We start from the raw sequence: 65,465 nt of genomic DNA, 5'->3' as shown, positions 1-65,465 counted from the left end.
GCGCCGATTGTGGTGATGGTGAAGTTCAGGTGAGGAACTGCGGCTGAGCATTCTTCCGTCTGGACCAGACTGGAACGGCGATCTCCGCATGGCGAGCGAACTTCACCTCGACCACGATACTGACCTTTTACGCTTTAAGCAGATCTTGTGCGCATGAATCAACAGCAATCACGTCAACGCGCTTCTCAGAACACTCCTGTGTAGCTCGAGAATGTGTCCCGGCAGGGTAGGCGGCGATATAGGCTCTCGGAGGACAGATTCGCTTTGACGGCCAAACCCTACAACACAGGAGGATGCACAACAGCTTGGGGCTGGTTTTGTCCATGGCCTCAGACAATGATGTTACGAGGACAACATCTTCGAGTGAAAATCAGCACAATGGTCATGCACGCGATTAGCAGCGATCTGAGCGAGCTTGGCGGGAAGAAGTGCACCTCCTTCGACAGGATATCGCTGATGGCTCCATCAGGCGGTCCCGATAGTCTAAACATTTCAAGCATCAAGTCCTGGCGTGAGCTTCTGCAACATCGCAAGCAGTGATGGGCAGCTGCCTGGAGCCAAGGCTGAGACATTGATCTTCAACATGGTCCAGTGCTTGTCTGTGCAGCACCTGCAGCAAATCTCCAGAACACTACGAGAGGCTATACCAACGGATCTGCGGGGAGTCGAGTTGTAAACGATGAATAGATCTTGTGACCAGCACCATGGTGCCAGTATCGAACTGCTCGATCCCGCTAAGCCGCAGCTGAGGTACATTGTTTTCCTGAATTGCATGACGGCAGTGCAGGATTGTGTGCAATCACCGATCTGAATGGCTTAAATCTTGTTCGAGCTTCCTGGCCTGGTTGTGACTGATAGTGCTCGAACAAGTGGCTGGTGCAGACGTTCGGATGCCGCAGCTTCATACTCCTTCAAGGCTTGTCATCGATTAATCAGGAGTACGCTCCAGAGGCTTATGCCTTCGTCCGGGCGTTGGAGATACTACCTCCCCACCTGTCATTCTGCAAGCTGACGGTCGGCTTTCATTGAGGCCACTTTGTCATTCCAGACAAAGATGCGGTGCCGCAGAAGCTGGTAGGTCCTCGCGAATTTTGAATCACCGCAATCTGCACCGACGAGACAGGGGCTTCATTCACCCGTTTATCTTTGTCTGGGGCAGTGATGGCTAGCCGTTGCTGAATATGCGCCACGAGATAGAACCAGCAGCTAGGCGTGTTCTTCAAAGAGGATGTCATAGCTCCTGCAATGCCAGCTTTCTGGCCAACGAGCTCTGGACCCCGGTGTTATGCCGCCGGGAGCTCCCCTCCGCGCGAGCAAAACAACATCAATTCACGCGCTTTGTCGCACACTTTCACTCTCCCCCTACTCGACCGCTGCTGACTGGATTCTGCCACACTCACACATCGCATGATTCGCGTCTCAGCCGGACTTGTAGGCTGACATTTCACAGAGCTCACAGGAAGCGTTTTGATAACCATCGATACGCATCATGGAGGACTACGACACGGAGTCGACCATGAGCGAACTCAGCGACCACTACCTGATGGTTCACCCCGAGCTCGCCAATGCAGAGACGCCAGTCATGACCCAGAAGTCCTCTTCGTGGGGCTTCAAGCGCATCCTTACTGATATCAGAGCTACGATCATTCAATCGTATCCAGGCGCGCTTGCCGATCTCAAGGGCCTGAACCCAGACCTCTACGCAGTGCCATTCGGAGTAAGTGTTCCTAGTATTCACATCCTCTATCGAGCTATACTGATCGCTGGTAGACTCGCATCATCACCATCAAGACAAACTCCGAGGAGAATGTCCGCTTTTCGGTGCGCAACAAGGTCTGGTCGACTCTCGACAAGGTATCAGAGCGCATCATGAAGATCTGGGACGCTCGCAAGGACAAGCAGGAGAAGGTTTTGCTCCTCTTCGCCGTTACTAGCTCCGGCCAATTCTGCGGTGTTGCAGAGATGAGCGGCCCGTGGGACAAGAATCACTCTATTGAGGGGTGGAATGATGATACTCATGAAAGTGTCGGGTGAGTTCATTTTGTCTCACTGAAATAAGCGCAACGTCACTGATAGTTACAAGCTCTATCCCGGTCACCTGGATTTACGTCAAGAACGTCACTTTCGGCAAGTTCAACCATCTTCGCACAGGCAAGAAAGACTTGGCTGTCAGCAACACGTGGAATGGCATGCATCTCGAGTCTGCTGTTGGTCGCCAAACCATCCAGATTTACGCAGAGTCGCCACACATTAGCAACATTCTCGCCTTCACGCCAGCGCAGGCTCAGGAGGAGGCTGCTAAGTACGCTCAGAGGAACCTCCAGAAGCAAGCTCAGGCGGCCTTCTACAATTCATCGAACGACTTCATCGGCCCTGGACCCTCTGACGTCCGCAACTTTCGCAACATCACAGCCCCGCAGCGCAATGTGCTCGCCTCCAACAACTGGCGCGCTCAGGAGAACGCTTTCCGACAAGCCACTGGTTATGGTGCTGGCATTGCCATGCCTATGCAGCCTTCCACTCCCTCCCGCAACGGCCCTCCAGCTTTCGACGGCGCCGGCGATGTCGCAAACACGTCGACCTCAGGCGGATTGTTCACGTGCATCGTGGATGGTCACGGCAACTACATTCCAGTCAATCCCCCGACTTCTAACTCGTACGCTGCACAGCCAATCATGGGCACGGGTGACTGGAACGGCAATCAGCGCTTCCAGCAGAACAGCCGTAGCATCGACAGCTTCGATGGCTCTCTCATGCAGCGCGGCGGTTATCGCGGCGGTCCTCGTGGAGGTCATCGTGGCGGCAAAGGCAACGTTACGCACGTTCACAACTACAAGTATATCAACGTCAGCCCAGATAATAGTGAGTCTGCTGGCAATCCTCGCCCTCTCCAGAACGCTGCCTCGAGCGCCAGCATGACGTCTTACCTAGCGAATGGTCTATCCAGTGCTCGCAGCTCCAGCTTGCAGCATGCTATCTCCGTTGCCGAGTTCGTCCCTCGGTCTCTAGCCAACCGCTCGCTGCTCCAAAGCACCCTTAAGAGTGCCGCCGTCAGGCACGCCGCCTCAAGCGCTACCATGACGGAGTCAAAGTCAAGTGGAAGCTTCGTCACCCAAGCCGATCCTCGTGGTCCAGTCACGGCTCCTTCCATCACTGGGACGCTCAACAATGCCGCTACGAACACGGGCAATGACCAGGACGACATGCAGAGCACTGATTCGTATCCAAGCTACATGCGTGGCGCAGACTCTATGGCAGGCTACGACCCACGTCCAGGGCCACCTCAGCAAGTCACCGTCCCTGTCGACTACAAACAGCAAGTCCCTCAGCTCGAGCCTGCGCCTGCTCGCATCCGTAGCACCGACGGGAGTAGTCCCACGCACGCAGCCGTCGGTAGCATCGAGAAGCTGCCGAACACAACAGCCAACTGGGTTCAGAAGACTCCTACGCACGCCGTCACTTTCGACCCGACTGATGCCGACGATCGCCTTAAAGCTGTCGCTAACGGTCTTGATCTGGCCAAGCGTACGCTCTTCTGGGGCTGGATTAGCCGCAAGAACGTCGTCGGTAAGAAGCTCGAGTCACTCAACGGCCGTGGCGGCCCGGAACTCTACGAGCTGGAGTCTCAGTACACTTTCATCCTGTTGCAGATTCGCGAGCTTGGGGTCGATCTCGGTGCACTCCAGCCGCCACCTGCTCCTGAGACACCACGCTCTGCTCCAGCATCTCGTATCGGCAGCGACATGCTTCACGATGGCTTCACCTCGGCCAGTCGCAACAAGTGCAACGGATGCAGCAAATGCAACGGTGGTGAGGAGGGTGTAGAGGCTGATGGGACCGTCTACGGCCATGTTCGCCACAGACACGCTGGCTCGATTGGTGCCCGCATCATTAAGCAGCTCAACGAGATCATCGCTAGTCCACCAACTAGCAAGCGTTCGACCTCGCCTGTCGACTCCACCTCTGCTGGTAGTGGAGAGGAGACGGCTGAGTCCGAGGTCACCGACCCCTTCGAGGGCAAGACTGGTGGGGTTCGTCTGTTCGATGGGCTGGCGAATTAGGAAGGCCAGGAGGTAGCAAAGTGAGGTGATCTTGTCGTCGTTGCTGAACAACAATGCTTGGAGAAACGAGACGGAAGGACGGTCTTGTAGTAGTAGCTTGCAGATAAGCTCACAGAAATTGCTTTGAGAGTTGTATTCGTCTCATCTTCTCCAATTTCTGCTGATGGAATGGTATCCTCGTCAAGCAGTGAACTGTTATGCCACTATATCACCCCTTGGCATATTTGAGATGTCACGTGCACGTGGAGCGTGCTTTGCCCAAGTGAATGCTCCGTTACTGGTATTCCGACATCTAACAAGCGCTAATACAATTAAACACATAATAGTTGTCGTATGCCGAGACGTAGGGAACATATATAAATAATATCTAGACAAGCGATACTAAAAGAACCCTTTCGAAAATAGCTTATATATAGCGCTATAACGTATATAGAACGTAGTAATACCTTTCTTTTAAGTATTACTATAGTCCTTCCCTAATCTAAGGTATTATTAAGGCGATAAGCGGATATTATAATAGTAGGCGCTCGTCGAGATACTATTTACATATGTTCTCTACGTCTCGGCATGCGACAACCATTATGTATTTAATTGTAGCTACCTTGGCGGCCTTTGGCATAACAAACCGCCTCGCTGCGCTCGGGATAGTGAGCAGATATAGCCATGATGGCGGTAGCGAGATCATTGTACGCCTGTGAGTCATTTGAAAGAAGCGCATGGATGCTGATAGATCTACGATGACAAGTAGTCAGAACATCCCGTCTTAATTACGCAGCAATCTAACATTGTAGCCGAAATGTCCTTCATACTCCAGCCAGCAAACGAGGACGATCTCCCGGAGCTCATCAACATTCAACTCGCGGCTTTCGCGGACGACCCATTCTACATTCTCCTCTACCACGGCCGTCCGAATGGCCCGGAGGTCCGTCAAGCCGTGATCGAGCAGACGCGATCTCAATGGCGCGAGGATCTGACTCTGCGTGCCGTGAAATGCGTCGATACCTCTACTAGCCAGATCGTGGGATTTGCGAGCGTGAGGATCGTGAAAGACCCAGACATGGCCACTCAAGCCCCGGCAAAGGATGAGGGGAATGACGAGAAGGGCGCCGTGAAGGGGAACCTGAAGAATCAGAAACTTGCTGTTCCGTTCACTGATATTAAGGCACGGATTTGGGTAGATGGGGAATCATATATCTGTACGTCGTCTCTGCCCTTGTCTCCCAGCCTGCACTTCCCTCCTCCTTGTGTCGAGCACAAAGTCCGAAGAAGCCTGCGCGCATCTACACGTGTCTGATTCATCGCATAGCTTTCGGCGTCCTAGCCGTACACCCGACCCACCAACGCCGCGGTCTGGGCACCAAACTCGTTCAATGGGGCCTCAAGATCTGCGACGAGGCTGCTCTACCTGGGTACATCACGGCTAGTCCAGCGGGAGCAGACTTGTATGCTCGTCTTGGCTTTCAGCGAGTGGGCGACGTTGTAAACAAGGCGAGTGACTTTGAAGGGTTAACGGAGGATCTGGTGAGCGTGTGTATGGTCTATGGTACCGATGAAGCAAGACTAGCGGGCATGCGGGTGCGAGTGGCGAAGACGGATGGGCCCACAGGTTAAGAGGGGTGGCTTGATTGCCGTAGGCATATTCTCCTTATCTCTGATAAACCGACTCATTGAGCGCCTCCTAGCATCTATGAGGAGCTTTATACGGTGCCGGAAGCAACAGTGGTTCATATGAGAACTATATTCTTCCATTCTGGTAAGCAACCCTCCCACTTTTCCGCCACGACACAACCTATATCTACTCTACGGCACAGACGAGGATCTGCCACGTCACGCTCTATCTGCATCACCCGAAGCTCATAGGTTCGAGCCCGCTCATTTTCGCTCTTTCGACGAAGTACAGTGTCAGCAGGATCTGTACCGGCGCACAAGACTATAAACTCGTGCTTGCCCAGCGTCACAGATCTAGGTGCCGAGTCTCCTTCTATCAGGTCTCCTACAGCCTCCCCACTGGCGTTGTACAGTATAGGCATTGCTATGAAAGAAGAGACGTTCTTGTCGGTAGTTCCTGGACCGACCTGGAGCATGGCGATGGTGGTGCGGAACATGATTGCATGGCTGGGGAGACTCGTCATATGATGACCGCCGTGTAACAGAAGATCTTGTTGCATGATTGTCCATGGACTTTGTGGACATTGCGACCATAGTGCCTCCGTCTCGGTTGTTGTCGGCCAATCCTGATATCTGTCGACCCCAGCTGAGTAGTTCGGCTTGATTGGTTTACTCGGCATGGCAAGACTGATGCTACTTGGTGGCTCGATCAGTAGGGGCTGATAGAACCAGCACTCCTCGACATTCAAAAGCGAAAGCTTCCCGGCCTTATCTTGGACATAAAAGCAGACGAGAGTGCCCAGCATAGCAGCGCGGTCGCCATGACTGCCTTTTGTACTGGTAGTGCCGTACGATAATGATCCTTTCCAAGCTGCCCACGACCATGTCGGAATATCCGGGCATTCCAGACGTCTCTGATGCTTGCCTTCGGCTGTCCACAGCCAGGTCGCCACGAGATATTTCTCCGGGACACCATATAGCATTCGAGACTGTACCTGCTTTCCAACGACGTTACTTACACCTCGAAAAGCAGCGAGGATATCGCCATCGTACTTCAGGTCGCGGGCGGCATAGACTTCACAGCTCTGAAGGTACGCTCTCACATTGTCGACTGCCGAGACAGAATTCGGTCCATGGTTGGCTGTACTGCCATCGTACGCTTTGAAAGGTCCCGAGAGCTCATGAAACCTAGCCTGTTGGCACGTAAAGTAGAAAGCATCATCCATTATGAACAAGAGCCGCTTGGACAGTAGCCGTTCCTGGAAACTACATCGTCATCATCATCCATTAGTACACTAGCAGATTAAAGCTCTACGCGGAAATGCTTACGTCCACCCTCGACTGTTCCACGTTGAATGTGCAACAGCCTGGTCAAAGCCCTACATGATGATGCGGGTTACATGGGCGAATCGTGGCAGCGAGACCACGGAGCTTCGTCGCAGCGTACCACCAACACCTGGAAGGCCCACTCCGTCCGCGCAAGCCACGATGGTCATTTCAGCAGCCCCATACACCTTGTCCATTGCTAGGATCTGCACCGCTTTACGTCTTGCATCGTCTTACACGATGCATAGTCTGTCGATCCATAGATGCCGCCTGCCCAAGCTGACACATAGCTTGATCGTATCTGCAATCACTGGCGGGAGCTGACGTGAGTTCAGCCCCCTATGCCGACGAAGAGCTGCCTCATTCGCGCAAGTCAGCTGCGCCTCGCGATCGGAAGATGGACTGCGCCACGTATAGCTCAGTGCGACAAAGACTTCACCTGCCGGCAAGTCACAAATGCACATGGTCTCGCAATCAATGACGAGGAAGTCGGCCGGGAGGTCATATTCATGAACCTCACATTTCAGGTGACTGCTTTTGCACTCGTTCAGGCCATGGGCGACGAGCTCCAGATTGATCGGTGGTGATTCAAGACACCGGACCTCTTCCAGCTGGTTGCCGGCAGAGTTGTACAGCAGCTCTACTCTACACACCAGAGCTCCATCTGGCCAGTCAACGTCTCTGTGGCCGAAGGCAGTGAGCTTGACTTCCTCCCAGCCGACGAGAGAAAAACATAGCAGACACTCGATGCGCCAGGTGTCTTCGTCCCGGTCACGCTGGTCTCGGTACTGCTTCATGACATGTACCAGTCGCACACCACCACTCGGTGGCCGCGGAGACTTCACGTATCTTTGCGGTGGCAACCACCAGGGACCACAATTCGTCACTACAGGATCCTCCTTAACGGTCTCCTCGAGCCTCGACCCTGACGCACGAATGCGAAGCTTCTCCTCCACCGCTGCGACCAGAGTAAGACAAATCAGGCACTCCTTGCGATCGTTCTTCAGCACTGATAGCTTGGCGGAAGGGAAAGGGTCATAGATGGCATCGTGTCGTGTGCAGGTGAACATATGCCAGACGTCATTCCAGTCCTGGCAGTCCTCGCAAAGCCTGGGATTGTGCACGCCGACACCATTGCATCTCGTGCAGTCGAATTTGAAGCTGGGGTCGGGATGGTATGTATTGTACTCCTGGTCAGCGGTGGCGCCTCCGTAGTGGCCTCTGGTCATGGTAGCCAGTAATCGTCTATCTCCCCACGAGACCCAGTATTCATGAGCACCAAGTTGATAGACACATCAAACGAGTTGTGTGGAGCTTTGAAGCCTGATTGGTCAGCGACCTGAGGAGATAAATATATAATGGTACCGCGCGCTATCATATCTAGCCTGAATGCGAGAAAAATGACGTTCGAGGAAATACGAGATGAAGACGGGGATATCGACGACCGGACAAACAAAACAACAAGTTCGCAAGAGGGAGCCTCCCAGATCCAGACGCCAAGCTCTCTTCCCGCCACGCCAATAATGCAATCATATGACAACCAGGATGCAAGGGTCGCCAATCTCACCGTAGGCAGCATACAGCATTCCGCATCAACCGTGACAATTCATACGAAATCATTGTCCCCGCCCAATATTCTGTCTCGCCTGCACATTCCCCCACGTTAGCAAACCACGCACCAAAAAAAAAGCCCTCCATCCACACAGATGTCAGGAAAACATACCTTCATCATCTCAATCCGCGCCTTCAGATTCTGCGTCACCTCCGCCGCCCGCCTCCAACTCTCCACCCCTTCACTCTGACTCTGACTCTGACTGCGATCCACACTCGCGGGCTTCGCACTCCCACTCCCTCCGCTGGTCGACCTGGTTGCAGCATCCCCGCCACCGCCCTCACCACCATCATCATGAGAAAGCGAAAGCGGTGTCCCAGCGCGCCCCGAACTCCCATTCGACATCGGGCGGTTATGATTCAACGCGAAGTGCGACTGCGACTGCGTCTGCTGCTGTGAAGGCTTGGTGCGAGGCGGAGGCATAGCGTCCGCATCCCCATTCCTCTCGGGACTCCCATACCCACCGAACCCAGCAGCAGCAGCAGCACCAGGAGACTCGGGAATATTCTCCTTCCCCTCCTCTCCCTCAGCCGAAGCAGCACCAGCACCAAGTCCGTGGCCGTGACCGTGGCCGTGGCCGTGGCCATGACCGTTGAACCCACTCATATCATACCCCCGCGGACTCGGCGCAGCATAAGACCTACTCACGCCCCCGAACCCCGGCCGCGGCGGCATCCCACCATTTCCCTCCCCAAACCCATTCCCATTAATATCAATCCCACCCCCCACAGAACCCTGCTGCAGATGCACCCTTCCCAACCGCCCCATCTCCCTCTTCAACCTCTCCACCTCCCTGCCCAACGAATTCCCCCTCTCCTCACTATTCTCCGCATCACTCCTGGCCCGCACAAGTTGCGTCTCTTTGGCTTTAATCTGCAACACATCCCGCGTGTGATCCTCAATCAACTGCGCGTTTTGATTTTGTAATTCCGCGATTTGGGACGTGAGACGGAGTTTATCTTGGCGGAGGTCGGAGGTTTGGGAGCGCAGGAGGTCAAGTTCCGTGTGCAGGGTTGTGAGTTCTTGGCGTTCTAGGGTGGTTAGGGCGGAGGAGGAGGTGGTGGGGGGTTCGTGGCGGGGTGGGGAGGAGGGAGCTGTCGAGGGTTTGGCTAGGGGGCGGCCGGCGAGACCGCGGCCCCCGGCTCCTAGGGGTTTGGTGGCGGCGGAGATGTCTTCGAGGGGTGCTAGTTGGCGTTTTGGCGAGGATGTGCCGGTGGGTGGTTTGAGGCCGGTACCAGGTCGTTGGAGTCCGGATCCGGGGGCTTTGAGACCACCGGGTGGTCGGAGCCCGGCTGGTGCTTTCACGCCTGGACGGCTTGTCGGTCGTGGTTGTAATGGTGCATCCTCGGCGGCTGCAGGTGGTGTAGATGATCTCGGCGTTGGAGCCTTTTTCGCAGCGGGCTTCTTGGTACCGGGTGCAGGTTTCCGGCCAGCGGCGGCAGGTGCGGCTGCTTTGGGTGGTGGCGCGGCGGCCTTGGGTTTCCACTTCGCTCTCACTTCCGCCGCATCGCTGAACTCCTTGATCTTTGTTTTGCGGATCTCATCCAGTCCTTCGAGATGATTGAGCATATTCCTGTCGCCCATGATCTTCCACAACACCCCCAGAATTTCTGCTCCCGCGTCTCGTAGTGTCGCCACGGACTCTGTGATGAGCTTCTTGCCACCTTCTGCAAACTCCTTCGTTTGCTCGAGAGTCGGTGCTTCTCGTGTGCTCTTCAGACTTCTGATGAGAAACTTGGCTGTGTGTTCCTTGACTTGCGGATTCTTGCTCTTCAGCTGCTCTAGTACATCTGCACTCACTTCCGCGAACCCAGTAGCTGCAAAGACAGCATCACACGCCGCACCTATCGCATCCGTGACAGTCGCCTTCTTCTCCTTGAAACGCTCCAGCATAGGTCCCAGTATCGTGCCGCGGTACTTTGTGAACGACTTCCTCAAGCCTTTCGCTATGCACTCCACACAGTTCGCCGCCACCGCGACGACCGCAATATTCGCATCCTTCATGCTCTTCGCACAGCCTCGGATGATGTCGTCGAAATGTCCGTCTTGCATGGCGGGTACATTGACAGCTGTAAACACTTCGTCCAGCACGTCCTTTCGATCTTTCCATTTCGTGCTCGCCAGTCGCTCGTTAAGATCCTTGGGCACTTTCGCAAAGACGTCCACCGCCTCAAACTCTGGCTCCAGATCGATCTCGCCGGCTTCCTCATCACCCTCGCCACCCACGTCACCCTCATCAGGATCATCTGCTGCCTCAGCCTGTTCCTTCGCCGCCTGCTGACTACGCAGCAACCGCTCCTGCTTAGGCTGTGGTTCCGCCTTGACAGGCTCAAACAACTTCTCCAAATCCTTTTGCTGCACATCCTTCAACTCGCCCCAGAACAGCGGCTTCATCGCCTCCCTCAGCCATCGATAGAACTCGACGGTCAAGTTCTGTGCCTCCGCCCTCACATTCTTATCCGCATGCCCAAACACCTTCGGCAGAAGCTTAATCACCGGCTTCGGCTCGACTATCTTGCATCCATAGGCATGATAAACACTCGTCACAGCCGACAACGTCGCCGCAATAATCTTCGGCTGTTTATGCGACAAGAATGGTAATAGCTCTTCAATCACCGGATCCGCCTTATCCAGCTCGACCAACAACAATAACGTCTCCAACGCACTAGCCTTGGCCGCCGGTCGACCCATCAAGCCCTTCTCCACCACCCCCTGTATCGTCACACTCCGCGTCTTCCTCGCCCCCTCCGCTGCTGCCGCGTCGAGAAAGGCATTATATGCGTTCAACGCCTCTTGCTGTGCTGCCACATTGCTGTCTGCTACTGCGCCCTTCCATAGACTGCTTTCGAGGATGAATTCGCGGACGACGGGGTCGCTGGGTTGTGCGGTCTTGAATTCCTTTGTGGCTGTCTCGTAGCCGGCTTTTCGTGCCTTCCAGTTTTTGTGCTGGAATTGGTCCGGGAGGGAGAGGCGGGCCCATTCCTCTGGGTCTTCTGACATGGTCGATACTCACGTGTTCTATCTTCCTGTAGGTTGAGTGATGTGATGTGATGTGATGTAACGTTCCTCCTCCCTCAAACGATCTTTAAGCTTTGAAGGTTGTCTTCGTCGTCGCGCGACACGACACGTGATGCCAGTGCTATTACAGACGTCGTAATTCAGTCGATCCTTGTGTCCAGAGCGATGTCGACTTATCGCGTAGTAGGCGTGATGAATATCGTCGCGTTGGCGCAATTGAAGGTGCGGCGTCAACAACCCCCCGGCTCGCATGACAACCGCGGACGCAAGTGCGGGATGGCTGCCGAAAGCTTAAAACCTTGAACCCTGAGCTTCGAGCGTGCTTTCTACAGAATGAAGTCAATTTAAACGTTATGCTTGCGTTAATATCAAAGTATACAGTGTCACGAGTTAGATTGACTCAGACTCATCTAAGGCATCAGCAGTGGAATTGATCACCAAATAGGAAGGCACGCCACTGAGCTTCCACTAGACGGGAAGTCGCGGCACTGGAACGACACTTCTGTCTCGACCGCCAACCATTGCGACGCAACTGGCAGATGTGAGCATCTCCTGCATGTGCACGACGACGACATCAGTCAACCGCCAGCCATCATCATGAGCAACCTCCTCACCTCCCGCCAAGCGGAAGAACTGTACGCCGTCACCTCGACCTTCCCCACCAACCAAGAACCCCCACGCTGATTGAAAGCGTGCTAACAGCCACAAGTCCCTAATCGCCTACCTCTCCTCCTGCGGCTACACCAAAAGCGCCCAAGCCATCCGCGACGAATTGCATCTCCCCGAAACCACCTTCGATGCTCCAACCAGCAAAAAGTACGAAGGTCTCCTAGAGAAGAAATGGACGTCGGTCGTGCGATTACAAAAAAAGATCATGGATCTGGAGACCAAAACACAGCAATTACAGCATGAACTCGACAACGCGACCCCTTCCTCCCTAGCGGCGAGGAAGAACCATGACCCCACCACTTGGCTACCACGAGCACCCGCACGACATACCCTCCAAAGCCACAAAAACCCCATCACCTGCATCGCCTTCCACACCATCTTCTCCACCCTCGCCTCCGGAAGCGAAGACTGCACCATCAAAATCTGGGACCACGAGTTGGGAGAACTGGAGCGCACGCTCAAATCCCACACCAAAGCCGTCCTCGACGTGGATTTCGGTGGGCCCAGGGGTAACACCCTCCTCGCATCATGCAGTTCGGACCTCACGATCAAACTCTGGGATCCGGCGGACGAATACAAGAATATCCGCACTCTGCCGGGGCACGATCATAGTGTGAGTAGTATCCGCTTCATCCCCTCCGGAGCCGCGGGTGCACCATTATCGGGAAATCTCCTAGCTTCAGCGAGCAGGGATAAGACGATAAGGATCTGGGACGTCACGACCGGCTACTGTCTCCGCACTCTTCGCGGCCATGGGGATTGGGTGAGGTCAATTTCCCCTTCCTTCGACGGAAGATGGTTGATCTCCACTTCCTCGGACCAGAGCACACGGCTGTGGGACCTGAGTCAACCGGACACGAACGCGCATAAGCAGACGTTTATGGCGCATGAGCATGTGGTGGAATGTTGTGCCTTCGCCCCACCGGCATCGTACCCGCATCTCGCATCCCTCGCTGGACTGAAGAAACCTCCTCCAGCTTCTAGTTCAGCTGAGTATCTTGCGACGGGAGGTAGAGATAAGTTGATTAAACTGTTCTCCACAAACGGCATCTGTATCAAAACCCTCTCCGGCCACGATAACTGGATCCGGGCGTTGGTGTTTCATCCGGGTGGGAAGTATTTATTGAGTTGTTCGGATGATAAGACGATCCGGTGCTGGGATCTAGCGCAGGAGGGGAAATGTGTCAGGGTTGTGGAGGCCGGGGATCATTTTGTTAGTTGTTTGAGGTGGGCGCCTGGGGTTTTTAGGGAGGTGGGCGTGAATGGGGAGGCAAATGGAAGGGTGAATGGGAGTGCGGGTGGTGGTGCGAACGGAGTAAAGGAGGACGGGGCGAAGCAGGAGCAGATCCGATGTGCCGTTGCTTGTGGGAGTGTGGATTTGAATGTTAGGGTGTTTAGTGCGTGAGGGGGGAAGTCATATATGTGAGCCCAGGCGATCTGGAAAGGGTGTCTGAGCCGCCAGATGGATGTATACCATGATTGCTCGTGGGACGGCTGAGACGGCGTTGTCATGGATTAGAAGAAAACCAATATACCCGATGTAAGAATGAATGAATGAAGGAATAAACCATTCCCGCCCCTTTCAACAGAAACCTGCATGGGGAGAATAGCAGCTTACTGGTCTCCAATCTTTCCAGGCGTCGACAAAGGCTACATACATCGCACATTACCCTTCTTTGGCCTTGCCGGACGCCCGCCCTCGATGAGCGTAGCTCCAAACTGCGAACGAGTAAATGCTATACCCGGACCTCCTCACCCCCCTTCTTCTTCCCCTCAGCCTCCTCCTGCTTCTTCTCCAGCCGACCCCCGGATAAATCTATATGGTCGTCCGCTTCGGCGTCGGCACGGGATAGTAGGACGTGCTCCCGGCCACGGGGTAGCATTTTCAGCTCGTATTGGCGGAGGATCTGCTGGTGCTCCTCGGCATCGTTTTTGGCCGCTTGTTGGGAGAGTGCCATGCCGAGATCGCAGGCATCGCGCATGGCGGTGTTGGCGCCCATGCCGCGGAAGGGGACCTTGCACATGGTCTGGTCAGCATGGTTTGTCAAAAGTGGATGGTTGGATGGTTGCTTGGTTGATGTGGTGTGGAGTGGAGTGGAGTGGGTACTGACTCACCATCGAGTGTGCCGCATCACCCATCAGAGTCACTAGACCCTCCGGCAATTTGTCGACGGGTATCACCGTCTCCCTCAGCGTGATAGGGGGTGTATGCACGCCCTTCGGCCCGGACAATTCGATAGCATGCCGGAACCACTCTGGCGAGTCACTACACCACTTCATAGCCTGAGCGTGTAGTTCCTCAGCACTAGCGCCCTGTACCCAAGCATGCTTACTCCCCGCCTCCTCAACGGAGCAGAGTCGTGCAATCCCCCAGTTCCACATAGCAGTTCCATCGGAATTATGCTGGTCGAGCATGAGGAAGGATTTCATGCGGGGTGAGCCTAGGAGTGTTGCTGTGTTTGCTTTGGAAAGCATGGGCTCTGAGTCGCGCGCCGAGAGCTGGACGGAGCCGTAGAGCATTATACATCTACTCGGTACAGCTTGGACATCGGGTAATAGCTGCGCGCGAACGGCGGAGCGGGCGCCATCTGCTCCTACGAGGAGACTGCCGGTCGCTGTGCTGTTATCTGTGAAGTGCAGCTCTACGCCCGAGGGAGTCTGTTCGAAGTGATGGAGACGTTTACGATACTGCACCGAGAGGTTTTTAGAGAGAATCTTGCGAAGAAGATCTCTGTCACAGCTTATGAAGTCCCTGCCGCCATCACCAGCTGTGACATGGCCGAGGACGTCGCCAGTGAGGCCGTTGAGGAAAGCATAGCTGTCTTTCTTTCCCTGAGGATAGTTGGGACTGGTTTGTTTTATGGGGGTGAGGTCCGTGGGGAGCAGGGCTTGGAGGTCTGCGAGACAGCTATAGGAGTGGGTTAGAACGGGTATGGGATCTTGGGGTGTTGGCCATGGGGGAGTGGACGCACTCGTCCAGGCCCACGGACCATCCACCGACTCTACTTCCATCGTCTCGCTCGAAGATCTCGAAGGCTATTTCGTGATTCCTGAGGATCTGGGCGAGGGCTAGGCCGGCTATTCCAGCGCCTACGATCAGGACTTTGAAGTCTGAGGTATGTCTGTTCATCCTGTCTCTGTCAATTCAGTGGACTAGCTGTTGTGAGAGGATGCGAGGTGGCGAAGATACCTAGATGTAGTGATAGCTCCTTGTGTGCGAGACATGTTGGCGGTGGAGGACGGCATGCTTATATCCTCTCCTCCTACAAAATTGCTCATGGCTATCATAGCTGAAGGAGTGCAGATCAGCACATGGTACTGTGAGGGATTGGGGATGCCGTTCAGCCGTACCTGAGCTGAGGTTGCTGGTGGAATTTCGGGCCCGAAAAATGGGCTGGTGGCCTAATGCAGCTACCAGTCACGCATGAAAAGCAGTGGTGATCCCGAAACGACCATGACTAGAGTGTGAGTAAGGAGTGTACTTGTACATTTGAGGGTGTGCAGGACACGTATATGCCGAGAGTGGACGGCAGGGCCGCTGCCACTTCCGCAAAGAGCTATGGAGAATCCCAGGTGGGGTTCGAAAAGCGAGCATGAATTGACATACCAATCTACCAAGCTGTGTGAAAAGTCCAATCTTCCGGCGGAGTCTTATGCGGGCACCTCATCCACCGCCCTCCCTCATCTGCTCCTCTAACGCCCTCCGATACACCTCCCCCGCCACCCGAATAGCCTCCTTAGTCGGGCCCACCATCCCCTCCACCACCCCTCTACCTCCACCAAAACCACTCTCATCCACCCTCCTCTTCTTCCCCGTCCGCTTGAAATAATCCTGCATCTGCTTCCTCCCCTTCTCAATCAAACCTTCTCTCTCCTTCTCCGCCTGAGCAGCCACAGCTTCAATCCTGTCCAAAGACTTATCGAGAGTGGAGACCAGTTGGGAGAGCTCGGTAGTGCGCGTGCTGTCGCCGGAGAGGAAGAGGGTCCAGAAGTAGTGCAGGAATTCTATCGTCGTGTTGTGGGTTTGGGTTAGGGAGTCGAAGGTTGGTTGGGAGAGGCCGAGGAGCGAGTGTTGGTCTGTTTGGGCTAGGTGGCGGCGGGTTGAGATGGAGGTCAGGAGGTTGGTGGTTGTGGCGTTTAGGGCTTTGTGGGAGCCGATGCGTGGGTTTCGTTTGGTCGTGCTGGTAGGCTGGGTTTCATCGTCCATTTCGTCGTCGTCATCATCGTCGTCTGATTCGTAGCCGAGTGCGATTTCCAGTTGTAGACGGCCGTGAGCATCGCTGCCGATACTTTGGGGTTGCAGGGCGGATTGCAGGGCGGAGATGACTTCTGTTGGATCCTGCTTTGCGTAGAGTCGGGCGTCGGCTGAGAGGTCCTCTTCGCCGGGTGCGGCTAGATAGCTGTGCTGATCTCGGACGTTGAGGACAACTCTGTTGTCTGTATCTTCACGCGCCAGGTCACGGAGTTGAAGCTGCTCGAAGGTGGCCTCGTCCATACCGATGGGTGCGTGTGCTTCGCCGTCTTCGGGTGCTACGCGGCTTAGCAGCTTCTCACTCATTTGATTCAGTAGATGTAGAATTGGTCGATCGTGTTTTGCAGCCCGCATTTCGTAATCGCCTTCAAGTCGGAACTTGGTATTTTGCTCGTTGCCTTCCAGATCGATGATGTGAGGTATATTAGCTGTTGAAGCCGGTCCAGCTGGCTCCTGATGTTCCAGATACCAGTCCAGTATAGGATCTGTAGGATCTTGCTTTTCGATCCGTAAACCTTTCAGCTTCTTCAATAGCCGACTAGCAAAGAAGCGTGACCAGAATATTTGAGGCTGAGCAAAAGGCTTTGGTATTGTCTCATTGTATGCCTGCCGTACAACAGGATATTGCTTGAAAATAAGCTGGACCTGCTCCTTGGTCATATTGAGCGTCTTGATCGGCTCACCGTCAGGACTAATGACAGTGTTGTACTTGATCTCTGGTAGGACATTGTACTCGCCTTCCTTCTGCGCCTTTTCGATGGCATGGGCTCGGAGAAGGTGTAGCCGTGTTGACCAGAATTGTGTCGTGAACTGTGGTGCTGTGACGGACTCGGGCTTGTCTCGGAGGGCCTGGTTGAAGCGGTCGTTTAGGGCTTTGTTGGACTCGAGGAGGGAGCGCTGGAGTTGAAAGTCGGAGCGGAGTTTGCTGTCGTCGTACCAGCTCTCGTCCTGTGGCTTGGCGGATATGGCCTTCGCTATTGCCATCGAGGAGCTCTGTCCAGGATCGCCAGCACCGTTGTGCGATGCTTGTGGCGTGCCGGCCGTAGGCACCAGTTGTGCGGCCGCGCTTGATTTGTTCGTCGCAATGACATTTCTCAGCGTATCTGTCATGACCTCCTGCTCCTTCCTGGCTGCATCCTTGCTGGTGAAGCTGAAGACATAGCTGTCCCCTTTTATAAGCACTTTCAGCGCTACTTTGGGGTTGGTCGCGGGTGTTTGTTGAAGATTGGTGATGTCTGCTATAGGTACGGTCACGGTGGGCGAGGCGCCTGATGGTGTGGAGGGCGTCCAGAAGAGATATTTCTTGTCTTCTGATACTGTGAGGCTGCCATCCCTCTTCTTGTATGCGACCAGCGCTTTTGTAGGAGCCATGTTTCTTGCTGCAGCCAGCGGATCGAGTGAGGCAATTGAGCTTTGCTTGGCTGTGATTGGTTGCCTGCGATCTGGGGATGTCTTTGGACTTCAGTGCATATCGTCAACACCAATACCTTCATGTCCCATCACTGGAGCCATTGTGGAAGCGATGTGACTTACGGCGTACGTCCGTTAGGTCCGGCGAGCTCATGCCTTCTCGGGTGAATGCTGTTATCCGAGTACCAGAGCAACAGGAGCTTACGGCACAGCATGCTTCACGTTCCATGAACGACATCTCCAACAGTACTTCGGTCGGGAATGCAGGTGCTTCGTTTTGGGACGGCCATACAGGCTACTTGAGACTCGGAACATTAGATATACGCTCGACTCATGATGTTTTCTGGAGCGTAGGAGATCCAAGTCCACCGCCTTAGCTAAGACATTATGTCTGGATCCAAAACATCCCACTACCGTAGCTGGTCACTGTTCACCAGCAACGAGGCATAGGCCGTCATCTAGCGGATTTTAAATGTCACAGTATGGAGCGCTCCCAGATTATGGCGCCTCAAAAGAACAGGAGCCGGAGGAAACACATTTGCGGGAATTCACGTGGTCTAAAGGGCCACGATTTGGTCTTACCGGAGGTAGACGGTAGGTTGAAGGATCACTTCGGCGTTGCCCACAATGGCACAACTGTTCCCGCCTAACGAAATATCCCTCACTACATTGTTCCTACTCATCTACCCTCCTTGTGACGCTCTGAACAATGCGATTTTCAGTCTCCAGCAGATCCTCCAACGGACTGAGGGTATATATGCACGTTGCTAGCCTGGGCAAGATTCTTACTCTACTCTACACACCTTTATTTTCTTGTGCCGGTCCTGGTGACTCCTAAACTCTTCGCAGGCCCTCAACAAGCTTATCGTAGCTTCTCAGACCTTGTCTAACTTGACTCCAATTTCTGAGACATCTCGACCGTCGCTAAACCTCACCGCCGAAGCGATGGGTGCAGCTGGACTGCATCTCACGTTCCCAGCGCGTCCGAGCGACAGCGTCCAAAGCAGGACCTCCTGAGCTGGTGTAAAGACTGATCGGCTCACTGCTGAAACCTCTGGATCTCGCCGGACAACTTATCAGCGCAATCGAACAACCTGCGAAGCACAGGAGACTTTTAAGGATCATAACGATGTATCCCTACTTTCGAGCGTTTTCTTTGTCCGTCAATCTGCACCAGAAGAGCGACAAGGTGTCCAAATTATCACCCAGCGGCAGTCATGACAAACTCGAGCAAATGCTACTCCACACGCTTAGAAGCGAAAGTGCAGCACCAACGGCACTGACTTCTAAAGACTTCCTGGAGAATGTGAAGGCTTTTTGCAAGCACAGAGTCAGTTCTGCTGATCGACAGACCGCAGGACCATTTGCAGTAAGTGGCCCGTCCATCTTCGTAGGTGCTTGCATCGCTGCTACCACTGCTTACGTGTTCTGGCCCAGCATACTTCATGGGTGCATCCCTACAACGGGCCCGAAAAGTGGGAAGCCCTTTACGGACGAGTGCACTGCACCAGCCAACATCAAGCCAACGACCTTGAAGCCCGTGACAAGCGGACCAGAAGTTGACTCTGATCAGAAGAGGCGACCTCTCACCCCAGCGAGCTTGACACCGAATGCACAGCCCTGCCGAGAACTCCCTGCCATTAGCTCGTCGGGGCTTGGAGATCGGAGGCCTACGTTACACTTGCGGTTTACAGTGGCCATTTGGCGGACGAGATGGCTCTCGTGCGACTGTAATAAATTCGATGACTAATGGATGTTGGTTGCAACGATGTAGAAGGATGATGCTGACATGCTGGGACGAACGACGATATGAGTGGTGAGGTGGAAGGTGGAGGGTGGAGATTGACGGGCATGGTTTCGTTTCGGAGTCGAACTTTGGCATCCGATGTGTGGTTGTGTAGACAGCTTCTGCATGTACTTTGAACAGTACTCTAGTCGTCGCCAGATCTCCCCACGAAGCCAAAGCCACTTCCCTTCGCCTAGTCCCGCTTGCTGAAGTACATCTTCCGAGACCATCAACTCACATCTTCTGTGAACTTCCACCAATGCGACTTGTATTCTGCGCCCTGTCGCCAGTGAGTTAATACCTCAACTGTAGAAATGCTACAAGACCAGCAGTAGCGCTTCCCTTCTCGCATGTCAAACGGCAAGTTCTTGTTCCTTTCATCATCTCTTCTTCTCGTCGTTTCTCCCATCGCCAACCTTCATTTATGGCGTCAACAACAGCGTCTGTACCTCCGTCGAAGCCACTGTATCAATATGAGGAGTCTCTGCGAAAAAACGTAGCACAAATTACTTGTGTGAGACCTTACTCGGAACTGGAAGAGACGGAGAAGTTGTTATTCAAGGCCGGCACGAACGATACACAAGTCCTCGAGACCCACGAAACTATCTTCTACGCACAAGGAGGCGGGCAGCCCTGTGATATTGGCCACATTTCAGCTCTAGGCCAAGAAGGAGTAAGATTCGAAGTACAGCTTGTGAGGTCAGGTGCCAATGGCAGGACCTTGCATTTTGGTCACTTCACCAATAGCTCAGATAACAGCACAATTTCCAAGGGCTTTGCAGTTGGTGCTATGGTCGAACAGACTCTAGATGGCGCAAGACGAGATCTCCATAGTCGCATACACACAGCCGGCCACCTCGTTGCCCTCGCCGTCCTACGACTATCTGAGACCACGGCAGAGTTGAAGGTAGTGGACGATAAAGCTCAACACTACCCCGAAACCTCATTCGTCGAGTTCAAGGGCGTCATAGACAGCAAATTCAAGGACGCAATACAAGATCAGGCCAATGAATTTGTGCGGCAAGCTCTGCCTGTGAAGTTGTACTGGCTGAAGCCCGAAGAGCTGAAAGGTAGTGATGTGATTTTAGCGGAGGGTATGCCTATCTTGTCAGGTCTGGATGGCATGGTCAGGATAGTGGATATCGTGGGCGCGGGAGCGTATCCCTGTGGTGGGACGCATACGCAGGATTCGAGTCTTGTGGGACAGATTACTGTGAAGGGCATCAAGAGGCAGAAGGGTGTCAGTAAGGTCAGCTATTTCGTCGAAGGGCAGAGGTGAGAGTCGACGGGATGGATCTAGCTATGGAAGGCAAGGCGACAACTCGATATACGGTCACGATGCTGTAGCGGTAGAACCGGGATGTTTCTCGAAGTCGTAGCACCAGGACCAGCTCAAGTACCCAGTCACGGGGTTGCTGAGCTTCGCAAACCTCATGGACCTTACTCCGCCTTGAAAGGCAGTAGTACACCGTGTCTCGAGTAAGCTTCAGTCGATTACCATAAACATATGGGCATACCGACAGTGCTCCTTCAGCTGGGCTAAAAGCAGGAGGTGCTGCAGGAACTGCCGAAGCATATGCAGGGTCCAAGCTCAATCATATACCAGCTATCTATCACTTGAACCTAAGGTATCCTCTCCACAAGAGCATCACGTCTCGCCAGCACGTCCCACCACGCCTCAACAAGAGTTCGGCATCATGGCTCACGCAACTCCCAAAGCTTTGCAGACACAGATGCAAATCCATCCCAAGGACCGCCCACGATACACCTCGGACCAGATACAGAAATATCTCGACCGGATCAGCCTTCCCAAAAAGTTCCGCGACTTTGCAGTGCTCAACGACCCAAAACTAGCCCGCACGAAAGAACATGGCCTCCCATTACTGCAAGGTCTGGTCCGCTACCACGTCTGCAATATTCCCTTCGAGAATCTGGAAATCCACTACTCCAAACACCGGACCATCTCCCTCGACATGCACGATCTGTACCACAAGTTCGTCGAACAGGGCTTGAAGCATGGGAGAGGCGGTAGATGTATGGAGAATAATGGTTTCTTCGGCACGGTCCTGCGCTCTCTAGGTTACGACGTAAGGAACTGTGGCGGGCGGGTCAGTAGGATGATGTCCTCTGATCCTGAAGTACGAGAGAAGCAGGGTGAGACGTATGATGGGTGGAATCATATGCTTAATCTCGTCCGCCTCGACAAAAAGTGGTTCGTGGTGGATGTAGGTATGGGTGTTTTCGGCCTAAATATCGTGGTGCCGCTTGAGGATGGGTATGAGTGTGAGTCTATCGCTCCAAGACGAGTGCGGTTGCAGCGACGTGTGATCCCTGAACATGCGGCTGCGGATGGGGATCTGGGAGAGGCGGAGAAAATGTGGTGTTACGACTCCTGCTTCGATCCCTCAGCCTCACCTCAAGTCTGGGTACCGACGTATTGTTTCACTACCTTGGAATTTCTGCCACAGGATTACGAGATGATGAGTTGGTATACCTCTACTAATCCGCGCTCCTTCTTCACGTATCTGGTGCTATGCATGAAGATGGAAATGGATGAGGCTGGGGAGAAGATTATCGGGGATGTGAGTCTGCTGAAAGATAGTGTCAGACGAACGCATGGGCCATTATTAGGAGGCAGGAAGGAGGTGCTGAGGACGTGTAAGACGGAGCAAGAACGCATTGAAGCACTGCAAGAGGTTCTGGGCGTGGACTTGACTGAAGAGGAGCGGGAGAATATTCGGCCGGAGACAGCGTTGGGTGGGTGACTGGGTTCTAGTGGAGTGTAGATGTATGTGCAGATTGCTCTAGTTATGTCTCCCCTCGTCTATGGACGCTCAAGAGGCTAGCAGCATCAACCTTCTCGAAGTCACACGCCCGGCATCTTCTAGCTCTTCACCTTCCCACCACCATCCTCAAGATATCTTATGAGGTCCTCGATCGTGACGGCCTTAAGTCCGTACTTCTTCGCAAAAGCCAAACACCCATCCCGCCTCATCATCCCGAACCCTGTAGACATCTCCGCCTTCCCTTCAACCTCCTCTCCGTCCTCCACAATCTCCGCTATCACAGCCACGGGTTCCGTCCCAGCAAGTTTACAGAAATCTATCGCCGCCTCTGTATGTCCTGCCCTAGCTCTTACTCCACCTTCCCGTGCCTGTAACGGTACCACGTGCCCTGGTCTTCGAAATGCACTTTTCTCCACCTTCGCATCCGCAAGGAGCTGGCAGGTATGACTCCGATCCTGTGCACTGATTCCTGTCGTCACGCCCTCGGCCGCATCGATCGTGATCGTGTAGGCCGTCCGGTTTGGGTCGGTATTGTTCGATACCATTTGTGGTAGTTCGAGTTTCGCGGCGAGGGAGGGTATTATAGGCGCGCAGATATAGCCCGAGGTATGACGGATGAGGAAGGCGGCTTTGGAAGGTGTGAAGGCTGATGCGGCTATTATGAGGTCGCCTTCATTCTCGCGGTGCGGGCTGTCTAGGACTACTAGGAATTCGCCGTTGGCTGGGAGGGAAGGGCGTTAGTCTAATAATGGTTGAAATCAAAGAGTGATGTGTACCGAAGGCTTCTATGGCGTCTGGTATGCTGTCGAAAGACAGCTCGCCGTTTGTTTGTGCCATCCCAATGGCAGTGTGATTGGAGTTCTCGCAGGTCTGTAATATATGCCGTTGTTCAACAGTGGGCTTCTATGCTCTCGTGTCTCGAATGTGAGGAGGTTCTCGGAGGATTCTGTAGGGTGTGGTGTTATGAGTGCTTTCTACAAAATGCGACAATATGTACAGTCCTGTCAACAATATGCGCGCCGGATTTTAAGCTGACAAAGAGTTGTAAATACGCCATCGTTGCCGAGATCTCGCAGCCATATGCAGTGGTGGGGTATATATTCAAACTTTCATGCTCAGCCGGCAGTGTTCCGCACTGCCGGTCACGGTGCATGATCAAACCCGATGCCGAGGTGGTACATTCGTGGTCTAGATTCTTACGGTTTCCAAGGATAACTCGTAAGCATCGTCAGCCCGGTATTAATGGGCGATGACTGTCCAGCCGGGATAGCAGCTGAAATCTTCGTATCCAGACGGAGAGCTAGGTCGGAAGGGGCGCGGTCGTCGAATCTGAAAGCGACAGGCAAGGACACGCCTTCATAATCACCCTATTCGAGGGCCTTTGATATTGAATAGACGTGGCAGACGAGCACGCCAGCCCTTGACTGGAGGACTGTTCTCGCTTGGATCTTGTTCCTTGCTTCGGCGTGGCTTGAGCAAGGCCGGTCGCGCACCAGGGCGTTCACGTGCAGTAGCACCCACCAGTCCTTTGTTGATATCAAAGGCATCAAAATCCATTTTTCGAAGAGGCTCATCTGTGTAATCCATGGGCAGGTTCCAGCGTTTGCTCAGAAGGTCCGCCCGCCCTTCTTCCATGTCTTGGACAGACGGACCCATCCCCAAAGTTACTGCAGGCGAGGCGGATAGCGGCAGACCAGTTACACGAGGTGGACAGTACGATCCAGTGTCTTTGTGCGTCTTGATTTGCTGCTGAAGGTTGTCCTGTAGTATGGTCGACGCAGGAAGCAGACTTGGGCTGCTAGGCTGCATTGGCCATAGTTTGAACACAGACCTTGAGTCTGAGACACGGTCTTGGTCATCAACTTCCACACTGGACACGATATTCCAGGCAGCCAACCCTGGATCGGAGTTTGTCGACAAAGCCTTACGCTTCGGCCTCTCCGCTTTCACCAGTGCGCCGTCTGGCAGTTCCCGGGTCGTGGGTGCGGTGTGTTGCACACCCTCCAGCCACTTAGTCACCGCGCTGACACGCTCCATGTGAGTCGCTGCTTCGTCGAAGTCTTCAATTCCCTCGGAGGGCGCCATCGATTGCACGGACATGTCTACGCTGTTGGACAGCTTCCTTTTCCTCGTTACAGTAGCAGCTTGAGTATAGTCTGGTGGTTCGAGCACATGGTCAGAGCCATGGGCAGGAGGCTTGGAAACCACGTCGCGGACTGATCTCCTGCTTATTACGTCTGCTAAAGCATCAATCTCTTACATGATGCTAGCTTGGTCTCAGGCCATGTCAGAAAGGCGCGTATCTTGTCGGACGCCTGCCCCAGGACCTTCTATCTCTGTACTGGCTGTGGTCAGGCGTCTGGACGGCGACTCGAGCCAATGCCGTAACTTTTCAGCTCGATTGTGGTAGACGCTCCGAACATCTGTCAGCCTTAGAATATCAGCCTCGTCCGATGGATCGCGTTTAAAAGCTATGGTGTCGAGCAGCTGGCACGTAGTGTTGTAGGCTTCGATCGCGGCCTCATACTGATGGCTGCTCTCCAGAGACACAGCATGGTGCGCCGTTCGAAGCATGAACCGCAAGTCCTGGTCTCGCCTACGAGTCAATGGCCGGACATATTGGCCTACTGGAGGGAAGTCGTCTTCTGCATGAAAAGCCAGCTGTTGAGAGCTCCGATCTGTAGAAACGCTCGATGGGTTCCTATTATCTCGATTCCATTCCAAAGATACTCGGCTCGCATTGCTGTTACTGTATTTGCGGCTCGGTTGACGGAACTCACATACAATGCCGATTGGTTCACCGCACGATGGGCACACTATGCCCTTTGATCGGATATAGATTGCTACACACTGATCGTGTACGCGGTGTCCGCATATTGTCATTGTCTGTGGCTCAACATGCGCATCATCAAGGTCCGTGGAGCCGTCAGAGCAGAAGATGCAAAGTCTGTCATTGCCATCGGCCAGTATGCTTTCCTTCTTAAGTACGATTCCTCGTCCATGCCGCAGCGGGATATAGACAAGCGTGCAGCCGCTCGCAAGCACGCTGCCAACCGAAGGACCCGGCAATGCCACCATACAAGCAAGATTCGCGCGGACATATGACACAACTGGGATGGGCCGATCTTCAAGGTATTTGCGGAAGATCGTGAAGACCGAAACGAGCATCACAGCTCCAGCTACAATCGTGCTGGTGACTACGATAGGTCCAGTGGTGCCAGGAGACAGCGTAGATGGCGCGAAAGACCTCTTGCTGATCGGCGGAGGGCGCAGCGGATCAAGTAATGTGATATTACAAGCCGCAGAGGTCAGGCCAATACTTCGATCGTTGACACATGCTTCTCGGAAGTCCTTTCTGGCCGTCCATATGGCTAGACGATACATTGGGCCGCCATAGGAGATAGCAACGAGTAGTGCAGCAGTGGCTAGTCCCACGCCCAGCCAAGTTGCGACAGAGACATTGACATGGGCAAGGCTGCTCCAATGATGCCTTGCTCCGCTATTTTGTCCAGAGTTGGCATTCTGTATGACTGGTGTGGTTGTCGACGATGTTGGTCCTGTGGCAATTTGTCCAGATGTTGAGGTCGATACCTGTTGTGTCTGCATCTGGGCGGGAGGAGACAGCCCACGGCTAGTCGGAAGAGCAGGCGGTGAAATTGCCGCCGCACCTGTGCCTGATGTTTGTGTCGCGCCAGGCATCAAGGGCACCAGGGGTATCGGAGCAGTAGCCGACATTATTGTCGCCGGAGTGGGCATCAGCCATGGGGCTACCGTAAGATCATAGCTTATGTACAATAGCAGCAGAAGTAGGACGAGAAGTAGAAGGTGTAGGATAAAATGCACAGCTCCTCAAGGCAGTGCGCCGATAGCACTCATGCTCCGCCTCGACTCGACCAGATGCATGAGGCCGCCCTCCAAGGCGCGTCGCGCCAGCCTTACCCGGGGTACTTGCGTCTACATAGCCTGCAACCCGGGTCGGTGCATGTGAAGTCATTGTGCATCGTGTTGCCGTTCATACTACCAGATGATTGCGACCTTTCGCTTAGTCTTGGTCTTGCATACTTCTATCGATGCGCGAGTCACAAGGTGAAGTCTACGACCTCGTACGCAAGTCGTGAAGGCACGCAGTGGTCAATGCACGATGGCGCCAGCCCATCTTCGAAAACCTCGTTCGCTTTCCTACGCTATGGCATAAGATGTTGATCTTCCGATGTCGGACAATATATACCTACCTTCGCCGGCCTCGACGGAGTCAGCCGAAGCTGAGATTGATGTAGCCAAAGACCTTGAGCGGCTGGCAGTCAATTTCGTCGATGTGCTCAATGCCCGGGACTTCGACTTCACCAGTGATAAGGCTAAGGAGCTCCGGACTCGCATGACAGCCGACTGGAAAGCACAGATGGACACATATGCTGCGGACCCTTCGCCGGTCAAGTTTGACGAGCAGGTAAGGAGGTGGAAGCTCCGAGCTCAAGATCACACCGGCGTGCATTTCCAGGTCGTCGAAGTGATGAGTAAAGTGGAAGAGAAGAAGGAGCGAGCGAGGGTGTTCTTGGAGATGCAAGTCTCGGGGATCACAGAGGGGAAGCTCATGGCTATGAATGAGCTGAGGTGGAGGAAGGTCGAAGGGGCGTGGTTATGTTACTTTGTGATTGGGATGAGAGGGGGAGGTGTGAACAACGCTGCTGCAATGCCGTTCCCGACATGAAGAGGGTCTACTGAATTGATGAGGAATTCTGACATGTCCACAATAAGACTTCGCACGACCGGTGACAATTACGACAATATCCAAAGCTATCTTCTTGGTGTGCTTTGCACGATCACGGCTAGTGCGATACACCAATGCACGATTGGATTCCAATTGCGGCTCGATCTCCAGCTGCTTCTCTCTCTACCATCCACCTTCCAGCAGCACCGACCCGTCTGTTGCCAATATCAACATCCAGCTCGTGTTACGCTTGGCGCTTGGGGGTGACGATATCATCAATCAACTCATTCCTGCGTTCTCGGTGATCGTCATCTGCTGTTATGTCAGTCTAGCCAGCAATGCGTGCTGCAGGCTTGTACTTACGACATCATTAATATCAATTACTTCTCATCCTGGACCACCATCTTACTTCTTCCAGGCCCGTCTTATCGGCGATCCGGCCCTAGACTGTGTAGGTGACCGCCGCCTACTCTGGACTGGTGAATTGGAAGGAGAGTGTTTACGCGATTGAGCCTCTTCTCGAGCCGGCTGAGTAGCCGCACGCTCATTCGCAAGCTCACTAGCATACTCGGACTTCTCACGGATCGGCTTGCCATATATGTAGAAGACATACACTGGAATGGTGCCAATGAGTGCGATACCAGCGAGGATGAATGACGGAACTGGAAGCTGCCATTTCGTGCCGGTCATGATGTTGTTGTAGAAGGGAGTGGCGTACAGAGCGGCGATGCCAGCCAGGAAGTCACGACAGAAACCATTACCACCTGTAGCTGAGGCGGAGAATGGTCCGTACGCTGCGACCATGTAGTCGATCGTCGCCATGTAGATGGCGAAGTTGGCGATGCCGATCAGAGCGGTGAAGATCAGAGGTGCGATCCAGTGGACGGCTGGTGGACCGAGCGAGGTAGCAGCGAAGCCGAGAAGACCCAAGGGCTCGAGCATAACAAGCCATAGCAGGAGCTTGAGACGACGCTCTGGTGCCATAAGAGCGGTGGTGCGAATGCCATTCTCCATCGTCATAGCTGTGCGTTGCTTCTTGTACTCCCACATATACAGAGCGTAAGCGATGACATATCCGATCATGAGAGGGATGAAGGCTAAGCCAGTGGTGACATGATTGAAATTCCACTTCTTGAGAACCAGGGCGAAGCTGTCGAGGCCAGTGAAGATGAGCGCATCACTGAAGCCGGAGAGAAGCGAGAGGAAGCCGACGATGGGTTCGGTGAGGAGGAACTTGTATGGTCGCCACATGAGCACGAAGCATTCCTTGAAGTCGAGGCGCTGGAAGAACGTGCCTTCAAGCTCCTCATCAGTAACGATATCGTGGCCTTCCTTGCGCATCCGCTTGGCTTGCTTGCGCAACAAAATCGAAGAACGAGTCTCGGGAGTGAAGAAGTGGATGGCCTGAGCGAAAGCGCCGAAGATCAGACTGATCCAGAAGACCCACTGCCAAGCAAGATACTGTGTAATGAAGCCACCAACGATAGGAGCGACAACACTACCAGCGACAGAGGAGAAAACGACGAAAGCGACGGCGTATTGTTGATCAGCAGGCTCCCACATGTCGGCAACCATACCGAGAGTAACACTGCCACCCGCACTAGACAAGCCACCAAGGAACCGGAACCCAAAGACCATCCAGAAGCTCGAAGCCAGCGCGCAAGGAATCTGCCAGATATTGACCAAGAACAACGAGCCCTGCAGAACCCACTTGCGCCCCAGCTCTTCAGACCAGGGAGCCCACAGCTCACAGCCAAAGGCATAAGCGACTAGAAAGATGAATTGGCCGAGACGAGCTGTAGAAGCTTTGATACCAAAAGTCTTTTGCATACCGGGGATGGAGTTGGCATAGATGGCGGCGTTGAAGTTCATGCTGATCTGGACGATGAAGATGCTGGTCAGGATGAGCCATTTCCTCCACTCTGGGAAAGCGAAAGCGAGGTGGCCATAGGCGCCCTCTTGGGTCAAGATGCGGCGTCCGCTCCCGTCAGATACGAGCTCGAGTTTCTCGACTTCAATCTCCTTGGAGATGATGCGGCGGACGGCAACGTTGTTATCGTCTTTCTCGGAGAGCTGGGTCTGCTGGTTGCGAAGTTCTGGATGCGGGTGTCGAGGCTCGCTCGGAAGACGCTCCACTGGGCCGTGGCGGGATAAATCCTCAGAATAGTGCTTGGAGCGGTCGGTCAAGGGACTGTTGTCGCCATTGGTCGAAGACATCGTTGTGTGTCCTTCGCGAATGCGAATGTGTGTTATGACTCGAGGAAGACTTCTGTTGATATCTGCTCGAGGATATTTGGCGAAAGTGCTAGAATGCAAGAAGGCGAAAATGTGGCTCGTTGGGACGACTTATTTTGCTGTGCGAAGAATGACTTTGTTGTTTTGTGCGCTCCGCATGATCAGATTATCTTCGATGCTGACCAGCTTTAAGTTACCAATCTCGTGGGCTGTAGTTTACAGCAGCTTGGCTTGGCTGGAAAGTGCGCACCATTTTCTGCGAGCAAGAGGCTATGGTTCTTGTGATGGCGGATCCTGCCCTTTCGACCTTGCGTCGTTTGGTGTGGTCACTTTCAAACATTGCAACATCTCTCGTCGTCATTTTACTTCGACCTGCACTCCATCAACAACGAATTTGGAGTTCTCCGCACTGCTAGCAGCTCAGACGTTGGTGCTTCACCAGTCCTGATTCTCTCGATGGTAAGCAGCGCCGCTGACATCGCCCAGTAAACTGGCTTAGCAGCTCCGCTAGAAACTTTCGGACATCTGCCTTTCTTCGTAGCTCAGTCAGGCCTGCCTTTTTGAGATTATGATATCTTATACTCAGATTAGTGTCGAGTAAGGGGATAGTGGAAAGAACATATGGGCGCTGCAAAGATGGCAAACCTTTCCACTAAACCGCAACCGAAGGCGACTCTTTGAGGGGTCTGTGGTGGCTACGGCGTTGACCAGTGGATTTTATATCCCTTACAAAGGGTGCAGTGGACATGCAGCACTCAAATAGCATCGGGAGAATAAGCAGTAGGGAGTATAGAATCCAGGGGAGCGTAGGATGGAAGACTCCAGCCCTACCGTTACTTTTCGTACCTCTCCTGATCACTTCGTAGACACAGCCGATGATTATACATTGAAGATGGACGTCGGCGACTTGATTCAGGGCGATGATTCCGGGTCGCCCTTCGGCAGTGGACACTAGGCTGGCAAGTCGATCTAGCTGATATAGCATCGCCTACTTGCAGTCGCGGTCAAGTGTGGGCGGTAGTCTTAAGCAGCACAAGCAGCTCGTCGGAGGACACCGTTAGGATCCAACATAATGTGAAACCAAGTGCCACGCTGGATTCTTCAAACCGCCATTTGATCAGGTCCAAGATGTGCTGATATGCTACTCTTTCCTCCACGCACTGACCACCAACACGTTCATACCCACAGAAACGATGATGCACGTCCTGGTCGACCTCGAAAGGGGCATGTGCCGCTCTGGATTTGGCTGCGGTTCTGCGATCGTCTGGATCGCGGATTGGCTATCACTGAAGATGGTCACGACGGTCTCAGCGCCTATTTGTATTTGTGCATTATTGACGACAGTATCTCCCACCTCTAAGTAGACAGCGGTTTGCGTACCCGGCTGCTATCCCCTGGCAAGCTCCGCTGCCTTCTACCTCATCCGCATTCCGTGCTGCAACGATAGGATACAGATCACTGCTGATGACTGGTAGACCGAGAGATCGGACAACCTGATGTGTTGATCTCGAGCAAGCTTCGGACCCTGAACATGCAGCCAAGACCGAGGGGACCTCAGTCGGGCATGCAATCTACGCCTTCTACGGCGTTATTTATACTTCGCCTCTCAAACAGCATCGTGTCCCACGACCATCGCCACTCAACTAAATTTCAAGCACAACATCTACACGAGCGATGATGGACTGTGCTTCTCGCCCACCATGTATCTTAGATACGGGCCTCTACGTGGCAACCAATATCGCGATCGTTTGACAACACTTCTCAAGAATAAAGACAGTCACAATGTCTACTACCGGGTCAGCGGTGAGCAGCCACAATACGCTATAGGAATGCCCGACCATATCGAGGAGATGTAACGGGAGCAGCAAGTCGAGACCCAACGTCATGCTTCTATACGTAAAGAAGCTACGCTTCCGCAGGACCATCGAGGATGAAGACAGACGACGTCAGAAGGATATGGAGACCGAGCGATTCGCGTCCCTGAGACGTGAGAGCACATTGCGCCGGATCATTGAGGAAGAAGCTCGCAATTCCGATCTCAGGGGGCTGCAGGATCGACACAGACTGATTAGCAATCAGGACCATGAGCGCTCAGCTCAGCAACAGTCAATTGAAGATTCGTCCCGCCAAAAGACACTCGAGCACGCGAAAAGTATGGTCAAGGTCTCACAAGCCGGGCTCGACAATCAGAACAGAGCAGGGTTGGCGCACGCAACGAGTCTGGTTCAGATTAGACGAGCTGAGAAAGAGCACAGCGCGGGGCTTGACAGGCAGATCGAGTACGATGGAGAGCAAACGTCCAATCGACAGTACGAGCGTAAGAAGCAGCTGATTGACTTTGAGAACGAGAGCTTCCAGACCCGCGCCAGAACCATGGCCACCTATGCGCAGCAGATAAAAGCTGCACAGCAATACATTGGAGGCTCGAATGTGCTTCGTATTGGCGGCGGAAGCGTTCATGACATGCCGGACTGAGGTGCTTTCTCGACCGAGCGGTCATGACCGCCCTAAGCCATCGAGCTTCGTGGTGGGCGCTGTGAGGAGTAACGCAGGTGCCGTTCACCGGCGTAGCGCTCTCGGCATCGCCGCGTCTGCTTCTGCTGTTCATACGTGAGTAGAACAGGTCGACACAGACACACTCATGCCAGCGATGATGCGTTGCAAGCCTGACATCAGCATGGACGGCATCATACGCGTGACTTGTGGCGTACTAAGCGTGTTTCGACATGGCTGCGCTAGAAGACGCGAAGAAGTACTATAATGCACGGAGCACCAACAACACGACCGACTACCGAAATTGCAGTATCACGATCACGGCACGAGATGCAAAAGTGACTCCGATGCTTCAGCTGGGTATTCCATGGCGCCATGCAATCTCGGATCAGCAAAAGAAGCCCTCGGACGCATGGGTCATGGCCCCTTGTTGTATGAGCATCAAGAATCGAGCAGGTGGCCGAAGCGTGTGAACAGCAGCAACGACACCTGCTCTACCACTGCTCGTTCGTCGTGAACAGTTCCAGGGACTCGAACTCGCATCTACGCATATCTTGCTTCAGCCGGCACGGAAGGGTCGTCACGCAACCAAGGAAATAGGCCTGCTTGCAGCTCACCCGGTCTTCCTCTCCGTCGATGTCTCGACAAAGCGTACCTGCGATAATGGAAATAGCTTTTGTGCAAAAACGCTCATCACGTACGGCACGGACGAAGCATGGCTATATGACTCTTCCTGCCCAGTAGCCGGGTCCGGATGTGGCGGTAGGTGTGATAAGCTCGCAACGTAGAAGCAACGTAGAAGGTTCATAGAATCATCGAGAGCCCACTGACTCGAGTGGTAGCATTATGCTTGTATGGGAACCATGCTGTTCTTTTCATAGCTTTGACTCATACTCAATTGAGATTGCTTCTCACCTTCACCTGCATCTGGACATCGAGTGAATCTGCCTATGCCAGGCTTATCCAGTCCGGTCGTCATATCATGCGGCCAAACGGAAGTTGTCTGTTCATGTTATGGTTTACATCGACGCTTTGTAGCAAAGTGTCGTCTGTGCGGTAGCCCTACGAGAGAGGCATCTGTGCGACTTGCTCATAGCGCGATGACGGTCGCAGCTCGTGCTACCAGCTCGAGCACTCTTCACGAGACCCCGAGATGAAGGGTAGCTCACGTTGGAAGGCTGTTGCCTCCGATCTGACGGCGTAGCGACATACGAAGCTTGGATCAGCCATTAAAGTTTCGTATGTAAGAGATGCACATCGGAGCGATGTGCGAGAGCTGGGTAGGAAGTCTGCTAATATCTAGATTGTATTTGAAGCCAATGCGAATTGACAATCTGTCGGGCGAGTGCGAAAGGAGCCAACCATTTCTCCTGTGCTCGAGCTATAGGATCCAACTCAGGAAGCGAGCAATATAGAACTGCCAGAAGGAGCGGCAGGCAGCGAGATGCCGGTGGCATGTCCCGTGATGGCGCGTTATCCTTGGCAATAGCGCAGCCATGATCAATCACCTATCTACCTTGTCGTATACCAAGTCATGTCTCAATCGCGCCAGCATCCATCTCGAGTAATCGCAAAGTGGCGAGAATCCTTGATACGTATCTCATATTACCCACGGTTTCGTATCTGCCACCCGCAGCCCACATCGTGCCTGGAGTGGCATCATGAGGCTATCAAAAAGAGTGACGAGAGGGTGAGACCTGAAGTGCGCTTGGAGAAATGCAGGGATATTGCTTGTGTCTGTGCTTCACCACCGTGCGCTTTGGAACGAAATGAGCCTTCTCCCGCTCTTCTATGGCACAGCGTTGGCGGATGCATGGTATCAGAGTCTCTAAGCGATCGTTGCGTGAGGCAGTGCATGCGATTTCGTGTCGACTTCACATGTGCTTGACAATTGACGACGGGCGTTCTTGTAGCCGATTCTGCTGTAGAAGTAGAACTGTGCCATGGCCTCGGATCTGACCAATACTACACACAGCAGGCCACTTGGCGACGAACTCCCTTGCTCTGTTGAATGTGAAATGCTCCTCTGCGAAGACTGCTACTATACCGGCCAGCTACGTATCGTAATTTTGGCAGCGCGTACGCAGACCGCATATGAGGCAGGGATATCTTACTTAACAGCGCTACGGAGAATAAGATATGCAGGGGACAATAACAGGCGTTGGTCCTGACAGTAGCGCTGGCACCAATCAACCCGTGCGTCTTCCATCTTTCACTCTTGCCCGGTTCAGCCCAACGGACAGCATGACGTCCCCCAGCACTGTCTGACATGCACCATCACCGCCACGGGGCGTGGACGAGTAGCAGATCCGGCACTGGGTAATGGCGCGTGCGACATCTCCCACGTTAGCCAGGGTGATCCCACCACCGTATCCCATCGGCAGGGCTTGTGCGGCCTTGCTGGAGGTGTTGCGAGACGGAGGTAATCTCGAGGCTTGCGCCGAGTTTGGACCTGACGTTATGGGCGGTGCAGGCGTTATATACTATAGGCAGATCGTCGAACTGTGCTTTATGGTTTGGATCTTCGCATTGATCTTGTATTCCCTTCCATACTATTGTTGTTGGATCTACTGTATAGACGTAATACAGAGCACGCTCCTTACAAGACACGACGAAGGCAAACGAGCATCAGTATCAGCAGCGACATCAGCATTGTCAAAGCTACATGCACGATATCACGACCACGCATCACCATACCCTAGGCAGCATATCCATCGGATCAACCACGACATCAATTATCCGACCAGCACCGTCACTTTGCAATCGACTCGACCGTCTCATCTGATAAACTGCTTCGACATCGAGCGCCCTCCTCTGTTCCACTGGTACAGCCCACGAAGTTACCGTCAGTCGGAGAATCACCAGATCAATTCGAGACGGAATTCTGGTCACGCCATCGACCCAGACTTCCCCTGCTCGATCTCGTCCAATACTCGCCTCGATACGGCGGAACAGAACATTGTAGTAGTCGCTTCATTGTTTGGCGTGCACTTGAGATAGTGGGCCAGAAACATTCATCGAACGTGGTGCAAGTGAATACAGCTTACTACACGCGTTTCGTCAGCTGAAGAAACAGAGCGTTGAAGGGCGGTCAAATCAGGAGGTCCGCTGTGATATTTTAGGCAGCCGCTAACGCCCGGGTCGGCGAAGCCAAGGCCGACGATCAGAAGCACCTTCGAACTTGAGACGCTTCTCCCCTGGCGTCCAGCGTCCGTGCGATCTCTGCAACGCGCATTCACATCAGACTTGAGAAAACATCTTTTTGTCCTTCCAAGCCGCGCCTGTTGTTATTGTCGTTTCTCACGCGGGGAAGCTCTTCGAAGGTGCGAACACGACCAAGGTACGTCTGCTTACCCTCCGCGCGGCCGTCACGTCGCGCGCAAAACCCTCCCTCAAAGCCATCTCACCTCCTTTTCACCACCCGAAGACGCGCACAGCCATCAGCGGGCACTCGCAGCACCATCTCTTCCATCCGCTCACGGACCCCAACGCTCATACCACTCATTCCGAACCATCCATACTGACGTGTTGCGTGTGTACAGAGCTTGTCTCTACAGCATTTGGAGCTGTGACCTCCATCAAGACGCACGTTCTCCCGCGCAATCGCCTCCGAACAGACCACCACCCGCGACCGGGCCCCACCACCTCCATCAAAACACATATCGCCCATTGCTGGCCAAGCGACGTGTGGTAAGAGACTTCACCCATTCACATACCGTTGCCGCTGCGAGTCACGTGGCGTGATCGCGTCGAGTCACCGTCACTTCCTCGCTCGGCATCAACTTCGAGCGTCGCGTGTAGAACCACTTGATATCGGTGCATTGTATGGCTCTACCGTCCTTCGGCAACTTGCTATTCGCATCGCAGCGCAAGAGAAGAGATAGCTTCGTTGACGAAATGGATCTCACAAATTTACTCAATACTAACAGGTCAGCTTCAGCCTTAGGCCATCGCAACATGCAATACGAAGCGTCAATACCGATGAATATGCACCACGATATGCCGACAGGACATTACGGTTCGCAAAATCTCTACGTCCCGAACGGCAATAGTAGGATAAAGTCGGAGAACGGATCCGAGCGCGCCATCTCTCCACACAATTCCGAGCAGTCCTCGAGATATTCATCACAAACCCCTCAGCAGAACAACATGTCGTATCTGGCGAATCAATTGACTGGCATCCCGCGATATCCGTCGCCTTCTATGCAACAGCAGAACAACATGCCAATGATCCAGCACTCATATCACCCAAATGCAGGCGTAGACCAGTCATATCAACAGCAAGCACAGATGGGAGCAGTTCAGACACCTACTCAGCAGGATCAGTCAAACGGAGACGGCAGCAGACCTAGTGGCAGTGGTCTGCCGAAGGCTTTTGCATGCTCGACATGCGCGAAAGGCTTTGCGAGGCGGAGTGATTTGGCACGTCATGGTAAGAACGAAACTCTAGCTTGTTGTCAAGCATGGGGCTGACTGAATTGCAGAACGTATCCACAGTGGAGTGCGACCTCACGTTTGTGAACACCCGGGCTGCGGCAAGCAGTTCATCCAACGTTCTGCTTTGACCGTGCACACGCGTGTGCACACTGGCGAGAAGCCTCACATGTGCGAGCGATGTGGCAAGGTAGGCTTTGAAACTCGGCGTTGCCCACACTGTGACCACTGACAATTCTCCTAGCCATTCAGCGACTCTAGCTCCCTAGCTCGCCATCGACGAATCCACTCTGGCAAGCGCCCCTACAAGTGCCCATATGCAGATTGCCAGAAGACCTTCACCCGACGAACAACACTCACACGCCATCAGAATCACCACACTGGAACGATTGAAGAATCAGAAGCCGCGACTGCTGCAGCACTGGCCTCCCGAGTATCCATGGCTTCTGGACGCTCGCGAGGCTCGGACGAAGAAGGCGACTATTCCGACGGCAAATCTCCTCTGCCTCAGCATCCAGATCGACCTTCATCCGTTGCACCTTCCGTCAACATGGGTGGCATCCCGCCTATGTCCAGGCAGTCGTCGGACCTCTATCTCCAGGCGATGAATGGGCAAGGTCTGGCTACTGGCATCCCCGTGGCTGCTCAGTTCCAGCAGCATCTACGCAACGAGATGCAAGGCTCTCCTCGCCCTCAATCGCCAGCTCAATACCCAATGCCTCCCAATACTGGGGCTTCGCGACCATCCTTGACCTCGATTCCATCATCTGGCTACAATCCACCACAAATCCTTGAGCCACCCACGACGAATGGTCACCAGAATGGCTCTGACAACAACAGCCCGCACATGGGCCATAATATGGGTTGGCAATCTCCTCACAACGGCATGACCAGCAACCAACATAACGACTATTCCTACCCGGATCCGAATAGCCAGTATGGCCAAGCCAACGCTGCCATGTATTACCAGCAGCCTGTGCAAAGGCCGCACAGCACTGGCCCAATGGACTACCAGCAAATGCGAGCACCAGAGATGTGGGCGCAGCATCAGCAGTAGAATGGCGGTGCTGGCGACACGACCCACACTCTCGGCTCGAACGATCAACCAGCTGTAAACGAGCGCGAGTTCGAAGACGCTGAAGCTGGATCGACGGGCGATGCTGCAGACGAAAGTGCATCGTAGCCTTTTCCTTGATAATCTGCTGGAGTCCTCTTGGCTTGCATGACTTAAGATACCCCAGTTTCCTTACGACCGGCATGGCGATGTCGGTAGCGGCGTCCCATCGGCGTTATCCTCTGCGCTTCGTTCGGGCTTGCTTACAACAGTCTTTACAACGACACCCTAATCACGTTTCATATGTTTTTCGCATCGGCATTCCTACTCAAAATTACCGGCGACTCAATAACATCATCGGAATTCTCACGCATGAGGTTGGGTCCGACGGCGGAGGAGACGGATCGGAAAGAATGGCAGGGACTGTTCTTGATTTCATGACGACTACGAACAATGGATGTACCATAACTGGCCCCGGGGTCGGCTACCGCGTGAAATGCCCACGCATTGCGCGTAGATTGTAATTGGGCCGCAAGGAGGTGGGAAAGGGCGCACATGCTTGTGGACAGCAGCAGTGTTTTGCTTGCTATGGCGCATATGGTGTCTTCCCAAGCATGGCTGCCTGACCGTGCTTGTGAGAGTAGTAGCATGGGCGAGATTGTGCGAATAAGAAAGCTTAATATGTACTGCATCGAATGCCAACTGGCCATATCATACCAGCCATCGTTCATGTGCAGGTGTTCTCATCAACGTGTCATCGCTGCTTACCTCCTGTTTCTTCGTGCTTGTTGCCTGTGGTTCACCGCAGATACACGACTAACGCCACATCACTAGCGCGAGGCAAGAGCGCCACACCCATCGACCTATCACTTGTACCACCAAACTCAGCTTCAAAGACTTTGCTGCGCTAATTTAATTGAAAGGTCACAGCACCGAATACGTTGGTTATATGTAAGGCCTGGACTCTTGATCGATCACTCCTTCCCTTATCACACCTGCTCACTTTTCGCACGTCACCTTGGAACAAACGAAACCTAGAACCCCGCATACCTTGACCAAACAACGTGGAGACATAGGCAACATATCAACTTTGGGACGGAAATAGATATACCACTTCGCTTACGAATCTGACGGCGACATGGCTAAGAGCCCTGTTGTCGGGCGGGTCGCGAAGCGTGGCAATTCTGGCAATGGAAGTGCAAATGGCCGGAGGATGAGCACGAGGCAGCAGAGTAGGCTGGCGGAGATGAGCAGTAGTAGGGAGGGAACGACTTTGCAGGATATGGTAGATCAGGTGTCGCCACCGCTGAAGGGGACAAAAGAGGATTGCGTAGGTCAGGGGACGGAAACAGAAGGCTGGGTGTTTGTGTCTACTAGGCGCGAAGTTGTGGATGAAGAGGAGGACAGCAAGACGGCCGAAGTCAAGAAAGATCAGGTCTTTCCACTCTTCAATATGCCGCCTGAGATCCGGAACGAGATCTATCGCGCGTGTCTGACGCGTCCGTTCAATATCCTGCTTTCGAAGAAGGAACCACCGGAGATGGAGCCCGAGGCCAAGGAGGATGGGAGCCTGCTGGGCCTGAATGATGCTGAAGTGGACGTCAGTGAGGTTCCATCTGGGCCACAACCACGTCCGTGGCATAGCTTCGCGCAGGATGAGCGTGATGATCATGTCCAATGCCATGTGCAAAGAGTCAATGCCGCCGATGCGCCTCGCAACTGGGCAAACCGTCGCTCCCGCTCTGCTCGCCTGAGCACACGCACCTCTGGTTCTTCCTCCTCCACAACAAGCCAAAACAGCGTGGTCTTTGGGCCCACCTTCGGCTCGCTACGGTCGTCGCGTTCGTCCGCGCATCCGGAACCTCCCAAGACTGACATCCCTAGGATCCCAAGACCTCAGGACTCCGATCCTCTTATCGTAGCCCTCCTACGCACGAACAAACAGATCTACCAGGAAGCCCGCAGTATCCTGTACAGCGAGAATCACTTCACGCTCGACCTCAGCACCTCCGTTGCCTCCCTCTCGCACCTACATCAGCGCTCTCGTCGGCAGATCAAACGTATCTCCCTCGAAATACCCTGCTATAATGAGATCCTCGAACGGTTCCAGGAAACGGTTCGGCTAAGTCTGAGGTATTGTTGGGGGCTGAAATGTCTGACCATCCATATGCCTTTCACCTTGCCTGGAGCGGACGGCAGTGGAACGACTGGCAATACTGCGGTCTACGCCAATGGCTTTGACATCCTGCGGTGGTTGCCACGGCCGTGTGAGGTCAGGTTGAAGGGTAATGTAGGGAGGGAGATTGAGGCGGTTGTGGCGAGGAATGCGAATTTGGCGAGGACGTTGGATGAGGTATGTTTTGCTTCCCACACTTTGAACGTGGGAGCTGCCGGCCACAGTGTGCGTGACCTGCTCGGCTGCTGAGTAGCTCTTCAGCCGCGTGCGCTCGCCAGTTTAGCAGGCTTTCAACATGCCTGTTGCTACAAAGCATGTCTTGCTCGGCTCGGCTTGCTTGCTTACTCATGTTCCTTCATTTATCTGTCAGCCATGATCTTTGGCGCGTTTGCTTACATTTCGCCTTTGCACACAGCTTGCCTATGCGCGGAGACAATTAATTGCTAATGAAGCTTCGCTTGCGGTGGCTTGATCACGAACCTTGGAAATGTGACTGGATGGACGATACTGACGAGACTTGCTTGGGTCTGTAGGAACGTCATGCTTCAAGGCAATTCCATGAGACTACTGGCACGGAAGATTACGCCAGAGAGATTGCGAAGAGAGAGAAGGCAAGTCGTGCTCGGTACATTGAAGGGGGCATGGTACGATAAATGGTTCGGATGGCTGGATGTACATATTGTCTGGCTGGTACGAAGCTGGTCCTGGTGGGATACGAGGGACAGTATTCAAGGCATGGCAGCATGTCACGCCTTCGGCCGTTTACTGGGGTCATGGAGGCACTTATCCAAGCCCTACGGCTTCTTACCATGCTATTTGGCTGGCCTTGTCTCGTCTCTACTGTTCTTCCACGTCTCATTCGTATTTCCACAAAGCCGCACTGCGCTCAAACCTTCGCTGGTAAAAGTTTCTGGTGCAGGGAACGGCCGGGAGCCATTGACCGTGTTGCTTGGGTGTCCTCGTCTGCGTATCTGGGTGGGCGCGGACGCAGTGATGCATAATCAGCTCACGTAGTATAGATCACTTTGTGTGTTGGAGATCCTCTCACATCCCTTGTCACGAAGTGATGGCTGTCGTCTACTCCTTAAGTCCACTTTTAGGCTTTCTACTAATGCTTGTCGTCTGCTTTGCACTGGTAACAGCGACGAGGTCCATGGCAAAAGATCTCTTATATCGATTTTCAAAAGAGGCCATGAGATATAACCGTCGAGCTGGTGCCATATCAAGTTCTCGAGGGCGGTGATGTCGTCGCTATGGCCATTCACTTCTCTTACCCAAACCCTAACCCTAGTGGCGATCGCGCCCACGACTTTTGTCAGGATCGTCTCACACCACAGATGCGGTTGGACTTCTCTCGTGCACGATCGTTCTCTTTCGAAAGATCACATTGCACCACAACACGATAGGTGTGATCACAGTCCGCTACTGCACGTCAGGCTGCATACGAGATGGTTCGGACGATGTCGACAGCGACGAGATCGGGTCGAGGCCTATGCCAAGGCAGATCACTGGATAGCGCCGCTTCGCCTATTGAGAGTAAGCATAGCTGCTGCAAGTACCTCAATGACACGATAACCACAGCCCATGACTGTCAAGGTCTTAAGCATATCTCTCGACTCTCTCGAGTTCTAGCACAACCACTACCCACGATCCCACCCACACTGCTGGGAAGGCATGCTCATACCATCTCGTGACCAGGCCACTATTGGCCTTATTTCCCTCATAACCGCCTGGATCGTCTATGTGGTGTGCTTGGCAGCATACAACTCTCGGTTCCACCCACTGAGAAAGTATCCGGGACCCTTCTGGGCGTCCATCGCATCACGACACTCTGGTACTTCCGCACGGTACGATATGGCATCGCAGAGAACTGTCAGGCGCCACTCCACAAAAAGTATGGTCCCATCGTCCGCATAGCTCCCGACACACTAGCGATCCGTGAACCTTCGGCTATCGAGACCATATACGGCCCAAAGCGTAAGAGCGCGCAGGTGTTCGTCAAGGCACCGTTCTATGAAGGCTTTCGAGCCAACATCCCTGGTGCTCGCAACGACTCCTTCCCCAAGCGCGTGGAAACGAAGCATGCGGAGAGACGTAAGATCCAGGCACCGTCGTACACCCAGGCAGCTGTCCTGAGCTACGAGCCCTGTGTCGATCGAATCGTACAGCTGTTCAAGAATCGTATGAGCATGTTTGCCGAAGCGGGAGAAGTGTTTGATATGAGTATTTAGCTTCGGCGCTACGCCTTTGACGTTCTTGGTGAGATATTCTTTGGTCAAGAAGGCGGGTTTGGCATGGTAGAGAAGGGCGTTGACTGCAATGGATGGTGTAACACGCTGACCACGATACCCAACATCGGAGCATCGAACACGTACCTTCCTTACGGTCTACGGACAGTTTGGATGCTGGGCGAGATTATATTTGGTGGCAAATCAGCTCGTGAAGGGGTCAGTGGTACTAGCAAGCTTGTGGCTGATTCAAAGGCTGTCGCTCAAAAACGTCTCGATCAGAGAAACCGTGATCCAGCTGTAGCTGAGCAGCCAGATATGCTCAACAAGCTCATAGATGTCGCTGAGAAGCGTGGGATGGAGCTGGGCTGGAGTGTTCATGATGTCACGACTGAGGTCTATGCTGTTATCTGGGCGGGTGCAGGTGAGTGTCAGTGATGCACTATTGACTTATAAACTCTAATACCCATGGGCAGATACTACTGCTATAGCCTTGACGTCGATCTTCTACCACGTTCACAAGAACCCTGCCGTGCTTGCAAGACTCCGAACAGAGATCGATGCCGCTTGCGAAAATGCTACACTTTCGGTACCCGTACAGTACAACGTGGCGATCAAGCTGCCCTACCTCAATGCTGTCGTCAAAGAAGGCCTTCGTATACACCATTCACTAGGTACGGGACTTCCACGACTGGTAGCAAAAGGCGGCGCCTCAATTCCAGGCCGCTGGATCCCAGGAGGTACAACCGTCATTGTCAACGCCAATGCCATCCATATGGACAAGACGATATTCGGAGAGGACGCCGATGTCTTCAATCCGGACAGATGGCTGGATGGAAAGCGTGCAGCTGTTATGGCGCGCCATGTCATTTCCTTCGGCTATGGCCCGCGGATCTGTGTTGGCAGACACATCACGATGGTGGAGATGTATAAGCTTCTTCCTACATTACTGCGGGAGTATCATTTCGAGTTTAAGACGCCGGAGACGGAGTGGAATGTATGGCACGGGTGGTTTCAGCATCAGCGAAATGTCAACGTTCGGGTCAAAGAACGGACTTTGACATGATCAAGAGTTCACATGCCTGATCTATATAGCTCATGACTTGACAGGAAAGCGGCGTTGCAGCCAGTCCTTGATTAGGCCCGCGATCTCCTCCGGCTTCTCGTAAAGACACCAGTGACCAGCTTGGATGACCTTCTCCTCCACATCCGACACAAGTCCAGCTTCTTTCGCGTCGCCCATCAAATCGGTTCGGCACACCCAGTCGCCAGTTTGACCAATATACAACACCGGCACGCTAATCGTCTTCGCCTCCCTGGTAGAAAGATGCTGTTTCTCATCCTCCAGATTGTGGTTATCTGTCAGCGAGTGATAGTAGTTGACCGGGCCCTCGAAGCCGTCTCGACTCAGTCGGTCTTTGAACGACTTTTGGAACTCTGGCGTCTTAGCATATGGTTTTAGGTCGACTGTGAATCCTTCGTACTTTCCCGTTCCGGTGACATACTCCCTCATAGCATTGGGCACGCAGAACATCTCTCGCATCCAGATATCTCGACCGTTTTCCTCAGGTTTAGGCGAAGGAAAGTTGCCATTGTTGACTTCGAGGAATCGCTGAATGTGCTTGTCCATGAGATCGGTTGCGTCTTTCGCATTGAAGAAATTCCAGTACTCCCATTGTGGGTAGCCGAAACGTTTAGCAGTCTCCTTGTTGGCCGTAACAAGATCGAATGGCTGGTCAGACGGTATTTGGTAGGCAAGTGAGATCAGTCCAAGACCTATGCAGCGATCACGGTGGTACAAGTAGAGGCGCTGGACAGTCGCAGAGCCCCAGTCGTGACCAATTGGGATGACACCCTCCTTCACACCTTCGTTATCGAGGATCTGAGCAATAGAGTCGGCTTGTTGCTTGTAGCGGTACTTTGAAGCTTCCTTGGGTTTTGATGAGCCTCCGAAGCCAAGAATGTCGACTAGGACGATTCGATATGGTAGGTCAACCAGATGTTTCACCGCTCCAGCCCACATGTATGCATCGTCAGGGTAGCCATGGCAAAACACTAGAGTCGGCACTGATGTTCGCTTGTGGAAGTCTGGCGATAAGTAGTAGCTATATGTCAGGTCGTACGGCTTAGTACTGATGCTCTTGTGCTCAAAACGATCCATTTCGTACTTTGTATCAAGTGTTGGTTGCCGTCATACCGATCTCTACCTTTGGCTCCTATTATAAGGAGAGCTACACACTACGTCAAGCACTTCCCTTGGTCCAGATTGTGGATTCTCCGCAGCAGGTCCTCGAGCTTATTTCCAGCTTGAGCAGGAGACCGTTCGCGCCGTTCGGGCAGCGAAAGGCACCACCCGAGCATCACCGTACAGTGTGCGTAGCCTTATGGACCTGGGCTTGGCATGTAAGTAAGAAGATATGTAGATGGCGAGGGAACGAACGGAGTGTTGCGAGCACATTTGACTGCGCACTTTGAATCATACAGGATGTCCAGCGTTCATTGGCTCACGGCCTTGAGAGCCAGCGGCTGTACCCGATGCTAAGAGAATCAATCGAAATAGGAAGTCAGTCGATGCTTTGCCTTGTCTCTACAGTAGTAAGCAAAGCCTGTTAGTTTCGGGCGTGTCGTGGATGAACGTCTCCTTTCCTCGCCTTAGACCCAGCCTCCGAAGTCGGCATCAGGCCTGCAGTGCTCAGGTAAGCGTTGGTCCGTTTTCAGACTAGCACAAGCCTGATTGGTGAAGTGATGGCCTGGGTGGCTGAATATATGAATCGATGTACCTGCCAGATAGCAGAGTGATGGCCTGGGTGGCTTCTCGTGCAAGCACCTCATACGCTGGAGATCTTGGCGATGGCTCGCGTCTACTGACAAAGGAACACTTGCTTTGAAATGCGACTCCGCATTGCCCTGCCCAAGTCGCTGTCTGCAATGGTACATATATCGTACGTATGATCCCTAGGATATGATTGCCAAAGAACAAGCAGTCATACTTGGAAGCAATCCTCTCCTCTGCATCAAAATACTTCCCAGTCACTAATCCCGCTCCCACATCAACTCCCTCTCCAATATGACGACCTATATTGTCCTCGGCCAGGACCGCCCCCTGGCCACAGGTCCAAGCAGCGACATACCACTCGTCCTCCCTCCACCCCTAAGGTATCTTCGCAGCATCACAGCGAAGCCAGGATCCAGCATGGAGGATGTCGCCGCCAGCCTCGAAAAGGAAAGTGCTTCCTCGACTGGCCGCAAAACGACATATGTTGTGCTCGGAGCTGACCAAGCTGTGGCCGTTCTATCTACTGAGGAGTCACCCCTTGAGCTCACGACACCGCCGTTAAGATATTTGCGGAAGCTCAAGTCCAGGTTGTCGTCGAGGAAAAGTGAATATGAGGACCGGTCATCGACTGAGAAGTGGCCGCTGCTCCGACCACCTCATCGATATCAGCAACTTGATGGCAAGAGCCAGCGGTCGCTTTCACAGAATTAGCAAGCATAATTCGGTTCGTGGACTCAGCACTGGCACGCTATATAGGATTGTGGTGGAGCCACTTGCAAAGCTGGTCGAGGCTGAAGAGAAAACGACCCTTTGACTGCGGATTTCATGCTGGTGGGGAGACGGACAGCGGTGGAAGGTTTGAAGGGTGTGTCAGTGATGCAGAATATTGTTATGATATCGCAGTGAGGAATACTTAGCGTGGCAATCGAGAGGTCTTTGTACTTTGATAGAAGTGTAACATGAAGGCGCAATCACAGATTGCGACATTAAATTTGGGTATGGGATTTGCTTCTCTCGCACCATGATTATGATACGCACGCGGACGCCATCAGCAGCTTGTTCAGGAGCAAGTGGCCTGCTACGATTGATGCTACTCGTACACAGCCACTGTAGTAACAACGGCCATTGTTTCAAGCCCTTCCTCAACCTTAGTCTTCTGAACAATACTGTGAGTCGTCTCTGGTCACCATAATCAACCTCAGGGCCGGACCGAGCTCCTCATCCTCCTCCTGGTCTTTACTTGACGATGGAGACTTGGAAGCATCGCTTGACTGATCGTCATCTTCCGCGCCATGATTCTGATCTCTCATTTTGCGACCGTGGACAAGATCCTGGCGCATCAAAAGCGGCAACGGCTCGAGTTGAAGAATCTTCAAACAGCGCGTGAAGCGAGCCATAGACTTTTTGGTCGACTGCGGCGGTGGTGCGACACAGAAGCTGGTCGTGTGCTCGGTGGGAAGCTTCACCGTGATCTGTTCTCCAGCCAGGCGTTCCGGGAGGCACTGCGACGTTTGGGCGCTTGTTGGCAGCATGATGAATGCCTGAGTACCGGATTTGAAGTCCTCGTGAAGCCATTTGGCCTTGAACGTTTGATGCGAGACCGAAAGATCGAGACCGAACAGCTGACGGAACATCTTATTCAACGATTGGAGATATCCAGAGTCTGAGTCACTGATCCCGCCAGTCAGAGACAGCCAGAGTGATCTGCTCTCCTCGTGGATAGCGCGCCATGACTGGATGCCGGGCAGAATTTCGTCGTCAAGGCCGTCATCCTCCATCGTAACTTGGTTGAGGTCCGCACGCTTGTCTTCGTTCAGCTTTGCGGAGGAGGCTTGAGTCTCGTCGATCGTTGCGTCGTAGAAGTAGTGACCATAGAGGCGGACGAGATCCTGCTCCGAGTACAAATGGTCGATAGGGTCGCAGAAGCCACGGAAGCAGAAGGCAGATTTTCCCCATACAGGGATGTCGTTTCCGTAGTGTTCTTGCGCAAGAAGCTCGGCCTCGATCTGGCTGACAAGTTCGGTGGGAAGGCGATTGACAGTGACTGCTTTGCCCTTTCCGTGGCGGGCACAAAGCCTGAGCATGTTGAAGGTTGGAATAAGCTTGATGTAGGCCTCAAGATGCGAGCCTAGCAGATCTGGTCGAACGCTTTGCACCCACGTCAAGCGGAGCTCTGTCGAGATCATGATGCTGTGATGCTGGTTAGCCACCTCTCATGCTAGGCGTCCGGGAGATTATACCAATCACCTGGTGTCGAGAGGAAGTGTGACAACGGATAAATTGAGTGGAATGTCAGATGGATGTTCCAGGATGTGTTTAAGTTCAACTTATATGGACGGAGTCGCGTCAGGCGGCAGAAACCGCGCTAATCTCAGCATTCACGTGTCAGGGGAAGGAGCGACTCGCGAAAGTCACACGCACGGAAGCGACGATTCACGGTATTGCTACACAAGCTTGTCATTGTAACTCGATGTCGCAGCCAAGTGCCTGGGAAAAGATTTGGTGGTCCATGCTATGGCTTACAGTATAGCAGCATTGCTTGTCAAGATCATAAGATCGTGCCAAACCCAAAGGTCTGTTTGATCGAGCGTACATAGTACTCAGACCAATTCCTCTGCGTTGGCTCCTCCTGCCCGATAGGCACACCAACCCAGTCCACCCTCATGATCGTCACGGCATCAGTGTTATTCTGCTCGAACTTGATCTTCAGCGTGCTGTAGTGTCCCTGCGGCCACTGTGCTAACCGCCACTTCTGCTCAATGTACGTCGGCTTCTCCAGCTTCTCAAATGAGCCAGACACGTTGCCGCCGAAGATCTCGAATTTGCCTCCTTCCTTTGCACCCTCGAAAACCTTCGGTGGCGCTCGCGTGAAGGCGGCGATGCGCTGTGGGTCGGTGAAAGTTTCGAAGAGCTGCTCGGCGGTTGTGCGGAACTCCTGCTGGTCGGAGAGAGATGTAACGTTTACCTTCGACCCTCCAGTCGTAGAGGCACTGCTCGGCTTCGAGTTCTCAGCCTGTTTGCCGACAGACGAGCTCTGCGCCACCTTTGGTGTGCTGAAGCCAGATGATGGGTTGCTGCCAGGTGCGTGTTGAATATCTTTACCATGCTCCTTGATCAAAGTAGGAGCGAGCTTGGCCAGATGTTTTCGTAGCTGTGGTGTGATCTCTCTGCGCACGAGGTCCTTCACAGGCTCTTTGCTGGAGTCGGAGCTGTAGACATCTATCTCGAACTGCAGCGAATAAGGTGGTCAGCGGACGATTGTAAGAGACAAGTGCTGGGCACTAGGAGACATACAACATACTCATCTTCCTCCGTATCGTGTGCCACTTCAGGGATTGTGATTGTGCCGCTCACATCCTTTGTGTCGTCTTCCCGGCCCTCAGTCTTCTCCTCGCCCTTAAGTGGCACCTTGCCAATGTACTCAAGCTGCAGCTTCACATCGAAGATGGTGATGACCTTGCCTTTCCGCTGCGAGACATCCACATCGCCGTCCATGCTCATGACTTTGCTGATCTCGGCGCTTGTACCATCGTCTTTGCTAGCTTTTAAGCCGACGAGCTCCTTGTTTAGGTAGTCTTGAGTCCATGGTCGGACGTCCTTGTTCACCCAGTGCCAGTTGTTCGGGTTGTGAAGCGCCATGTTGGATGGTTGCGAGAGGGCAGTCCACTTTGGAAAGGCAGAAGGTCGAGAGACTGTAACAATCTTGTCAGCCGACACTCTACCGGTATTGTGGCACGGAGAAGATTGAAAGATTCGTTGTGTAATCAGGGAGGAGAGTTATTAGAACATCTCGAGCTATTCAGCAGTAGAAGAGTACAAATCTTCTCAGACTGGTGCCAGCTGTGTATATCATCATAACAAGGAGGGAAGGATGGCAGGCGTCCGTACATACCTTGAGAATGTCGTCTCGACCACAATCAAGGTCAGTATAGAACCAAATTGACCATTCGTCCGAGGAGCTGACGTGGGAGGATGCACGACTGTTATATCGAAGAACTCTCTGGAATATGCAAGATTTCATAAGCAGCAGCTGTGCATGGGCCACTTCTTGGCAGAAGTACACCGATTTCCACCTCATCTTCTCCTGCAAGACTGCAATACGGTGTAGTCAATCATATGTTACCTCTCATGGTACACTATCCAGCGGTACGACCAGTATGAACATTTTTACAAGCAGGATGGTGAGAACCTACACTAGCGATTTTGCACATCGATCTCGAATCTACCTGTACACATTACCCATATTGTTAAGGCTACACTTGTCACTGCTTCCCCGATCGAGATGAACATGAGCAATCATTCGAGCATAGGGATCTCCTTCCCTGGCGCTCATTGGCAGTTGCGATCGGTCAATCAACTAGCAGATCTCCAGCTTGACATCGTGGGATTCCTGGCCGTACTGGGCGAAGAGGCTGTCAAAAAACTTCACGATTAGCTTCGCTGTCGTGGCTGTTCTGTTTACCACGCCTTATGCCAGCACCTCACTCGCTTTTGTATGCCGAAAGACCGGAGCGTCAGGAGAGTATCCGAGCTTTGGTGATCGGTACGCATCCGGGCTCACAGCGTGAGTATATTACCCATGTGGCAGCGGCATTCTTGCAAGTATGCACATCTACGGTCGCCAGTGCTAGCAATTGACTGGATGACAGGGATACGCAATTGCGGTCATTCGAGGTGGGATGTCTTCGAATCGGTATGTCAGACGCTGGACAAGGGAAAGGCGTTGGCGGCGACATGCGTGCTCTCTGGTACGGACCCGTAATCCTCCTCAACTTATTCGGCTGTGTCCTCTCCATATCGCTCGTTGTACTCTCGGTTGTCTATGGTGACGGCATGTCTCTCCTTGCGGCCGTTTTACTCTCCATGCTATCTTCATTGGTTGGACTCACAAACTATTGGACACTGAAGTTCTCAGGGCCCGTATATGGCCGACTCAGACCTACGCCTGCAGCATTTGTCATCGCTTGGCCAAACAGCAGTTTCCTCATAATCAAGTGTAGCAATTTGACTGGTCGTGCATTACTGCTCGTACCGGACATCATCGACTACACGATCAAGAGTCAGTTCATGCCATTATCACTGATAGGTACATTCGTTCTCATGGTCAGCGTGATCCTCCTCCCAAACTCTACCATTCAACTTCAGCTAGCGTGGGCTGCGGCGTGTCTGCTTCTCAATACCGGACATTGGCTTGCGGCAGCGATGCCGCGACGCTTCAATTGGGACACTACTGCACTTTTGCAAGAAGAACGTGTATCTTCCGGCAACCAAGGTCGCAATTACACGGAGGCTCTTTGGAAGGCTATACTACTCACCAAGCGCGGAAGTTGGGTTCGGACAATCAAGGTAATGCCTGACAACGCCGTCTGGCAGCGTTGGCTCGATCTAGCAGTAGAGCAAGCAAGGATGTGCACTCATCAAGGCGAATGGAGCTTCGACGGCGGCAGTGACGACTTACATATAATGAAGCAATCCAAATCCTGGCGCCGGGAGACTACAAAGTCCATCGTCATACAAGATCCTGGCTGGGATGCTAAGCAGGCATGGAATGATCTGTATGATACAATGAGAGAGCTGGACGAGCAAGAAAGCCAAGAGGCTTCTTGAGCTACAACCTGATCGCTAGAATGACCCGTGTGATTCTTGCGAGCAGACTTTCAGCGACCACAGACTTTCGGTTCAGCCTGAAGAAGTCATACCTTGACGTCCGCGAGCTGAAGAGGCATCGCCTTAGTGATGCGGAATCAGATCGGTCGTCTCAGCAGGACGTTTCGGTGACGGACAGAGATGGCGGAAACAGTTGCGGGTATGATTGCAAAGTGCAATGGGCTTAGCGCCTTGCATCAGCGCACTCGCCGTCAAGCCCGATATGAGACTTGAAAATCGAGCACCAGCGCAATTCTGCAAACTCGCAGGGACGGTAACATGAGTTGAGCTGTGCGCGGTCCAAAATTCTTCAGCGATGGATGTGGTCCGGCCGACTAGTCCTGTGTAGCCATTCAGGTCTTCGTCGTCATGCCATGCACTTTGTTATTCGAGTAGCTTTTGTCAGAGCCCCATACATAGATCGTTTCGATAACTTCTGTTGCGTAGATTTACGCACTGTGTAGTTGGCACCTTCCGGTAAGTTCATGACCGTAATCTTTTCAACATCTGGATCATTTCTTTCCGCCGTTCTCACACGTTGCTCTGAGCGGCAGGAGCAGACATCATCACACTTGTGCAACCCCTGGGACCTGCTTGAGAGCTCGTCATGTAGCTTTCTGATGCAGCTGCTACGAGATGGTCGCAGCGTACTTGTCATGCTGTCGCATGCTCTTGCTAGCCAAAACGTCCTGCCGTCCGACACACTGTTTACTTGTCAGTGTCTTCATCTTGCATGCTCCTACTCACCTTTGCTTCCTTCTCTATCTGTCTTCCATCCCACATATCTCACCAAACAAAGATCCACCTGTCTCTCATCCCGTCCGCGAATCATGGACGCCTCCACAACCCATCAACGCATCCCGTGCAGCTCTACACTCAGGGGCCACAACATCTTGTTGGACCTCAGAACATCAGTACCTGCTTTCAGCGACGATCGGTCACCCAGATCGCCGCCTTGCTACAAGGCTCGTCTGTCATCACTGGTCATGAAGTGCTTCCCATCTGCTGCAAACTTCTCCAATGGCTCCCCGCGAGCAAAGGCAAGTAACCCCGATGATGGAGCAGCACAGCTGCGTTACGACTATCTGAGGCTTCGGCCGACGATGATACAAACCAGGAACTCCATGTCCTAGGTGTGATGTCCCCCCTTATACCAACACGTTGTGTTGACGTGGGGTTGCTTTTCTTTTGATTCCGTCCCACACCGAATTGCCACCACAGCATCATGCACACATCCGGCTACACTACACCGCCGCTCACCGCACTGCTTTGCTTCACCGGTTGGCTTATACACCAAACCAGAGTGCGTGGCACAGGGTGGAGCGTGGCAGTGTGTCCAGGATGTTGCACCACACAGCCCGTCTCATTATGGTCGGTTGGCCATGAGCGGACCAGAGCCAATAGGAGGCGAAGGCTAGGATTGTGATGAGGGTTGCAAGTGACTGCAGGCGATCTCAATGATAGAGCACCAGTGCCGCGTTTACGAATGTCCAAGGATTCGGTCAACGATGGTTCAGACTTGTATTTATGCCGATGCTGGTGGTGCGAGATAGCACGTGTGTAGTCATCTAGCTTGTGTTGCAGGAGGACATGTATTTGCTGCCACTCATGTCGCGCTAATGGTCATGTTGAAGATCCACCTTTGTCTGATGGGGTATAGTAGGAGACAATTGCAAGCAGAATAGGTGGATGACATCTGAGACTGTGCGTTGCTCAGCCAAACGTTCACCATTCTGACTCATCAATGTACGATGTATGAATGCTTAGTGGCTAGCTGGTAGCTGACATAGCAGATAATGTCGTACCGGAATGCATAGCTCCCGGCATATCTCGCTGACCAATGCCTCTAGAACAGGCCTCAAAGCGTCAGCTAAGGCATCGATTTCCTTCACTACCTCCTGCGCGCCATTCGCCTCCAGTGTCGTGCATAGCAATTTCTCTGTCGCTAACGATCGTCTTCTAAGCAGTGCATTCTCGCGCTACGCAGTAGGAGTGCAAGAGTAATTGGTAGAGGAGCTCACGGTCTAGATACTCGCGTTGAGATTTGCGATCCTCAGAAACGACCGTGCTACTGTGGCTCATTCACGTGCATTCGTAAATCTGCACGCTTTACGTAGCAGCCTGCTGCTCTTTGGGCACTGGGGCCTCGTCGATAAAAGTAGGCGGCGCACTCTCAGAAAGATAACTCGGCATCTCTCCCTCTCCAATACCCTCTGCTCCCAGATCCACCTCATCACCTAGTGCCTCCAGCTCAGCGTCCAATTCCGCCTCATCAACATCCTCCGGTACATCATAGCTCCTCGATATGCTCTCCTGAATATCATTCCCCACTTCCATCAACTCGGCCATTTCGTCCTGCAGCCGATCAATCTTGTCTATATCCACCTTCCCATACTGTTTCTTCAGTTCCTTTTGCGTCGTCTTCATCGCATCGACCGTAGCCATTGTGTTCTTCAGGTTATCCTGCATCATGCCTGCCTGCTCCATGTTCCAGCTCTGCTGCTGCAGCTGGTCCTTCTGTGATTCGTACATCTTCCGTTGTTGCAGGATCTTAATTGCTTTCTGCTTGATTGCATTCTTGCCGGGTCCATCTCGCATTCGTGATAGGCGTTGTTGGTATGTTGTGAGTTCTGACGTGAGTTTGGCGAGTTTGACGTCGATTGATTCTATCCGTGTGTCCACCTGGGGAAGAGTCAGTATAACACATCTACCAGCATCGTAAGGCGATCTACGTACATTGGCAATAGCACTGTTTAGGGTCGGCTTAGGTGTGTTGTTCTTTGCGCCGAATAGTCGATTCATCTTGGACAGTGAGTTGATGCGGTCGTGCGGAGCTTCGCAAATGGTGGAGTGCACTGTTGTCTCGAACGGATTTTGTTGTTCGTTTGGACGGTCACGTATATGTAAAATTGGTATTGATACAGTAAATGTCGTTGCCTGTGGTCGTTCACATGTGAGGCATCATCTATTGCCCCGCTGCAGCCCAAGGGTGACGTGGAATCTTGCTCAAATCTAGTTCAAGATGTCATCAAATATTGATTGAGTCCTGAGCATTCACTTCAAGCACAGTAGAGAAGCTAGACATGACGATATGGACACCTCCCCACATCCAACTCAAGCAGATCCTACTTCAAGAACCCCCACAGATTATTCAAACTCTCCGCCAAAGTCGGATGAGCGAACACCGCCTGCTGCAACGCAGTATACTTTAACCCACCCATCATGGCAACCTGCACAATACTCATGATCTCTCCTCCCTCCAACCCGAGACAAGTAAAACCCAGTATCTGTTCCGTCTCAGCATGCACAACAGCTTTCATCAAGCCTCTCGTCTCATCCGTCTCCAGCGCACGAGCAACGTACGACATCGGCATACTTGCGGTTTTGACCTTGTCCCCACCGTGCTCTCTACGAGCTTCGTGCTCGTGGAGGCCGACGTGGGCCAGTTGAGGGTCGGTGTACATTACGTATGGTATTCTACGGTCTGCTGTGCTCAGCTGCTTCGCCGTCTGATCTATGAAGTTGGCTTTGATGATGCGGAAGTCGTCGTAGGATATGTGCGTGAAAGCTGGGCCACCATGGCAGTCGCCCAGTGCATAGATGTGTGGGATCGATGTCTGCAGTGTCGGACTGACTTTGATATGGAATCTCTTGTCCACTTCTATTCCTGCCTTGTCCAGATTAAGTGCGTCAGTATTGGGAGTCCTGCCAGCGGCGAATAAGATATGGGAGCCCTCCACTTTTGTCGCTGTACCATCGATGTTGCAGGTAAGTACGATCGACCTCTTGTCTCTTGAGACAGCGATGGTATCCTCGGGAGCATCTGAAGCGTTGAAGATGACCTCGATACCATCATCCTTGCAAATATCAAGCATTGCTTGGCCAAACTCCTTGTCTTCTCGAGGCACCAATTGTTTGCCGCGCTGCACGACTGTGACTTTACTACCGAGTCGCCGAAAAAGCTGCCCAAACTCCATACCGATGTAACTGCCACCGAGCACAATCAGCTTCTCCGGGACATGGTCAAGCTCCTGTATGCTAGTCGAGTCGAGTATGCGATCCTTGAGCTCACTAGCCTCGACTTCAGGTAAGCCTTGTAGCCATGGCTTTCGTGGGCGCTCACCAACATTGATAAAGAACGTCTCAGCTTCGTAGTCAGTCGTTGTACCATCAGCAGCCTTCACAGAAAGACCATGCGCAGAAGTGAAGCTCGCTTCGCCAATTACAATCTCCAAATTCTTGACGTTTTTCAACCGTGCTTCGCTTCCACCTCTGAAGGTCTGCACAATATCTCTCTTCCTCTGCCTCACCTTGACCATGTCAATAATCGGCATCTTCTTTACCGCACCAGGGATGGGAGCATGTTCGCCGTCCTTGGGTCCTCGAAGAACAGCATAGGCGGGCGTCTGTGTCTTTTGGTAGACTCCATAGTCCGCTGCACGAGAGGCCAAGTACGCGACTCGACCACTTGCGATCATTGTTTTCGTAGGCGTGCATCCCTCGTTTACGCAGCACCCACCGATATGCGAGCGCTCGATGAGAGCTGTTTTGCGACCACTCTGCGCCAGGGATGTGGCAAGAGGCGTGCCGCTCTGTCCTGAGCCGATCACGATGCAGTCGAATGTTTTGGTGGAGGAAGCCATGGTCTGTAGTCGAATGATGCAACTCGGTATGGTCGCTGCTAGACTCAGCTGGTGAAGCTGTTGGCCAAGGACGAAGCTCATGAGCTCCGCATTGTAGAAGCGCGAAAGAAGATGCGATTATTGTTGGATCCGCACAGCTTCTTATCAAGTACCTCAGCTGCTCGCGCGACACTGCATGATGCTGACATGGAGCTGCGAGGCCTCCGACCTTTCCGGGCCAGGACCTGCATGCTATATGCACGAAAAGCGGGGCTTCGTGACAAAGGGCATAGTAAGCACGAATGCGAGCTCGAAGTCTTGGCAGAGATGAGTGCTGCGCGATGATTATCGTTGTGATCGTGGTGGTGGAAAAGGTACCGAATGCTATATTAGTGTGTCGGTTTGGAATGGCGATGCGTGGGAAAACGCGCGCTGGTGCCTTGAGTCTGCCCTAAAACCATAATCGCTGGACCTGCTTGGAGACCACCCCGTCTGTTGCTGGCCACACATCAGGTAACTGTGCTGTTGTGATCGTGCGAAGGTCATCGATATGCTTGCTGTTGGGCACCAATCGACGCACGCATGCGACTACCCGTGGCAGTCTTTGAATCTGGCCACGACTCAAGAAGGAAGGCACCTATGTCTGGATACAGTGATTCACACTTGTCGTCGTTATCCGTCGGTTGTCCTGGGACTGTACCGTTCGCGATGAAACCCAGACTATTATCTCCGATGGCCCATGTGCTCGTTATCTGATCTTATGTAGAGAGTAGGTGTAGGTAAGGTGCAGAACAGAGCTGTGCAGAAGTTCACACGCGCTACTGATGCCAAGGCAAAGGCAGCAACACGTGGATGAATCAATATCCACCAATGATACGGAAGCGAACGGCTCGCTTGCCAACGACATCTGTCCTCCATTCACCATTCACCACAAGAAAGTGACTTGACTGTACGACGTACGAGGAAATACCACAGACATGTGGGCGTCAGGATTCACCAACGCTCCTATATCACAAGCTCTCGTGGCGGCCGTCGTGCTCCTACCATTCCTCGCTACTCTCGCCGACGCCAAATACTACCTCTGGCTAGAAGTCCGACCACATCTGCTCGACTACCACCAGTTCTGGAGATTGTTCACGTGGCCACTATGCTACACCAACAGCACCGAAGTGTTGTTCGCTGCGATGACCTTCTACCAGCTCAGAGTGATTGAGAGGCTTTGGGGTAGCAGGAAATTTGCCGTAGGCTGGAACCACCTCGACATATGAGAGTAGCGGGAAGAAGGTAGGCTGACGGGTGGGTAGTCTTTCATCTTGTCCACTCTACCATACACTACACTTCTTCCGCCGATACTACTCACCTTGATCATCCGTCCTCTTAGCTTCGGCAGGATCAACTACTTGCCAGCAGGACCAACAGCCATAGTCTTCGCCCTTCTAGCTCAATATCATGCAGCCATACCCTACATCTATAAGTACCGACTGTCCGGCACCTTACCCGCACCAGGCTCTCCACAAGCTGGCCGCGAGTATGGAATGAATCTTACATCAAAGTCAACATCATACCTGCTACCACTTCAACTGGCTCTTAGTCAACTTCCAGGTTCTGCTCTTGTGGCAGCGATAGGATGGCTAGTCGGCTTCGCCTACCGACGCGAAATACTGCCTGGTGCGGCAAGATGGCGAGTACCAGGATGGGTAATTGGTGCAGCAGCACAAAAAGAGCGATATGATTCACTGAGGCGAAGGATGGAAGGTGAAGCCGGTAGAGCCACCGGTGTGGACGTTGGCCGGGAGCATGTGAGGCGCAGAGGGCTTGTGGGCGGGCTGCTGGATCAGTTCCGTGGTGCTTCGTAGGTAGAAAGGGGTTGGCCAGGTCCCGATACCACCACGACTTCCCTCCCTGACTGCCTTCTCGGCTGTGTTGCGCTGGCGATGTACACTTCACTTCACTCGTGGCGCAATCTGCTAGAAGATGATGTCATGAACTCATGCGGTCTACAGCGGTGTGCTGGTGCCACTCCCGTTGCATTGCATGCGACCTAGACAATACCTCAACAGCTTAATCTTCACATCCAAGAACTATTTCAATATCACTATCGCTCCACAACACGACTCACATACTAGATGAGTATCTAACCACCGCACTTTCGCGAAAGCCATGGGTGACATGGCTGGCGAGGCCTTCGTCCAAGCTATTCAGTCCGTAGCAGTGACGTTGCGAGTCGGTCCACACGGCGAAGCTCTCATCATCGCAAAAGCCCTACTAGCCAGCAAATCCGAGAACTTTGCGCCGTTCTTAAGCAAACCAGATCTCACGGAGCTTGTCTTGCCAGGTATTGGCGTGGCTGTCACCAAGATCTTCATATGCTGGTGCTACCAGGTGGGAAATTGTGGTTCGTGTCCGCTACGAAGTGCGCTAATCATATGCAGGATCGCATCCCACCGCTTGACAAGCCGAGCTGGGAGGCTCGGACGCAGTTCAAGGAGCTGGTGATCGATCTGTGGCTGTTCGAAAACCACTACAGTGTCTCGGCTCTGCAGAACCAGGTCATGCGGCAGCTCATGTCCAACACGGTCTTCGGCACGCCCTCGTGCCTCTCGAAAGAAGACATCGAGTACGTCTGGAGCCGCTACTCGACTACCAGTCTCGAACATCTCAAGAATCTACTCGTCCTCACACTCGTCGCACAGCTCGAAGCCAAAGAGAGCAGCACTTCCATTCACGACTTCGAAGATCTGGGTGCCCTGCCGGATTTCATGTGCATGCAATACAAGGCGCAGAGAAATTGGTTTACTTTCCAGCTCCTTGCGAGGTACAAGAACAAGTGGATAGCTATGTTGCAAAGTGGAAAGTGAAGGTGGCAGTTATGGTGGAGGAGAAGGCACGGACTGTGGATGCTGCTCCAGCTGTGGCGAAGAAGAAGGCGGTCGGCTTTGCGAAGGGTGAGGTGATTGTGATTGACGATTGAGGTAGGTTTGCTAGGCAGTGGGGCCCCTGCTCGCTCCGGTGCGCGATCACCTGGTGCAGGAGGGAGGTTTGGTAGGAGGGACTCGTTGAGTGAGGTAGCAGGGGAGAGCATCCCTGACTGAAAATTCCTCTGATGATGCACAAGCAACTATTGTTCCAAGCTACGCCATCTACGAATTTGATATCCCAACTCAGAGGGCACCGTCACCATCTCAGGCAGGCTGTAACCAGGTGGACCGTGCCCGGCGACGTGCTAGCACGCCGCTTCCTCTGCCCCACGTCTGGCTCACAACTTCGCGAGGTCGCTTCCGATACCATGGATTACCTTTTTCGATACCCTTGTTACATGCCATGATTCCATCCAAGGACTGCTGAATTCGCAACACTCTTACTATCAGGGCATCGAAGCAGGTTTCCCGCGTTACCTCAACCCGGTCAGTTTCGCGTCCGACCTCCGGATCCACGTGCATCCCAACTCAGTACCGGAAGTTGATGATTGGAAGTACTTCAAGGATAGAGTGACGACGGAGATCGTAAAGGCGGCAATCCGTGCGCTGCATTGTCGCGGATGCATCCCAGTCATGACCGCGCACGAGTTGAATTGACATAGCTCAGCCAAACAACAGCTTCAAACATCTTCACCCTTCCCCACCTCCACCTCCCCCAACCTCCCTTCCCACTCCACCCTCAACCTCTCCATATCTCTCCAAACCTCCCTCCCCTCGACCTCAAACTCCTCCCTCCTCTCCCCCGTCATCTCCCTCCACCCCTTCCGCCTCCCCATCTTCCCCGCCACACTACCCGTCGGAATCCTCCCCACCACGCCAGCGAAACCCCACCCATCGACTTCCGTCCTCGCCACCCTTTCACCGCCAAAGACGTCTGTCGAACTGCCCCACTTACCCTTTCCGTCCATTTCTTCTTGCCCGGGAAGCTGTGAGGTTGGGGATAGAGCGGCGTAGACGGCGCTGATGGCGCCTTTGTAGGGTGAGATGGGATGCCAAGGCGAGCCGAGCAGACGGGCGTAGTAGAGGGATAGGAGCATGAAGAAGGACATGATGGGATTTAAGTCGGCGATAGAGGTCTGGATCACACCGGGGTGGGTGAGGTACATCTTCGGTCTCGCTTCTGCTTTCGTCTTTGTCGTCGATGCTTGGGACGAGTCTTGTGCCCAGAATGTGCTAGTAAAAGGTGTCGTGGAAGGTAGATCGGAGGTCAAGACCAGAAGATCAGTAAGTCGTTTCGAGCTCTCGTACGCTCTATCCGATCGCAGGCCTTGCAGGTCTTGCCGTGAGAATAGATTCTCTAGAGCTGAGACGGATGAGATCCAGATCACTCTCGAATTCCCATCTAGGACAGGCGAGAGCCAATGCACGAGCATATAATGGCCAAACACGTTACTCAGAAACACCTGCCCCAGCGTCGGCTCCTCTTCCCCTCCCTTTCCGTCTCTCTTGCCTGATAGCGTCCCTTGCGGTTTGGCCAAGAGTCCAACATCGCATATCATGAATTCCGGTGCAGTCGTTGCCTCGATCAAACCTGTTATGACTTCCGGTATGGCCTTGACCCAATTTGTACCTAGCCAGCCTGCTACACCTGCATTGCATATCGCGGCATCTAGTCTTTGCCCTCTCCTCACCAAGCTCTGCGCAAGTGCTTTTACGGTAATCAATTTCGTCAGGTCGACCAGGACGCCTTCGATCTTCACTCGGCTTTCCAGCAGTAGACTGATCTTCCCATGAGTTGAGTCATTGATGTTGCGTAATGTCTTTTGTAGGTGGCCATGCAATCGCTTCCTCGTAGCCTCGCTTTTCCGTTGATCGCGGGTGGAGAAGAGGATGTGGAGGTTCTGAGACTGAGGGCGTGTATGGAGGAACTCGTCTATGAGGCGGCAGCAGATGGCATAACCCAGACCGCTGTGTGAATTAGTAGATGGTGTCAGCTGACTGTAAGTTTGATGTTGGTATCAAGCGCTCGCTAGCATACCTATTAGCTCCCGTGACGAGGACGGTAAAGGTATCTTGCTCCATTTTGATGTTTCCGCTGCAAGACACGAGCTATGTTCTCGATAAGACGTACTGGACGGGAGGAAGAGACGGATCAAACGAAGAAAGAATACTTCTCTCGCATGCGATGTTCAAGCATCTCTATGTGAGTACTACTACTCCTCCTTCGCAGTCATTTATGCGGACTGTTGCAAGGATCGTCCGCTCAGTGGTGTGATGTGTGGGGAAGGAACGCACGATATAGTGGTTCAGTGCACAGACCACAGCGCTCAGAGAACTATTATCCACCGGGCGCTTTTACTGGACGGACAAGGTATGGTCTCGATAATGACGATCTTCTATTGGTACAAGCCATATAATCTACTTCTACAAATGTCCTGGTCATCAAAATGCGCCGATCGGCCGCGGCATGCATTGCGCAGTACAACGCCTTCGCTAAACAAGAATCTTCGTTCCCTTCCAGCTTTTAGACGTACTCGTCTTTGCGCCTGGCCAGCATCAATAATCTTCTGGCGAAGGATGTGTCGCTCTCACCGCCAAGGTCTCCGCTCACCAGCAACTGCCTCCCTGATACTGCCTCGACGCCTGCTCAGTCCTCCTTTCCCAGCACGCACGTCCTGTACCTCCACATTCTGAACCCCACTCGCGTTGACTATGGAACGAGACTCACCACCTTTCTGCACACTATTCGTCCGTCTAAAAGGACTCCGAATCCCCTGCTCCGCAAAACCACTCCCACCACCACCACTGCCCGATGCAGCAGCAGCAGAGCCCGGGCGGCCCGCACTACTAGTAGCAGGTTCCGTCCACGTCCTCGCCTGCAATGACGGTCTCCTCTTCCCCTCCCCACCAGCACCACCACCAGGAGCGCAAGCTCGATACACAGCACTAGTACTACTCCCCGCCCTCATCTCACTCGTAATAGGCCTCCTCGGTCCGGTATTAACATATGCCGAACTAGGCGTTGACGTCAATGTAGGTAACGGTGATTTCTCCGTGGGCGATTGCGGCTCGGGTCTATTGCTGATCTCGGGGGCATGGCTATTAGACATGCGACGGAAGAGTTTCTGTGTTCTTTGACTTAGACGGCGGGCTGGAGAGGAGGAAGTTCGGGAGGTGCTGCAGGATTCGGGGCGGAAGGTGGTGTCGCGGTCGTTTTGGACGATGGTGCGGTTTCCTGAGGAGCCGGAGCCGGACGTCAGGGAGCGCGGGGAGGTGACGGAGTCGATGGTGGAGCGGGAAGTGTTTGTCATGATTCTTCCCAAGGTGCCGAGGAATGTTGGGCTGGTTTCTGCACGGGTCATACTTGGTTTGGGTGGATTCAAACCAGTCTCTGTGCTTGATTGGCGGCGTTTTGGCGCTGATGGTTTCCTTTCTTGGGTAGGTGAGACGGTGTTTGGATCGAAGAGTGTTGGCGCTTCGGCTGGTCGTCCATGTTTGAGGAACCTACTAGGTGTACCCATGATGATCGAGTTGCCGTCAGGGAAGGCATCATAGTCCAGACTCAGATCTTTGACGGTCTGCGAACGAGCATCTACGCCATCTTCTTCATCATCCGAGCTCGAGGGACTCGCTTGGTGTAAGTGCCTTCCCTTGCGATATTGTTGATAGTCCAGATATGCACCGTTTAGCTCGATCGAAGAACGGAACTGCTTCGGAGCTGTCCTCACACCTGGCTCGAGAGGGGCGAAGCCTTTGACCGCGCCGGGGGTGGTGTCCAGTAGACTTTGATCACCGGTTATACTTGAGCGGGATGCGCGAAGCATGTGCGTACTGACACTATCTGGTGTTGGTGGTAAAAGTGGATCGCTGTAGATGGTGCCATTTGCTTGCCGCTTCGTACGATGCAGCTGGCGTGACTGTAGTCTCGAGGCAGATTGGAAGTGCTCGTTAGGTATACGTTGTGCCGTCGAAGTTGGACTGAGCACGTCTGTGAGTGACTGATAGGATGGCTCGTTGGCCACAATCGGCTGTCCAGCCGAGGGCGTAGCAGTACGATCTGTATGAGCTGACATTGGCGAAGAGATGCGATTCGACTTCGAAGGCGTGTCCTCCAACACATCATGCTCCTCCATCCACTGGCTTACACGCTTAATGCTGTCTTGCCTTGGATAGCTAAAGTTATCCTCCAGCGACTCATCCTCGACAGCCTCCCAAGCATATTTCTCCGGACTAATCTGCTTCTTCGGACTGTAAAGAGACGGGAAGCTGCTTTCACTCAAAACGCTAAGCCGCGGCGAATTCAAAATGTCATCCAGATTCCCGTCTTCAGTTCTACCGTCCCGCCTAGAGAGCAGTGAGTTGAAGCTCTTGACTGGGAGTAGATTGTGCGATGTCTCCATGTACACACTTCTAAGTGCATGGGTACTCGGCTTCTTCAGACTCATGAATGACGGTTCGCGTCGTGCTTTGGCTGGCGTCGCTTGGATCATACTCTGAAGCTTCTGCGATGCTGCCGCTGTTGCTGGCGATGGGGCATGGACTGCTACTGTAGGTGGCTTGGCCAGCTTGATCTCTGGTGGTGAGGATGGTGGCGCTTGCTCATGCGTCTCGGTTCCAGCATAGCCGGAATCGGTTTTAGCAGTCGATGGCCTAGTGGTGTGGCTGTGGCGCTCCTCCATATCGGCCACCTTCTCCTCCAAGTCGCAGATAGTATCCACCGCCTCTTCGACAGCCTTGTCCCTCCTCTCCAGCTCCTCCACTAACTGTGTGTTGATGCGTAGGAGTTCTGTGTGCTCCTCCTCCAAGACTTCTACCCGCTCGATCCTCGCCTGCATAGCCTCTATCTGCGACTGAAGCTTTGCAGTCAAGTCTCTCCGGTGGTCCAGCTCCAGCTTCAGTGCAAAGTTCTGCTTACTCAACCTGTCCATCTGCTCATCCACATCCCTCACACTCAGTGAAGCTCTGCCGCTGTTACCTCTGGTCGCAGCTGCAGACATTTGTCGCGCCACGCCTGTCATCGGCGAGCTGTCGTACCGGCGTGCACCAGCACACTGACTCTCCTCGGCTTCATGGACGAAGATGTCGTCGTCCAGTCCGCGTCGTGGTCCGAAGTCAGTCTGGCGCGCGCGTTTCGGCCGCATGTTTCGTGCTCGGCGGTCATGTAGTCGGTCCTGAAGATACTGTGACGCCGAGAGTGTCGCGTGGTCGCTATTGGGGTACGATTGAGGATCCATAGTGGTTGAGAAGCGTTATCAATGTATGTCTTCACCGCTCAGTGCAGTGAATACCTGGCCCGCGCCTATATGCTCATGATGTTCGTTTGTTCCTTAGTAGGCCGTGTAACACGTGCGATCGTCTGAGCGGGAAAGTGTTGGTGAAGCTCCCAAGCCAGTGGCTCGACCGCGTAATTGGCCTGGGCGGCGTGATGTTTGTGTGACGGCGCACAGGCGCGTGTTTGTTGAAAGTGACAGGCTTGGCAGTATAGTAGTGAATCGCGACTTCCCTTCGACGATCTCGCTGGTACAAGTCGCCTTACAAGGGCACAGATGGGCAGTTGTTGGTACATGAAAAGGTCACGACCCCGCGACCTTCTCCTGTTTCCATCAATGGCTCGATGCTTACGTCTTCCAGAGACCTCAGACCTGCATGCAGTAGTGTTTTGGACGAAGCGCGCTACGGTGTGGACGTGCGCAAGTCACCGACCTTGACCCAGCAACCTGGCATAGCTTGGACCGAAACCCACGTCTAAGCGCCTTGTCTCATTCGCACGATGCCAGGGCCGTTGGATCTAGCGAGTGGCTATAGTATGGCCCGGTGCGTGGCTTCGGGTGTTCCTGCAACTTCCTGGGTTTTGTGGAGTTTGACGAAGGAACGATGGACTCACGGGTGGCAATCATGCCCAACGAAGCATATTCGAATTACACAAAAGAAGCACAAATCGCCACTTCTGCACCGTTTGCATGACTATCCCCACTAGAATCACGCACTTCTGCAGGCACTGGCCGGTCAGTTGGATATACGAGCTGCAGCAGTAGGCGCCCCTGCGCTGTACATGCGGAAGTTCACGGTAGCATGCATTGAACTGCTCTTACCAACGGCACGAAGATAATTCTCTGGACAACATCAGAGACCGCGTCTGTCGCATACACACAACAATGACAACACACAAGGAAGAGTCGCTAATTTCAGCGACCAATATCCGCATTGACGTATTTTCCAGAATAGAAGCAGAGTTCAGCGAACGTTGCTCGCCATGGAAGCGGCGTCTGTCTATCAAAACTTATATTGCACCTCGCGACACGCGATAAAAGTGTATAAACGACGTCCTCTGTTCGTAGAATAATAAATTCCGACGCGTCAGTTGGGTGTTGTTGTTAAGGTGGTTACGAAAGTATAATGTGGGGAGTGATGATGCAGATGTGTCCCGTCCTGGTCTTCGAATCCGACGTTGCTCATAAACCTGATTCCACCAGATCCGCACTTAGCTGATGTTGTTGCATACGTTCGCGGAGCATGCTGACATACTGGACTAGACGACTTGATCGGCGAGATCTTGGGAGCAAGCCGGAACGCATGCATTTCTGCACTTTAGCAACCAGAACTAAATCACTGGCCATCTGGTCCACTGGCTTCGCTTCTAGACATGATAGGCGTCTCCTTGAGCTCCGACTCGCTTTGGAATTGTGCTGGTCTGCAAGCTTTATAGTTGTATTGCCTGGCTTGGCGTCGTAGCGGAGGCGGAATGCCTTTGCGTTTCAAGCTCCTAAATTCCCATCTACCGGGCTCGAGGTCAAGACGAGGTAATTCGAATCGCTGGCAGTATCGGATCTACTGATCATCATGATACCGAGGCTATGAATACTACGCTCGCTATCCCGCGAAGTCCGTAGTATCTTTATGTTTAGCTCTACGCGTGCAATAGCGACCTAGGCCGATCTACGGGGTAGTTTATAACCGGACTAATCGTAAAGCTAATAGCTTTAACCGAGCTTAGAGTATACTAGTCGATAAAGTACTAGCCTTAACTAGTATTAGTTAAGTTACGTCCTATACGCTATAAGATATCTTCTTTTAGATACTACTATATTATAAAGCTTATTATTAAAGAAAAAGATATTAGACTAGCTAATATATAGAATATAGATAAAAGTAGCTTCTATATTAGCGTTCTTAAAAGCTAATATATATTTATAGAGTATCTAAAGTAAAGTACTACTCTAGTAGTATTACGGATACTATTATAGTAATTAGTAGGGTAAGCGAGTAGATAGGGAGATAGGAGCGGAAGCTTCCGCTTCTATAACTAATATAACTAATACTCCTTTAATTAGTTAGATATTATATACCTACGGTATAAGGGGGTTAGAGCTCGTTAGACGAGTAAGTTCTAAGCGATAGGTTAGGTAAGTAACTACTCTAGGGTTTAACCTTTTGGTAGGTTAGTAACTTAGGTTAAATACAAACTACCTATATAGGAAACTATAAGGTATCGTACTATATCTATAGTATCCTATACGTAACCGTAGGGGGACCGTAGGCTGTCTATAGTTAACCTAGGTTACGTAATATATTCCGGCCCCCCGTAGGGGGTCCGTAGGGTGTCTAATCCGGACACCTAATAGAATATATTAGCTCCCGCATTAAGCG

General features: G+C 53.1%; 27 protein-coding genes across 27 annotated transcripts; 12 read left to right on the top strand and 15 right to left on the bottom strand.

Moving 5' to 3' along the window:
* Window positions 1-1,489: 1,489 nt before the first annotated feature.
* On the top strand, window positions 1,490-4,061 carry LTS14_007276 (uncharacterized protein; the record flags this gene model as incomplete). Its single annotated transcript, XM_064839968.1, has 3 exons — window positions 1,490-1,717; window positions 1,771-2,030; window positions 2,084-4,061. The coding sequence occupies 3 exons, from the start codon at window positions 1,490-1,492 to the stop codon at window positions 4,059-4,061; spliced, it is 2,466 nt and encodes an 821-aa protein (XP_064692289.1).
* Window positions 4,062-4,857: 796 nt separating this feature from the next.
* LTS14_007275 (uncharacterized protein) lies at window positions 4,858-5,672 on the top strand (the record flags this gene model as incomplete). The annotated part of the gene is made up of 2 exons (XM_064839967.1): window positions 4,858-5,257; window positions 5,368-5,672. The coding sequence occupies 2 exons, from the start codon at window positions 4,858-4,860 to the stop codon at window positions 5,670-5,672; spliced, it is 705 nt and encodes a 234-aa protein (XP_064692288.1).
* Window positions 5,673-5,785: 113 nt separating this feature from the next.
* LTS14_007274 (uncharacterized protein) lies at window positions 5,786-6,895 on the bottom strand (the record flags this gene model as incomplete). Its single annotated transcript, XM_064839966.1, has 2 exons — window positions 5,786-6,658; window positions 6,689-6,895. The coding sequence occupies 2 exons, from the start codon at window positions 6,893-6,895 to the stop codon at window positions 5,786-5,788; spliced, it is 1,080 nt and encodes a 359-aa protein (XP_064692287.1).
* Window positions 6,896-7,228: 333 nt separating this feature from the next.
* LTS14_007273 (uncharacterized protein) lies at window positions 7,229-8,224 on the bottom strand (the record flags this gene model as incomplete). The annotated part of the gene is made up of 1 exon (XM_064839965.1): window positions 7,229-8,224. One exon carries the CDS (start codon window positions 8,222-8,224, stop codon window positions 7,229-7,231), a length of 996 nt encoding a protein of 331 aa, XP_064692286.1.
* Window positions 8,225-8,611: 387 nt separating this feature from the next.
* LTS14_007272 (uncharacterized protein) lies at window positions 8,612-11,607 on the bottom strand (the record flags this gene model as incomplete). The annotated part of the gene is made up of 2 exons (XM_064839964.1): window positions 8,612-8,641; window positions 8,719-11,607. The coding sequence occupies 2 exons, from the start codon at window positions 11,605-11,607 to the stop codon at window positions 8,612-8,614; spliced, it is 2,919 nt and encodes a 972-aa protein (XP_064692285.1).
* Window positions 11,608-12,222: 615 nt separating this feature from the next.
* Window positions 12,223-13,699, top strand: LIS1 (Lissencephaly-1; the record flags this gene model as incomplete). Its single annotated transcript, XM_064839963.1, has 2 exons — window positions 12,223-12,260; window positions 12,328-13,699. The coding sequence occupies 2 exons, from the start codon at window positions 12,223-12,225 to the stop codon at window positions 13,697-13,699; spliced, it is 1,410 nt and encodes a 469-aa protein (XP_064692284.1).
* Window positions 13,700-14,030: 331 nt separating this feature from the next.
* On the bottom strand, window positions 14,031-15,424 carry LTS14_007270 (uncharacterized protein; the record flags this gene model as incomplete). Its single annotated transcript, XM_064839962.1, has 3 exons — window positions 14,031-14,321; window positions 14,410-15,202; window positions 15,267-15,424. 3 exons carry the CDS (start codon window positions 15,422-15,424, stop codon window positions 14,031-14,033), a joined length of 1,242 nt encoding a protein of 413 aa, XP_064692283.1.
* A 534-nt stretch (window positions 15,425-15,958) lies between these two features.
* TFB1 (RNA polymerase II transcription factor B subunit 1) lies at window positions 15,959-18,110 on the bottom strand (the record flags this gene model as incomplete). Its single annotated transcript, XM_064839961.1, has 2 exons — window positions 15,959-17,988; window positions 18,080-18,110. 2 exons carry the CDS (start codon window positions 18,108-18,110, stop codon window positions 15,959-15,961), a joined length of 2,061 nt encoding a protein of 686 aa, XP_064692282.1.
* A 2,056-nt stretch (window positions 18,111-20,166) lies between these two features.
* LTS14_007268 (uncharacterized protein) lies at window positions 20,167-21,021 on the top strand (the record flags this gene model as incomplete). The annotated part of the gene is made up of 1 exon (XM_064839960.1): window positions 20,167-21,021. One exon carries the CDS (start codon window positions 20,167-20,169, stop codon window positions 21,019-21,021), a length of 855 nt encoding a protein of 284 aa, XP_064692281.1.
* A 418-nt stretch (window positions 21,022-21,439) lies between these two features.
* On the top strand, window positions 21,440-22,507 carry LTS14_007267 (uncharacterized protein; the record flags this gene model as incomplete). The annotated part of the gene is made up of 1 exon (XM_064839959.1): window positions 21,440-22,507. The coding sequence occupies one exon, from the start codon at window positions 21,440-21,442 to the stop codon at window positions 22,505-22,507; it is 1,068 nt and encodes a 355-aa protein (XP_064692280.1).
* A 119-nt stretch (window positions 22,508-22,626) lies between these two features.
* RIB3 (3,4-dihydroxy 2-butanone 4-phosphate synthase) lies at window positions 22,627-23,365 on the bottom strand (the record flags this gene model as incomplete). Its single annotated transcript, XM_064839958.1, has 2 exons — window positions 22,627-23,249; window positions 23,305-23,365. 2 exons carry the CDS (start codon window positions 23,363-23,365, stop codon window positions 22,627-22,629), a joined length of 684 nt encoding a protein of 227 aa, XP_064692279.1.
* A 525-nt stretch (window positions 23,366-23,890) lies between these two features.
* On the bottom strand, window positions 23,891-26,263 carry LTS14_007265 (uncharacterized protein; the record flags this gene model as incomplete). The annotated part of the gene is made up of 2 exons (XM_064839957.1): window positions 23,891-24,752; window positions 25,380-26,263. 2 exons carry the CDS (start codon window positions 26,261-26,263, stop codon window positions 23,891-23,893), a joined length of 1,746 nt encoding a protein of 581 aa, XP_064692278.1.
* Window positions 26,264-26,738: 475 nt separating this feature from the next.
* LTS14_007264 (uncharacterized protein) lies at window positions 26,739-27,236 on the top strand (the record flags this gene model as incomplete). Its single annotated transcript, XM_064839956.1, has 1 exon — window positions 26,739-27,236. One exon carries the CDS (start codon window positions 26,739-26,741, stop codon window positions 27,234-27,236), a length of 498 nt encoding a protein of 165 aa, XP_064692277.1.
* A 405-nt stretch (window positions 27,237-27,641) lies between these two features.
* Window positions 27,642-29,453, bottom strand: LTS14_007263 (uncharacterized protein; the record flags this gene model as incomplete). Its single annotated transcript, XM_064839955.1, has 1 exon — window positions 27,642-29,453. The coding sequence occupies one exon, from the start codon at window positions 29,451-29,453 to the stop codon at window positions 27,642-27,644; it is 1,812 nt and encodes a 603-aa protein (XP_064692276.1).
* A 1,902-nt stretch (window positions 29,454-31,355) lies between these two features.
* LTS14_007262 (uncharacterized protein) lies at window positions 31,356-31,946 on the top strand (the record flags this gene model as incomplete). The annotated part of the gene is made up of 1 exon (XM_064839954.1): window positions 31,356-31,946. The coding sequence occupies one exon, from the start codon at window positions 31,356-31,358 to the stop codon at window positions 31,944-31,946; it is 591 nt and encodes a 196-aa protein (XP_064692275.1).
* Window positions 31,947-35,921: 3,975 nt separating this feature from the next.
* On the top strand, window positions 35,922-37,455 carry LTS14_007261 (uncharacterized protein; the record flags this gene model as incomplete). Its single annotated transcript, XM_064839953.1, has 3 exons — window positions 35,922-36,396; window positions 36,449-36,588; window positions 36,643-37,455. 3 exons carry the CDS (start codon window positions 35,922-35,924, stop codon window positions 37,453-37,455), a joined length of 1,428 nt encoding a protein of 475 aa, XP_064692274.1.
* A 1,135-nt stretch (window positions 37,456-38,590) lies between these two features.
* On the top strand, window positions 38,591-40,100 carry LTS14_007260 (uncharacterized protein; the record flags this gene model as incomplete). The annotated part of the gene is made up of 2 exons (XM_064839952.1): window positions 38,591-39,805; window positions 40,044-40,100. 2 exons carry the CDS (start codon window positions 38,591-38,593, stop codon window positions 40,098-40,100), a joined length of 1,272 nt encoding a protein of 423 aa, XP_064692273.1.
* Window positions 40,101-41,076: 976 nt separating this feature from the next.
* On the top strand, window positions 41,077-42,922 carry LTS14_007259 (uncharacterized protein; the record flags this gene model as incomplete). Its single annotated transcript, XM_064839951.1, has 4 exons — window positions 41,077-41,164; window positions 41,327-41,838; window positions 41,860-42,280; window positions 42,333-42,922. 4 exons carry the CDS (start codon window positions 41,077-41,079, stop codon window positions 42,920-42,922), a joined length of 1,611 nt encoding a protein of 536 aa, XP_064692272.1.
* Window positions 42,923-42,952: 30 nt separating this feature from the next.
* On the bottom strand, window positions 42,953-44,017 carry LTS14_007258 (uncharacterized protein; the record flags this gene model as incomplete). Its single annotated transcript, XM_064839950.1, has 1 exon — window positions 42,953-44,017. One exon carries the CDS (start codon window positions 44,015-44,017, stop codon window positions 42,953-42,955), a length of 1,065 nt encoding a protein of 354 aa, XP_064692271.1.
* Window positions 44,018-45,780: 1,763 nt separating this feature from the next.
* Window positions 45,781-46,818, bottom strand: LTS14_007257 (uncharacterized protein; the record flags this gene model as incomplete). Its single annotated transcript, XM_064839949.1, has 1 exon — window positions 45,781-46,818. One exon carries the CDS (start codon window positions 46,816-46,818, stop codon window positions 45,781-45,783), a length of 1,038 nt encoding a protein of 345 aa, XP_064692270.1.
* Window positions 46,819-47,180: 362 nt separating this feature from the next.
* Window positions 47,181-48,271, bottom strand: AHA1 (Co-chaperone; the record flags this gene model as incomplete). Its single annotated transcript, XM_064839948.1, has 2 exons — window positions 47,181-47,861; window positions 47,927-48,271. The coding sequence occupies 2 exons, from the start codon at window positions 48,269-48,271 to the stop codon at window positions 47,181-47,183; spliced, it is 1,026 nt and encodes a 341-aa protein (XP_064692269.1).
* Window positions 48,272-52,387: 4,116 nt separating this feature from the next.
* VPS60 (Vacuolar protein-sorting-associated protein 60) lies at window positions 52,388-53,080 on the bottom strand (the record flags this gene model as incomplete). The annotated part of the gene is made up of 2 exons (XM_064839947.1): window positions 52,388-52,960; window positions 53,015-53,080. 2 exons carry the CDS (start codon window positions 53,078-53,080, stop codon window positions 52,388-52,390), a joined length of 639 nt encoding a protein of 212 aa, XP_064692268.1.
* Window positions 53,081-53,403: 323 nt separating this feature from the next.
* On the bottom strand, window positions 53,404-54,921 carry LTS14_007254 (uncharacterized protein; the record flags this gene model as incomplete). The annotated part of the gene is made up of 1 exon (XM_064839946.1): window positions 53,404-54,921. The coding sequence occupies one exon, from the start codon at window positions 54,919-54,921 to the stop codon at window positions 53,404-53,406; it is 1,518 nt and encodes a 505-aa protein (XP_064692267.1).
* A 956-nt stretch (window positions 54,922-55,877) lies between these two features.
* On the top strand, window positions 55,878-56,756 carry LTS14_007253 (uncharacterized protein; the record flags this gene model as incomplete). Its single annotated transcript, XM_064839945.1, has 2 exons — window positions 55,878-56,141; window positions 56,205-56,756. The coding sequence occupies 2 exons, from the start codon at window positions 55,878-55,880 to the stop codon at window positions 56,754-56,756; spliced, it is 816 nt and encodes a 271-aa protein (XP_064692266.1).
* Window positions 56,757-57,060: 304 nt separating this feature from the next.
* LTS14_007252 (uncharacterized protein) lies at window positions 57,061-57,871 on the top strand (the record flags this gene model as incomplete). The annotated part of the gene is made up of 3 exons (XM_064839944.1): window positions 57,061-57,282; window positions 57,333-57,715; window positions 57,736-57,871. 3 exons carry the CDS (start codon window positions 57,061-57,063, stop codon window positions 57,869-57,871), a joined length of 741 nt encoding a protein of 246 aa, XP_064692265.1.
* Window positions 57,872-58,498: 627 nt separating this feature from the next.
* ERG27 (3-keto-steroid reductase) lies at window positions 58,499-59,900 on the bottom strand (the record flags this gene model as incomplete). Its single annotated transcript, XM_064839943.1, has 2 exons — window positions 58,499-59,786; window positions 59,857-59,900. 2 exons carry the CDS (start codon window positions 59,898-59,900, stop codon window positions 58,499-58,501), a joined length of 1,332 nt encoding a protein of 443 aa, XP_064692264.1.
* Window positions 59,901-60,406: 506 nt separating this feature from the next.
* LTS14_007250 (uncharacterized protein) lies at window positions 60,407-63,052 on the bottom strand (the record flags this gene model as incomplete). The annotated part of the gene is made up of 1 exon (XM_064839942.1): window positions 60,407-63,052. The coding sequence occupies one exon, from the start codon at window positions 63,050-63,052 to the stop codon at window positions 60,407-60,409; it is 2,646 nt and encodes an 881-aa protein (XP_064692263.1).
* Window positions 63,053-65,465: the final 2,413 nt, after the last annotated feature.

Source organism: Recurvomyces mirabilis (genome assembly GCF_035927965.1).
Source record: "Recurvomyces mirabilis strain CCFEE 5264 chromosome Unknown scaffold_20, whole genome shotgun sequence".
In the NCBI taxonomy this organism is placed as follows: Eukaryota; Fungi; Ascomycota; class Dothideomycetes; order Mycosphaerellales; family Teratosphaeriaceae; genus Recurvomyces; species Recurvomyces mirabilis.
Note: the sequence above shows the minus strand (reverse complement) of the source record. Positions and strands in the feature narration are given on the sequence as shown.